This window comes from Cibotium barometz, chromosome 43 (genome assembly GCF_041138505.1).
Source record: "Cibotium barometz isolate CiBa-2024 chromosome 43, ASM4113850v1, whole genome shotgun sequence".
NCBI lineage: Eukaryota > Viridiplantae > Streptophyta > Polypodiopsida > Cyatheales > Cibotiaceae > Cibotium > Cibotium barometz.
The window spans coordinates 37,875,968-37,948,056 of NC_141088.1; the positions used below are offsets into that span (position 1 = coordinate 37,875,968).

Genomic DNA, 72,089 nt, shown 5'->3' on the forward strand with positions numbered 1-72,089 from the left:
GGATCCGGAAGAATAGAGAACGGTTTTGCAATGCAAGTGTAGTTGATGATAAGGTTGCACTTTTGTGATAAGAGTGTAGTGTTATATACTTGTCTCCACTCAACAAAACCATTATTAAATCCGTTGCAAGCTATATGGACCCTTGACAATTCTCCTTGTGGATTTGGCATTTGTATTTGCCCATCTACCCTCTGCTAATAAGTATTTCTTTTTACACGAATCCTACATGCATATTACCCTATATTACACCAAATTTTATTTTATCAAATGAGATTGTGACTAGCCCTTCTCTAAAAATGCTAAGAAATGAGTCCTTTATTGGTTGGTACGCCTATGCATATCTTGGTAGGTTTGACTTCATTTGTTGGCTCTATGGATTCAAAGGATTCTGTCACACCAAGCATGTATAAAAGGTGCTTCTTGAGCTTGTCTTAAAGATTGTTCCTCTAGGTCTTGGAAGTAGATGAATTGTTTCCAAGAGATGCATCCAATTCTTTGAGTTCTTAGGCTCAAGTAGCGGTGCATAATCTAACTCCCTATGCTCATCTTCTATAGTGTGATGTACAATGGTGTGACAAGTCTAGCACATTGATTAATGTGCTTCTAGCAATGGCATATGACGACTCTGCTAAAAACCTACGACTCATCGAGTGAACCTTCTTGGTATGCAAGTTCACATTTAACGTTTCATCCTTCTTTCTAATGTAAATATGATGAGTATCCTATCATTGACCATTCTAGCTTCTTGCATGTAGGATCACCCTAGAATCATAGGATCCTAGTTGTTTGTGAAAATTCATCACCACAAGGATAGGTCAAATTCTCATTCCAAAAGTGAATTATTTGTCTTTTTTTGTGCTCAAGTTCTCATTTTTATTTTGTAAAGGTTTTCCAATAGTGTTCAAAATCCATTTGAGTATAATGTTTAACATATTAGAATGATAGGTTGATGATTTTTTCATGTCATGCTAAATGCAAGTGCAAATTTTGTTCTTTAAAAAAGAACAATATCAATAAAAGAATCTTGTTCGATTGCAGCTCCATGAGTGAGTTTCTTATCACTTCTTTGGAGTGGAGTGAATGCGTGCCTGGGCAATAGCTGGTATGGGCAATGTGTACATGTGTGCATATCTGCTCATATCTAAGTTGATAGAAGGCAGAGACTGGCTTCGAAACATTTCAAACTTTCTTCCGTAAGTTACTTTTGCTTTTATTTATCTATTGATTCAAAACAATTCAAATTGCGGGCACAACCAATATACAAACCCCCATTTTGAAGAGTGCCAGTAATAACAGGGTACTTGGATCAAAGTACACAAAAATATGTATATTGAAGTTACCTAGAAATGCTTCCCCCAAGCCTCACTAATGACTCGAAACAAATAGATAGAAACTATAGATCTAAGTTTCTTGCTTTCCGGTAAGTTCCAAGAACAAAGTTTCATACTTGCTACTCAATCCTAGATCATGGAGGGAGTTCCCATGCTCTGCATCAGTAAATGCTTTCCATGGGTGGAGGATGCCATGGGCTCCATTAAAAATATATATTTATTATTCTTTTTTTAAGGTCTTTTTTTTTGTAATGCGAGATTTTTATTTGTACCAAGCAGTGTCCTTACGAATGAGAGCTGGAAGTAAGACTCGATCACGAGACCTTACCCCAAACACACACACACTTCACGAGTTGCTCTACCGCACCTGCTGGTAGGTCTTCTTTTTCTAATGCTGCATTGTCCTCTAGATTTGAGCCTCCTCCTCTCATGGGCTTCCCTTAGCACTAAAGGGCACGGTGAAGTGACAAGGCCTTCACCATGGGATCTAGGGTGGTGAACAAGGGACACAAAAATCTACGTGGTGTAGGTCGTAGGATCGCGCGGAGTAAACTCAGGCAAATATAGTAAACTCAGGCATGGGCATGGGCATGGGCATAGACAAATATAGTAAACTCGTGCATGGGCATGTGAATTTGCCTTGGTTTTTTTTTAATACTTAAAAAAACCAAAAAAGGAGATGTAAAAAATCGAACACACCATTCATTCCACAGTGCAGAAGATCTTCTCTTCTAACTAATTTTAAGCCAATTTTCGGCAATCTCAACCCCACAAACCCCACATCCTACCGCCCTGTAGCCTCGGTCTATGAGAATCCTCCTACACCCTTAACCCCATAATGAAAGGCTTGTCACTTCACCGTGTCCTTTAGTGCTGAGGATGGGCTTCACGCTGCCGCACAGCTTAAAAATAAATCCCTATCTCGTAGCCCTGCGTGGGATCTCCTTTCTGCAATAGCTTTTGAGGGGCAAGGTCGATGCATTTGCCTTCTTCTTCAAGTTCGGCCTTGCAAGCACTGGGCCTGTGAGATTGTCTCTCTTCTGATGGCCCTAACGCTCTCTCGTCGGGAGGGATTCATGAACATGTGGGCTGCCTCCAAGCTTGTAGGGGCTCTTGACGCCATGTGGCCACCAGCCATGACACTGCTACTTTTGGTGTTTCCGGCAGCAAAGGTGGTGTACGCCCTTGTGCTGGCTACCTTGGCCTCTGGCTCCACTTTTCCCCCAACACAAAGAAGCCTAACTTCTCCAAAAGATCGCCTACCACACAGGCTCCCACCATAGGTCCAGGCCCTCGAGGCAGAGAGAACCTGTGCTGAGTTATGGTAGCCGAGTGCTACTTGGGCTCATCTTGGATACATTGTTGTAGATGTGAGCTCTGTCAACTTCATGCGTATTGCTCTACCACACAATTGATTTGAACATATTTACAAAGGCTCTTTTCCTTCTCTCTTAAGATAAAATCTTTCTATTCAGTTGAGTAAACCACTAAGAAAGAGAAATAGAGTGCTAATTAACCTAATGAGTATATGCAAGGAGTAATTAATTCACTAATCAAAGAGAAATGAAACTTGTAAATCTCCTACTCAAAGCAATCTTTTACTATGAGCTAGTCCAACCAAGCAATCATATTCATAGATCTAGGGCAACCATTAGCAAGCAATCAAATCCATGATAAAGCTTAACAAAAAATACTAATACAATATTATGTTAGAGATTAAGCAATCACATAATAATAAAGATATAAACTCAATAATCTCATTGTAATAAGTAAGTTCCATTTATAGCCTTGGGAAGGACTCCAATCTATGCTTTGTGTGCCAACCATGTGTTCATAAATGCTCACCCTACATGTGCTTTCTTAATTTTTTACTTCACCTTTTACAAATGACTATACAAATCAACCTTTGTCAAAGTATCCTTAGTCTATTCCTCTTTCTAATATGCATGCTTCTTCTCTTGCTGATGTGACTTGCTCCCTATCTTCTTTGTGCTCCATGGCACCACAATTCTCAACAAAAGTGTGAAAAGAATTTTGGTTATCGAGGATGAGATTTCATTTGGATTAGACAAGATAAGAGAAGGCTAGGGTTGAATATTGTGTGGCATTAAAGAAGTGGATATGGAGTTAGCTTCAATGGTTAGAGAATGCGAGTGTAGTCGATGATAAGGTTGCACTTTTGTGATAGGAGTCTAGTGTTATATACTCGTCTCCACTCAACAAAACCATTATTGAATCCATTGCAAGATATATGGACCCTTAAAATTTCTCCTAGTGGGTTTGGCATTTGTGTTTGTCCATCTATCCTCTCCTAATAAGTATTTCTTCTTACATGAATCCTACATGCATATTACCCTATATTACACCAAATTTTATTATATCAAATGAGGTTGTGACTAGCCCCTCTAAAAATGCTAAGAAATGAGTACTTTATTAGTTGGTACATCTATGCATATCTTGGTAGGCTTGACTTCTATCATTTGTTGGCTCTATGGATTTAAAGGATTCTATCACACCAAGCAAGTATAAAAGGTGCTTCTCGAGCTTGTCTCAAAGAGTGCTCCTCTAGGTCTTGGAAGTAGATGAATTGTTTCCAAGAGATGCATCCAATTCTGAGTGCTTAGGCTCAAGTAGCGATGTATAATTTAACTTCCTATGCTCATCTTCTATAGTGTGATGTACAATGGTGTGACAAGTCTAACACATTGATTAATGGGCTTCTAGCGATGGCATACAACTCCTCTGATAAAAACCTACCGACTCATCGAGTGAACCTTCCCAATATGCAAGTTCACTTTTAACATTTCATTCTTCTTTCTAATGTAAATATGACGAGTATCCTATCATGGACCATTCTAGCTTCTTGCATGTAGGATCACCCTAGAATCATAGAATCCTAGTTTGTGAAAATTCTCATTCCAAAAGCGATTTATTTGTCTTTTTTGTGCTCAAGTTTTCATTTTTATTTTGTAAAGGTCTTCCACAGTGTTTAAAACCTGTTCCAATATAATGTTCAACAAATTATAATGATAGGTTGATGATTTTTTCATGTCATGCTAAATGCAAGTGCAAATTTTGTTGTTTTATATCAATAAAAGAATCTTGTTCAGTTGCAACTCCATGAATGAGTTTCTTATCACTTCTCTGGAGTGGAGTGAATGAGTGCCTGGGCAATAGCTGGTATGGGCAATGTGTACATGTGTGTATATCTGCTCATATCTAAGTTGATAGAAGGCAAAGACTGGCTTCGAAACATTTCAAACTTTCTTCCGTAAGTTACTTTTGATTTTATTTATCTATTGATTCAAAACAATTCAAGTTGCGGGCACAACCAATATACAAAACCCCATTTTGAAGAGTGCCAGTAACAGGGTACTTGCATCATAGTACACAAAAATATGTATATTGAAGTTACCTAAAAATGCTTCCCCCAAGCCTCACTAATGACTCGAAACAAATAGATAGAAACTACAGATCTAAGTTTCTTGCTTTCAGATAAGTTCCAAGAACAAAGTTTCATACTTGCTACTCAATCCTAGATCATGGAGGGAGTTCCCATGCTCTGCATCAGTAAATGCTTTCCGTGGGTACTGTCTTACCTGCACAAGTTGCATTTTATGTTGACATACAACACCTTTAAAAAATTAAATTATATCCAAGCTTACAAATTGAGAAAATTGTGAATTTGAATCACAAGATAGTGGGCCTAGAAATTAGGACTGCAGTAATTCATAAACACTAAACCTACAGAGCTTGAATTAGGGTATTTGCAGTACATGTTCACTCGAAAATAATTGCAAACTTCACAAGATGTTGGGCCTAGAATCTACAACTGAAATCTTCCTGCGACACTTCGCCCATGCCAGCTGCTGGACCAGCAAGTTCCAAATCGAAATCCACGGCTACACATGAATTTGTTTGGCAGGCCAGGAAAATATTTCCCACCCGACAAAAATCCATTCCTACAAAGGAATTTGTTATGACCAGCAGGCAGCTGGTGGACGGGTATGTCCAACCAAAATCCATGGCTACAAATGGATTTATTTGACGATGGGCAAGATTGCGTCTCATGGCTATGAATGTATTTGTTTGGCACGCTGCTGTTGTACAGGCAAGATTGCCTTTCCTACCCAAACCCATGGCCACAAATGGATTTATTTGGCAAGCAGGTTAAAACACAATTGGCATTGCAAGTATATAGGACATGGATGCACACATGCATGCAAATAGCAAAAGCACATGGTTCAACCGTGCATGGCAGACTGATAAGCTACACAAGTAAAAATCAGAGGTAGCCTGCCATTAAGACAGAGGAGACTATGTAAAAAACAAGAGGACAGTAAGAAATCTGGGAAGAAACAAATAACTAACCAGTCGGTAAGAACCCGGCACAACTCCACCGCTAACATCTATGAAATCGAACAAGCACTACATTCGCGCACAGCATTACGTCAGCATGAGAAAACCACCATAGAGCATTGCTTTGACTCTGTCTTGAACAAGAACAAAAGCATACAAAACAAATGGCCAAAATATACCTGAAGGGCCTCTGATTTGCGAAACCGTCTGCCTTGCCGGCTTCCATCCGGCATGCGGACCATAAGGGTTACTGCACTGTCATCATCTATAGAAGGCTCTTCAGGAAGGGCAGCTCGCTTGGCAGTTATTTGTCTGTCTAACTCCTGCAAATACAGCCATGTTTAGTTAAAGGTTTTTTGTTCATAAAAGCATAGAAAACTATGTTTACACTCACTTCAGAGTAAGATTTAATGGTTTTCTAAAGGCATACTTTGAGAAGTTAATAAAGGTTTCATTAGGCCCCTTTTAGTGAGCCGATAGTCAACAAATAATGGCTAGTTAAGCTTAAGTGGTCAATAAAACAGATTAGGACCTCTTCTGCAAGGCGCTTGCGCAACTCCTCCTCTTGCCGGAGCTTCTGCTCTACGTGGGAAGCAGCTTTAGCTTCTGCCTCCAAAAAGCGGCGTGCTTCTTCCTCAAGTTGTGCCCTAACCTCTTTTTCTCTATCTGCTTCCAATGAAGCAAGATATTCATCGTCCTATTTGCATTCAAATTAGAACAAAGACAAAACTCAGAGAACAGGACTTGTACAAAAGCTTGTTTGTGAAAAATTAAAATTCAGCCTCACATGCAGCATGGTTACTCCAACTAAAGCACATGCCGACATAAGTGTGTGCACCCACACATGTGGGCATGCATGCATCCCCCCCCACACCCCCCTCCCCCCTTCCCACACACACACACACACAGCATTTTCCAAGGCACCAGTGCATTATTTGGAGCTGAGCACGGACTTGAGCATGCGCACCTCCACTTTTGAGCCTGCATGCATGCCCCCCCCCCCCCTTCCCAAAAAAAAAAAAAACAAATACACACACACACACACACCCTTTTTCCCAAGGCACTGGTGCATTATTTGGAGCTGGCCACCTCAAGCACGAGTTATCTTGGATTCATCAAATACTAGAGTTATCAAAAGATAATTATTGGCTGTTTAAGGCAGGCTTACCTAGATCTTTCAGAGCTCAATAGATCTTAGTCTTGTCAAGGTATGACTGTGCGTTACACTATAATGAAACTTTAAGGGAGCCTTTCCTTAAATTGTAAGAAATGCAGCCATTACCTGTTGTTCACGTAGTAGACGTTGAGCGATAACTGTGGGCGATGGGGGTTGCTGAATGGGCCTTGCATAAGTGCGGGGTCCACCGTCATCCAAAACATTCCCATTTGTGTCCTCCATAATCCCACCAACAACAGAAGGGTAGCGAAACCTCATAGCTGCATCTTCAGGTAGAGACCCAAACATGGCTGCTTCAAGCATGACAGCATCCTCTTGTTCTTCGGAAGACAGTCCTCCCCACTGCAAGGGGTCACAAAGCAGCCAATGAGGTGATAGCTCAAGTGGTAGAGATGTTTGTCTAGGACCAGAAGGTCTTGGGTTCAAAGCCCCACATGGTGCTTCCTCGGCGGCATCGCCTACAAGCGGGCGCCTGCAGGCGGTGAAAAGTGGTAACCACGGGAGGACCTTGGGCCTAAGGCCAGTTGTGAAAAAAAAAAGAAAAAAAGGGGTAACAAAGCAAAGTAAGCTCTTTAGCTGGGAGTAAAAGCGCACACACCCCACCCTGGCTTTTAATGGCATCTAAAGGGAGTTTCCAAGACATGGAGCTTCAGTGACAAGATGTAGTTTTACCTCATCATTGCGTGTGACATCACCATTCCTCTCCAAAGGTGCACTGGGATGTGCAGCCACGCTAGTTGTGTTGCTTGGTTCTTGATGCACCCCAGGCAATGCAGGCGGGTCTATTACTGGGGGTGGTGTTAAAGTGGGGTTCAGGCGCCGACCCGATCTCCTCCTGAGCAGAGGTTGTTCTTCAAATTCATCTATGTCTTCTACAGGGTCCCTTGAAATAATATTCTCATTATTAACTGGAGTATCCAATGTTGGTGGATAATCTGGTGGCAAAGAGCTGTTCATCGAGGTTCCGAAATCCCCGCTATAGTTACCCCTTGCAGAAGTAGACCCCTTCCTACAAAGCAGATGACCAATTTAATCGTAGATTATATTCCAATACAATCAGACAATATAATTATATTTTGGTGTTGGAGTTTGAACCCACACCCCCATTATGATAGCCGATTGGGCAAGGGCAGCCTGCCAACATCCTCGACTTCGTTCTTAAAATAAGAACCTTTAAGGTGATTGAACAATATTGAAATAAGCCCGAAACCACCTCTTCAAAATGTCGCGATTTTTGCCGTTTTCAGGACTTGGATAGTTGTTGTCATCCTCATGCACAAAGCCCTCTTCAGGAAACCATGGATAGTCCTTCCCTTCCCGCATTGCTTTCTCTTGCTCTGCAGTCTGCTACATACCATGCAAAAAGATACGTGTCACAAAACTCCCAGCTAACCAACCCTTACCACCCGCCACACATAACATTACAGCAAAGAGAGCTATTGGTGTAATGGAGTACAACCTTCAAGGACAGAGAGACCGCCCGTGCCAGATCATCATCCTCTGTATGCATTCCAGCTCCATCCATCCGAGCACCGCTTAGACTCTGTGACATACCAACCATATGCATATTGCATGTAAACGGTATTCAACAATTCAACTCAACTAACACCTGATTCAATACCTCTGGAAAAGGCAGCCTCGTGGCCTCCTTCTGGGAAGCTTCAATAGCTGCTCTTAACATTTCTTCTTCAATATCATCACCTTCATTATTTGCCATTGCTGGAACCTCGTTGATCAAAGGGGCATTCAGATTCACATTCCCGGACGGAAATTCTCCACCAAAATTGTTGCCACCAAATCGTGACCTCCTCTCACCTCCGGCCCTGAACACAGCAGATGCAGGCCCGGGAAACTCCTCCTCATCAGTTATATTATGAGCATGACCCTGTGATGGTAGCAGGTGTGCATCTTCTGTTTCCGGAATCTCTTCTATAAGAATACCTGCACGAGACCTCACTCTTGGTTCCTCCTCATCTTTCCACTCAATGGGAACATCCCTTACATCCCTTGGATGAGAAACAATGGGGGTGGTGCTCCTGAAAGGAAACCGAGGAGCCATGGTGTCTTCAACCCCAAAGCCTCGAGCACTTAGTAATGTACTCGCCCATGCAGGAGCAGAAGGTACTGGATAAGACGGGGGAGGAACGATGGGTTGTCTGGGTGGAGGCTCATCCTCTTCCATCCAGTCTAGCCTGTCTGCCTCTTGACTCTGCACTGGAGGACTGTAGTAAAAATCAAAGCAAAGAGAAATATGAAGTTTATTTAATACACCTCACTTGAGAACTCAAAAGCAACTTCATCGAGGTGACTAATCCTTGCCTCAATCACATTAAAACCCTGCTGGTTAAGAACCTAGTCCATGCTGTAATTCCCTTAAACTCCCGTCATAATTCAGTCATAATCCTTGCCTCAATCACATTAAAACCCTGCTGGTTAAGAACCTAGTCCATGCTGTAATTCCCTTAAACTCCCGTCATAATTCAGTCATAATTCCCACCTGAAATCATCACAACTAAACCCGCAATCCCTGCCTAACCTAGAATCTAAACCCCACCGATTGCATGCCTAGTTCCAACTTCAGTGAGCCTTTAAAACCTTCTAAATACACACATGATTCTTAAGAAAACTCTAGCCTAATCCTGAGGCTCAATAGAATGTTACTTCAACCCACTCGTGGCACCCACGGTTACGTTACTCTTTAATTAGGAATTTTATGAAAGGAGCACTATTATCTAGGGGACCAAGAAACAACACCAAGTGTTGCTTGAAACCACATGCATAAGGAGAGCATCAACATCCTATGTGAAGTCCCCAAGACACTTACACAGGGTTTTCTCCTTCACTGAAAAAGTCATTGATCGCGGCATTAAGATCTCCTCTGTGAGCCTGCAAACAAAAGCAGGTAACACATACTAGTTAGACAGTTTGACACTTCGAGACACAAAATACCCCCGACACCAGAAATCATCCTTGTCCTTTGCACTATACAAGAGGATGAAGTTGCACTCTCAACATGTCATAGAGTCTAGCACTAGGTCCCAATGGCCCAGAAGTTTCCCCTCTCCCTTCTCTTGCAAAGCAATGCTTTACTAGTATGAGAGTGAATGTAAAATGGCTGAAGGTTCAATCTTTACCTCATTGTGCTATCAATGGTTTACCAAACCTGTCCAGCTCACACTTGCCACGTGGACATTCAGAGTGCTGGTGCCAGGCATCAAGGTCAAGAGTCAGGCAACCACTTTGGTGCCCAGGCAGTGCGGACAGCCCACAAGACCTTTGAGCAGCTGGGCAACCCAAGCAGGTCAACATCACACAGGCTGTTAAAAGGCAGGCAGTCCACATGTGAAAGGTGCCCTATTTTGGGACCGGGCTGCATATGCACGTGTGAATGGGCATCCTTGATTTTAAGGTTAACAAATAAACAATTTGCAGCCTCAAACCATTGAGACTGCTGAGATCAGCCAGGATTAGATCCACAACCTCCCGTCTTGAAGACCAACCTGCTCTATGACTGCTTGACCAGCCAAAACAGGGGGAAACCTGCGTATAAAAGGCCCCTCAGCCAAATCATCCAAAAACCTCTACATTTACCTTCCAAATCAGCCAAAAACTGTCGGGAGCAGGTCAACCTGATAAAAGGCAGGCAATCTGCATGTGCATGTGTAAGAAATTACAAACAGCACGATCTTCACAGAGAACAAGACTCAGTAAAATAGATTGATGGATGATAAACTGCCTTAATATTGCAAACAAAAATTTCAGCTGATGGCTCTTGTGAATCCATGACGAATAGCTAGGAACCAGTGATGAAAGAACCCAAATAAAGATTTTACCCAAACCCAATCTTGTGCACTCCTAGAACCTAGACGCTCTACCCTAACCAAGCTGTCAACGCACACAGATGCCAGAAAAGAAAAATTTGCAGGTTCCTTCATAGTTGCCAGGAGCTTTTTGAAACGCGTTTCATAATGTTTCAAAGGCGTTTCTTTCAAATCCAAAATCGTTTCATACAAGAAGGGGAAGGGGGGGGGGGGGGGCGGTTAAGCCCCCAAAATTTATGTATAAGTTTATAATATGTAAAAAAATATGTTGCCTTGCTTGCAAAACATAATTAAACATGCATCATTTACACATTAAAACATGTTTACAAGTTAAAACTAAAGAATCTAGGTTACCCAATTACAGTGGGCACCCAACCAACCAATTGGCATAAATAAACATGCTACTATCAGCGCTTCTTCTGCATCAGGCTGATTAGCATCACCGTCTTTTGTACCTAGCAACCATCGGCCTCCTTCTCTGGATTAGCAGCACAGCCCCCAGTTCCCTGCAGCAGTCGTCAGTTTCCTTCTCTGTATCTGCAGCACAGTACACAGCAGCCGTCGGCTTCCTTCCCTGTACCTGCAGCACACTGCAGAGACAACAGCCCATTCTCTGCTCATTCACCATCTATTTGGGACAGCAACCCACTCTCTGCTCGTAACTCTGACGACATCTACCATTCGAGACAGCAGCCCATCTCTACTCACCTCATTTGACAGCTACCTTACCTCGTGACGGCAGCACATCATCTGCCCAGGACAGCAGCCCTCTTTGCTCTGTAGATCTCCATCTTACGGAGTGTCTTCGCCTCACATCGACCCGAGCCTTCGTCAGATTATTTGCTAGCATCTCAGCCTGGAATATCTGGAAGGCTAGATGCACCGAGGCCATTGAGGGTACTCCCGTTCTTGTTTCTCACTGTCTTTGCAGGATTTGGAGTGATATTATTCACACCATCATGGCTACCTGGGCCAGAATCTTCGAGGGCTGCGGAGAGGAAGCGCGGCCAGTTTATGAGAGAGTGGGACATTGGTATCTTTTTCACGTCCTCTCATTCGGGACCCTATTGGCAGCACAGGGCTCCTGATTGGTTGAGATCTCCACCTTACTTGGTGTGAAATCTCCATTTTGTAAAAATTTTTCATACTTAATGCAACATACTAACTCATGGGTGCAATCCAGGAGTCCCCAGATCCACGAGCTTCTCATGCAATAAAATCCAAGCATTGTCTAGGCAAACAAAACAATACACACAAATAAAAATAAGCCATGCACACAAATGTATGCATTTACACACATATTTTGGAAGAAACCCCATCTATTCATATGTGCTTGATATTTACAAGGGCTATGGTATTTTTGTCATGTGCATCCCGCACTTGGATGCCACGTAGACATATCTGTACAAGAAGGTGCAAGACCTGGGGTGGAAAACTGGTCCCATGTGAGCCCAGTCCGGGACGAGTCAGCCAGGGTTCCACTCCATTCATCCGAGGTCAGGTGTGCATTGTCCTACACACGTGTCCAAGGTCAAGTGTGCATTGTCCTGCACATGAAACAGTGCCAATCTGCGCTGTGAGTCTCCCTCTGGAATGATGTCAGTTGCTCTGTGTGTTTGGTCTGTGGCCAGATGCCAGACAGCTATGTAGGTTGCATGTAGAAGGGGTTATCCCTTAGGGCTACCCCAGAAAGGGGATTATACCCATGTTTGGGCAGGGGGTAGGCCTTAGGCCACCCAAAGGGGCCCATGGCCCTTGCCCACCAGCCCAAGGAAGGGTTGGGCAGGCTGTCAGCCAGCCCAAGAGGGCTTGGCTAGACAGCCGACTTGCCTTGGGCCAACCCAGACAGTTGGCTAGCCCATAGGGCAGCCTGGAGCCCAGAAGGCTGTCCAGCAGCCTGCGCAAGTGGCCAGTCAGTCTAGGTGTGAACACGCATGCTTTTCCAGCATTAAATGCTACTTTATGCAAGTCGTGGGGCTTTTTCAGTCAGCCGACCCAGATAAAAACCAGCCGACCAGCATTAGAGAGGGGTATGTAAACCCAAGGCATAAATCAGTCCCATCTATCTCATATTTCACCAACTGCTGAAGCCAATCAAGGGGCCAGGACAGCCAAGGAGAAGCTAACGCAAAGGGTGAAGGATTAAAGGTCCATGGCAGAGGATTCTCCTCAGCCAAAAAGGTTCAGGTTCAGTCTTTTATTTCAGTTTTGCATCATTCTATATTCAGTTTTGTGCGGTATTTTTGTCGCGAAAAGTGTGCTGATTTCTGAGCATTGAAGTTACCTATCTCCCCCGAAGCTTCCGCATGTTACAGTGGTATCAGAGCCTACTTCAAGTGTAGAGATTCAGCAAGAAACCAAATATTTTTTTCTCGCTCGTGTGGTTGGTTTTCAAACTCCGATGGACCACCCCTTTCAGAGTGACTCATGTCCCTCGAAGGACGGTTGGTTTTTAGCCTCCGGAAGTCTCCCACACACAGTGGATGGTCAGATTGCGCTCCGGAAAGGAGGTGCATTTTCCTGCTATGGCGAGCTTCGACGACGAGAGAGACCAAGAACCTTGGGACCAAAGTGCACCAGGAAGCCCAGCTAGGGCATCAGGGGTGTCTGACATGATCCTCAAGAGTACGACTATAAATCAAAATATCATCCAGGAAAGTGTTAAAGAGATGTTCCAACAAATGATGCGAGCAATCGCATACCAGAGTACCAAGTTGGAAGAGCAAAAGGCGCATATACTGGCTCTGGAAGAGCGCACCCGTTCTCCAGCTCCGTGTTTTCCATCTCCTCCTCCCTCTCCTTCCGTTTCCCAGATTTCAAATCCTCTACACAGGGACCCTCTCGAAGGGTCACGACCGCAACCGAGTTCGATGCTTGAGTTGCAGATGCATGCATTGGAGATCCGACAACGTGAAGACGAAGCCATGCAACGCGTGGAACATGAGCGATACCTTGTGGCTTTGGACGCAAGACTAACACCAGCAGCTTCCTCAAATCATTTTCGCGAGAAAATTAATTTCAGCAAGTATAATGGTAAACTCGACCCCACAACTCTTTATTCATGGTTGCATCAATTTAAAACTTACTTTACCGCAGTTAGAAAAAATGATACTAACAGGGTGATCTTAGCCAGTCGGTACTTGGAAGGTGAGGCCATTCCTTGGTGGACCCAATGGGCTCATGCCCACACCAGATTACTAGATTAGGTATGGTAGCTTATGTTTGGGACGAGTTTATCCACGACCTTAAGCAGTGGTTTCTACCGCCCCATTACCTGAGCAACTCGAAGACGAGTTTAGGGGAGCGTGTCAGAATGCGCAACCAGTCCTTCAGTTTACCAACAAAATTTCAAACTTATGTTTGCAATTAGACTTATCTAATACGGACAAGAAAAGGCAATTCCTGTATGGCCTTGACACGCAAATCCAATGGAAGGTGCGTATGTTTAGGCCAGCCACCTTCGAAGACGCACTGTCACGACCCTGTGTTTTTCTCTGGACAAGATGCAGATGTGCACGGGGACATGGTGGACAGTGTGAATGGCATCAGGTGGGAGTGAAGATGGAGGCCCATGTGTGGATAACCCCAAAAGTGTGAAGGGAGCCAAGTTATTAAAGTTCTCTCTCATAACTCATGGGGACAAAGGATTTTGGAGGGGACGAAGGTTTAAAAACCTTTGAAATTATAAAAGAATCCCTTTTTGGGGATAATCGTGGCCCTTATGCTAATTTGGGGGCCACGTGTGCTTTTTGGGAAAAAGGAGGGCTGCTCATCTGGTTATTCAGGCGCCTATCTCTCTGGAGGAAGCATGCGCTTTTTGGGAGAGGTGAACTGTATGCTGGCTGCGCACAGAAGAGCCTGTGCAGGACTGTATGGCTGCTGTGCAGGTACTGTCCACGTGGCAGGTCAGATTGCTACAGGTGCAGATTCAGGCGCATACAGGCTGCTCTGCGTGGGGACTTTTCTGAAAAAGAGGCGCATACAGGCAGGGGCTGCAGGGCTGCGTTTCTTGCAGGCGGCTGCAGGACAGCAAGCGCACAGAGCTCTCTCTCTCTCTCTCTCTTTTCCTTGCCACCAGGTGGGCTGGATTTCAGGCGCAGCATACAGGAGGCTGGACTGTGTGTTGCTTGGGCAGTTTTCAGGGCACCTTTTGATAGGAGAAAAAGCGCATGGTTGCAGGCGCTTTTCTATCTTTTTCTTGGTGCAAAAGCGGAGGACTGGATTGAACAAGGGCTGTTTTTCCATGAACATAGACATCATGTCGATGGCGTTCAACTGATGGAATTTTCAGCCTTTCTATGCTTTGATTCGGGACTGTTTTGGGAAAGTTTATGGGCTGTTTTTGTTTGGTCGCAAATTCAGCTATGTGCTTGGGTTTCTGGCTACAAGTACAGGTCTTGTGGTTATGTTTCTTGGCATGGGAGTGATGCAAGCTCGCATGGCTGCGTGCTCATGGAGCAGATTGTTTTCTTCCTGCTAGAAAGGAACAGTGGGACCTACAGTTATGGGCATCTCTATGTTGCCAGATGTTTCATGAGGGAACAGGTAACTAGATGTATGGGAAACAGGACAGAAGTTTCAAAGGGGAACACGCCTCGGGGTTTCATGTGGAAACAGGTCGTAGGTTTTCTCGAAGAGACATGTTTTTGGGTTTCTCCAGGAGATAGGTCACATGCAGGCAGAAGGTACAGGAGTAGACACATGTTTGGTACAGCCTTGCTACTGACAAGACAGGGGACAGGGAATCCATGACAGAGATGGATAGTACCCTTGGAAGGTAGAGAGGGTTTGTACAGGTGTGTCGACTGTATGGTATGTTGTGCTGTGATACTCTTTTGAGAGACAGTTTTGGAGTCTGTGTTGTGATGCAGAAGCACTGGATGTGTCAGGGTGTGATGCTGTTCATAGTGTGAGAGGCTATGGATGGTTGTGGCAGCCTTGATCATGGGAGAAAGCTTCTGTATGCAGACTCAAGTGAGAAGAGTCTTTCGATATGAACAATGGCTGGACTTGTTTGTGGATGCCGTGTGGACAAGAAGCCAGATGCAGGTTCTTTGCAGGCTTCAGGAGTTCTACTGGGACGGCCGAATTACCAGCCTTATATTGTAATCAAAGCTCTTATAATCAATTAAAGAAATACCGCAAGGGGCGCCACTGCGATTTGGGGCCAATCGGTGTCCGTGTACTATTTGCAGGAGCACTCTAGCTCCCCCTGTTTGTTTTCCTTTTCTAGGTCCTCAATAGTGTTGAAGTGTTTTATGTGCGAGTGTTTGTTCCACCGCCCTTTGGTTTCTGAAGGCCGGTTTACAAGGTTCCGTTTTGCCGGGACACATCGTCGACTTTCTCAAGGAGGCGAGTCCGTGGTTGCTTTGGTTGGGACAATCGCCAACTTTCCTAAGGGGGCGAGCTCGTGGTTGTCTCATGAGAGTCACATCAAAAGCTTCAACATGAGGAAAGTGAAAAGGAAGTGCAGGACACACTTCAGGATTTTGTGTCTTTGCCTATATGAGGTGAAGAGCAAGAGCTGAAGATGAAGCTCAGGAGAAAAGACACCAAGGACAAGAAGTAGTCGGCCAGGAACAAGAAGCAGTTGAAGTGTTATGGTGTAGGAGATGCGTTGAAGGCTATGGCTTTCGACAGTTTGTCACCGGTGGTATCTTCACGGAGGCTTCATGGGTTCGGAAGACAGTTTCTTTCTATGTTTAGCAGTGGTGATCTACTATGCTTCATCGAGGACTTGTGCTTACCACTTGGGTGGAGTGCAAGCAAGTTTTGGGTGCCTGAGGATGTATCAGATGAGACTCAGATGGAAGTGGAGGAACTTGACGAGGTTCTTATTCCTGAGCATATACTGGCACATAAGGAAAGAAAGGTACAGGGTAAGGTTTCCCGTCGCTATCCTGTGAAGTTCAAGAGCTGTTCACTGATGGATACGAAGTGGATGGAGGAGGTTCACTGATGGATGCGAAGTGGATGGAGGAGGGTGACTTAGCAGATTCACCTCAGGATTTGCAGCTTTATCTTGATGCCTTTGAGTTGGAGTCGACTCTTGTTACGGCTCATTCAGGTTCAGCAGAGCATGGGTCTGGAGCATTGCCTGATGCTCAAGAGGGGGGTAGCACCTCCGCTCCCTGGTTGTTACAGACAGGCTCAGTTGTTATCTAGGAGTCGCTTGGTGACATCTTTGTATTCACCCGAAGGTACTGAGGCTGACAGTACATCTGCTTATGGGACTTCTATGATATTGTGTACTAGTCACAGGAGATGGTGGTTGAGTATGGTTCACAGTCGCGCGCACCTTGAACTCTAACTGCAACTATGGATAACTCTATGGAGGGCATAAGTCTTGCGAGCAGTCCTAGAGTTGGTTTGGTTCATGGAAATATGGATCGAACTCTATTTGTGCATGTATGCATACACTTTTTGACGTAGAGGTATTTTTGTATTCTGGTGCCATTGGATCCTGGTACCATTGAGAATACATTGGGAAATACTCTGCATTGTGTCATGTGCTGCATGTATGTTGGTATGATACATCAAGTGCTTTATTATGTTCATGGATGCACCACTGGGTGTGACTGCTGCGGGATGGCCATGAGACATATGTGGGAAAGTGCTTGGTAGATGTAGTGATTGGATGCATTGAGTGCTTTCATATGCTCATGTTTTACCTTCAGTTGTGGGTCCTGCGGGATGCCCATGGGCGTAAGGCTTGCGAGCAGCCCTTAGACTGTTACTTTGGAGTAGGTAGAGCATTTTGATGAGCATATTGTTTGCGAATGCATGTGTGTGTCATATGTAGAATGATGCATGGTTTTGTTTTTGGCTAACACAGTTAACGTGTTTCCCTTTGGTTTTAGACTTTTGCTGTAGGTTCTGAAGGAACAAGCAAGAGGACAGTGTGGCTTATTGTGCAGGATGATTGTTCTATCATCCAGATGCATTGGAAGGCCATCGTTTTTGCCATATGGGGTATCTTTGCTCATGAGATGCTTCACTGTGCCATTGAGTGCAATCGAGGACGCTTGCCATTTTTCAAGAGGGGGGTATGTCACGACCCTGTGTTTTTCTCTGGACAAGATGCAGATGTGCACGGGGACATGGTGGACAGTGTGAATGGCATCAGGTGGGAGTGAAGATGGAGGCCCATGTGTGGATAACCCCAAAAGTGTGAAGGGAGCCAAGTTATTAAAGTTCTCTCTCATAACTCATGGGGACAAAGGATTTTGGAGGGGACGAAGGTTTAAAAACCTTTGAAATTATAAAAGAATCCCTTTTTGGGGATAATCGTGGCCCTTATGCTAATTTGGGGGCCACGTGTGCTTTTTGGGAAAAAGGAGGGCTGCTCATCTGGTTATTCAGGCGCCTATCTCTCTGGAGGAAGCATGCGCTTTTTGGGAGAGGTGAACTGTATGCTGGCTGCGCACAGAAGAGCCTGTGCAGGACTGTATGGCTGCTGTGCAGGTACTGTCCACGTGGCAGGTCAGATTGCTACAGGTGCAGATTCAGGCGCATACAGGCTGCTGTGCGTGGGGACTTTTCTGAAAAAGAGGCGCATACAGGCAGGGGCTGCAGGGCTGCGTTTCTTGCAGGCGGCTGCAGGACAGCAAGCGCACAGAGCTCTCTCTCTCTCTCTCTCTTTTCCTTGCCACCAGGTGGGCTGGATTTCAGGCGCAGCATACAGGAGGCTGGACTGTGTGTTGCTTGGGCAGTTTTCAGGGCACCTTTTGATAGGAGAAAAAGCGCATGGTTGCAGGCGCTTTTCTATCTTTTTCTTGGTGCAAAAGCGGAGGACTGGATTGAACAAGGGCTGTTTTTCCATGAACATAGACATCATGTCGATGGCGTTCAACTGATGGAATTTTCAGCCTTTCTATGCTTTGATTCGGGACTGTTTTGGGAAAGTTTATGGGCTGTTTTTGTTTGGTCGCAAATTCAGCTATGTGCTTGGGTTTCTGGCTACAAGTACAGGTCTTGTGGTTATGTTTCTTGGCATGGGAGTGATGCAAGCTCGCATGGCTGCGTGCTCATGGAGCAGATTGTTTTCTTCCTGCTAGAAAGGAACAGTGGGACCTACAGTTATGGGCATCTCTATGTTGCCAGATGTTTCATGAGGGAACAGGTAACTAGATGTATGGGAAACAGGACAGAAGTTTCAAAGGGGAACACGCCTCGGGGTTTCATGTGGAAACAGGTCGTAGGTTTTCTCGAAGAGACATGTTTTTGGGTTTCTCCAGGAGATAGGTCACATGCAGGCAGAAGGTACAGGAGTAGACACATGTTTGGTACAGCCTTGCTACTGACAAGACAGGGGACAGGGAATCCATGACAGAGATGGATAGTACCCTTGGAAGGTAGAGAGGGTTTGTACAGGTGTGTCGACTGTATGGTATGTTGTGCTGTGATACTCTTTTGAGAGACAGTTTTGGAGTCTGTGTTGTGATGCAGAAGCACTGGATGTGTCAGGGTGTGATGCTGTTCATAGTGTGAGAGGCTATGGATGGTTGTGGCAGCCTTGATCATGGGAGAAAGCTTCTGTATGCAGACTCAAGTGAGAAGAGTCTTTCGATATGAACAATGGCTGGACTTGTTTGTGGATGCCGTGTGGACAAGAAGCCAGATGCAGGTTCTTTGCAGGCTTCAGGAGTTCTACTGGGACGGCCGAATTACCAGCCTTATATTGTAATCAAAGCTCTTATAATCAATTAAAGAAATACCGCAAGGGGCGCCACTGCGATTTGGGGCCAATCGGTGTCCGTGTACTATTTGCAGGAGCACTCTAGCTCCCCCTGTTTGTTTTCCTTTTCTAGGTCCTCAATAGTGTTGAAGTGTTTTATGTGCGAGTGTTTGTTCCACCGCCCTTTGGTTTCTGAAGGCCGGTTTACACGCACTCTCACTTGCACATAGTGCTGAAATGAAGCACAATGGTGGAAAGCCCAAGACTTCCCAGTCGGCTACTCCCAAGGCTACCACCTCGGGGGGAAAAGGCCAGAACCAGACGGGGTCTTCCCCAGGACAGAACACGGGAGCCTCTGGCTCCAAGAACTCAACCAATGCGCCGAAGCTTACTCCAGACCAGAAAGCAAAGGCAGGTAAGACCGGTGGCAAGTTGAGTGCTGAGGAGATTGCTCAGTACAAGGAGGAGGGTAGGTGTTTCTTTTGTCATACAAAAGGACACACTTCTCGGGAATGTCCTAAGAAGACTACCGCTCCAAAGACCACGGCTTCAATGGTGAGCTCATCTCCCACACAAACCCCAGTGGTTGTTCCTAGTTCTTCAAATCCCAATGCTTCGGTTGGAACAACCATTAGCCAGGAGCTCGAAGATAAGCAGAAGGACGCCCATGACCAGGAGTATGAGCGCAACGAATTGCTCAAGACCTTTGGCTACATAGGTGGCCATAGAGTCATTGTCTTGTTTGACAGCGGTAGCGCGAAGGACGTGGTCACGGAACAGGCCGCTCGGCGTGCCCGTTTCGTCTTGACTTCGATGGACAAGCAAGTTGAGGGTTTTAGCACAAGCATGAAGCTCTTGGTGCTAAGTTAGTTATTCAGGGCATAGTAATTATGCGTGATTTTATGGTTGCCCCTCTTGTAGGAGCAGACATAATTTTGGGCATTCAATGGTTTCACAAGTTCCTTCCTGATATGTCAAGTGGGACAAGCACACTTTCCAGATTAGCCAGAATGTGTCCAACGCCCCAGTGACCATTAACTGTGAGCCAGGAATCCTAAACATTCCGCTCATCAGCCACTTGCAGGCTAAGCGAGCAATCAGGAAAGGCGCACATTGTGCGATGATTTACATCCAGACTGCCCAGACGGTAGCCGGTGCTTCCGAGAAGTATTTAGCTCTCCATGAAAAGTTCCAGAAGATTTTTCTTCAGGACAATCTCCCTCCCTAGCTCTCCCCGTCCAAACCGGAGGACCACAAGATCAACCTCCTCCCAGGCTCGGAACCCCCAAGCAAGTTTCCATATTGCCTTTCCAAGGCAATGGAATCAGAGTTGGACCGCCAACTCCAAGAATTGTTGCAATCTGGCTTCATCAGCCCCAACGTGTCGCCATTTGCAGCACCAATCCTGTTTATCAAGAAGAAAGATGGGTCTTCTCGTTTGTGTGTCGATTATCGTGCACTCAATAAGCTAACTATCAAAAGTAGATTTTTGATGCCCTGTGTGATCGCTCCCTACAAGAGGCCTACAGATCGAAAGACAATATATACATATTTAGAACACTTAATTTAACTGTTATTAAACAATGGAAACAACATCAACAACACAAATACTGGAAATACTGAAAATACAAATGACACCAGCACTGGGGCCGGAAAGGGCCGCCCCCCCCCCTCAATACTTTTTGTATTTCTTGGAGTATTTATATTTGTACAAGTGTCACGGGCCTGACAGGCCAGATTTCTCCACAAGGGAGTGAAAACAACCAAAAAGAAGTAGTTCAAGTCGATGAAGAGGTGTTGGGCAGAGTAGCCCCAAATCACATGCTCATTCCCACCTTCACTGGGTGGACACCAGCCTTTCACTAGTCTTCCAGGACCGTGCACCAACAGGCACGCCCGTACTGATGCAAGCCAAGGAGTACACCGCGGAGGGAACGTGGCCTGGTTCTCCCCAATGAGCTTTGCTCCCAAATTCCCTGGTGAGTCTAACCTTCACTGGCTCTCAGAAGCTTTGAGAGCGGGGTTAACAACACCACACAGGGAAATATACTAGCCACACCAGGAAGTATTTCCTGATCATGGCCAGCATACATGCCATGCTCCCGCACTACACAACTTGAGGCATTTTCTGAATTTAAATTAGCAAATTTCAGATTTATTCAAATGAGAAAAAGAATAAGAGAGCACCTGGTACGGTGAGTACAATCCAGATACAACCGGTACTATTTGTAGCAGGTACAATCAAGCACTTTAGGTACTTCACAAGTGTGCAAGTACAACCAGCCAAGTACTATGCAGGTACCTGTACTTGCAGCAGGTACACAAGGGCAGCCAGCAGGTACAGTAGGTACACTAGGGGCTGGTACAGGCGGGTACAGCAGGTACTACAGGTTCAGCAGCCAACAAGCGTGGACAGTAAGTACACAAGGGCTGGTACAGCTGTGGACAGCAGGTATACCAGAGCTGGTACAGGCGTGGACAGTAGGTACAGGCGTATACAGCAGATACAGGCGTGGACAGCAGGTTTACTCTAAACATGTGTGTGAACACATTAGCTTATAAACATTAAGGTTTACTCTAGTTTATGGATTTCACCTTTTAAAAAGGGGAAAATGAATACTGTTCACACACCACACCACCAAGTCAGCAAACAGCATTCCATGGTACACTGGGGGGGCGTCCCCGTCCAGTGTACTAGCACGGCATAACAAGCAGACACACGCAAACAAGTCATGCAAAAACAAATTTATGCACGCAGGCATAAATGCATGTGCACAAATAGTGGACGAAATCTCCCATAAGGCTCGCTTGGTCGCCAGAGGGTAGCCGGTATGCCCAACGTGAGGGCATGGACTATGAGGAGACCTTTGCTCCCACTTCATGTATGACTACCATACGTACTGTTATTGCATTGGCTGCACACAAACAATGGCATATACATCAATTGGATGTCAAAACTCCCTTTTTGAATCGCGATTTGCAAGAGGAAGTTTATGTATCTCAGCCTCCTAGCTTTGTTCAAAAAGGTGCAGAAAGTAAAGTATGCCGTTTACATAAAGCACTGTATGGTCTTAGACGCTCCTCGTGCTTGGTACCACAAAATTCATGCATACTTGATTGCCAAAGGGTTTCAGAATAGTTCAACTGAGAGTACGCTTTATGTACGCCACATTGGGAACAATGTTCTCATCCTTATTCTTTATGTGGATATCATGCTCGTCTCACTGGCCCTGAAGAGGGTGATATTTCAGCTTTTAAAGCTGATTTGCAGCATGCATTTGATGTCACAGACATGGGGCATTTACATTACTATTTGGGCATATAGTTTATACCTTTTGAGGGGGGTATCATGTTATCTTAGTGCAGATATGTTGAGCAGCTCCTTGAGCGTTTTCACATGACAGATTATAAACCTGTTTCTACTCCTATGGGACCAGAATTAAAACTATCACTTGAGCATGCTGGTGAGCCTTTTGATGTTGCCACCTATCAGCAGCAGGCTGTGGGATGTCTTATCTATTTATGCTCTATTCGTTTGGATATACAGTATGCTGTTTCTCAGTTGAGCAGATTCATGCATTTGTCCGAGCACTATGCATTGGCAAGCGTGTAAGCGTGTCTTTCGCTATCTTAAAGACACTGCAAACTTTGCCTTGTTTTATGGCAGTTCTTCTACACTATGCTTGCTTGCAATTACAGACAGTGATTGGGCAGGTTGCTATGACACACGAGTGTCAACGAGTGGTAACTGTTTTCTTCTTGGTGACTCATGCATCTCATGGCTCAGTAAGAAGCAGCCTACAATGGCCACTTCTAGCTGTGAAGTTGAATACAGGGCAGCCTTTACAGCTATTGTGGAATGTGTTTGGCTACAATGCCTTTTAGCCGATCTTGGTGTTGGACAACAGTCCCTACTACCATTTACACTGACAATCAGAGTGCTTTGGCAATTGCACAAAACCCAGTATTTCAGCCCGCACAAAGCATATTAAGGTTCACTATCATAATGTCAAGGAAAGGCTCCATGCAGGAGAGATTGACTTGGCTTATGTGTCTACACATGCCAATATAGCAGATGGGTTTACAAAGCCTCTTTCGAGGGAAAAGTTTGAAGCTTTCCACAAAGCTTTGAGCTTACAGCCTCTACCAGGGTAGTCTGCTACACCCTGTCTCCGTTCACACCATTCACTTGAGGGGGGTTTGTGTTGGGCACTTTGCCCTAGGCTATATCTTGTGCTCATAGTACTTTTGTATAATAATCATAAGAGTACTTTCCAGCAACTAGCTCTCTCTCATTATGTAGCGCCCAAGGGGCAATCTCAATATATGATTCTAGATGAGGACATATGGGAGTTCTCCAGGGAGGGAGATGTTATCATACTCGGGGACTTTAATGCTCGAACGGCTCAGTACCAGACCTCCTTCTTTGACACTTCAGAGGAGATGTTGAGAGAGATAGATGTGGAGGAGATGTGTTTGACCCGGAGATCACAGGATGAGGTGGAGTGTACTGAGTATGGGAGATACCTCTTGGAGATGGGGACTGCACATGGGCTGGCCATTTTTAATGGCCTAGAGAGGTATCCACTTGCTAGTGGCTTTACTTGCTTTCCACACAGACATGGGGCCAGCACAGTGGATTATGTTTTAGCCTCGCCAGCCTTCATCCCAAGTATCCGGGATTTTGCGATTGGCCCCAGGCCCATCAAAGTTACGGTGGATCATGCACTTCTTTCCTTTACAGTGGATTTCCACTACAGTACCCGCCAGGTTGGGTAGTCCTCCTATCACCCGAGATATACCTTTTGTATAGAGACTGATGGAGTATACACTGCAGAGATCTACAGCTTGTTGAGTGCAGAGGATCCACAGAGGCCATTAGCAGAGCTCACACAGATCCTGACAGAGGCTTTACATATAGCTGCAGCGACGGCCTTCCCACACACGCAACCCACAGTACAACCACGTCTTGGGAGCATGCCCCAGAATAGTTGGCATGATGATGATTGTAGGGAGCTCAGAGCCCGGCTACAGAGAGAGGTGGCCACAGGTGTTACTACATATAGATAGTCACGCATCATCTTCCAACGCCTCATTCGGCAGAAGAAGAGAACATTCTTAGCTCGGCTGGAGAGAGACATGTATCAGCTGTTTTTGAGTCGGGATTCTGGGGAGGCCTGGAGATTGCTTAGAGAGCACCCCCCGCCTCCGGCCATTACCTCTCCAGATACATGGGGCAAGTATGCAACCTCCCTCTACACAGTACCAGGGCAGCCACCACTACCGAACCCTCCAGAGCCCTGTCCACCCACTTCTACCTTCTTCACAGCAGAGATGGTGAGGAAGGCCATCGACAAATTGCATACAGGGAGGGCACAGGATCATGAGGGCATTGTAGCCAAGCATTTCATACATGCTAGAGATATGATTGCAGACTTGCTAGCTCTCATGTTTAATAGAGCCATGTGTGAGGGGTTTCCTCGGACTTGGAGTACTTCCACGATTGTGCCGGTACTCAAGTCTGGAGATCCGAGCCTGCCGACTAACTACCGCACCATTATGATTGGTCAGTCGTTGGCCAAGCTATATGCCTCTATTCTTGAGCAAGAGTTGAGCAGATGGCCAGAGAGACAAGGGGTCCGAGCTCAGGGACAGGCCGGTATCAGGAGGAGATTCTCTACTTTAGATCATATCTTTACCCTCAGGGCTATCATTGAGGAGGGCATAGTACATGGGAGGAGGATCTACTGTGGCTTTGTGGACTTCCGCAAGGCCTTTGACACAGTGCCCAAAGCTAGACTGATGCGCAGGCTGCAGACTTCGGGGTTCCATGTGAGCTCATTTGGGGTATTATGGCACTTTATGAGACAGTAGTTGGGCAGGTGCGGACTTCAGAGGGTCTCTCCCAGCCAGTACACTCCACTATAGGGGTGAAACAGGGCTGCCCGCTCTCTCCGACTCTATTTGGACTATACATGATGAGATCTCTGATTATATTGGGACACGAGGGGACAGAGGAGCCCAGTTGGCTGGCACTTGGATACCTCTGCTCTTATATGCTGATGATATTGTGCTTATAGCAGACTCACCAGAGGGTATGCACAGGCACTTGGATACTTTACATGCTTATGCACAGGACAGTGGGCTCTCAATTAACCTTGGTAAGACCAAGGTTATGGTGTTTAATACTACAGCTCAGTGGGTCTGGAGATCAGCACCTATTTTCACATATGGGCAAGAGACAGTGGAGTATGTTGACTCATACACATATCTTGGAGTGGTGTTCACTAGGCCCACATTTTCCATGAGGGGGGCAGCAGATAAGCTCTGGCTTTTTGACACGCTGGTCACATCGGCAATGCTATATGGAGTACTGATCTTGGGGCCTAGCCTAGATCGTCACAGTCGATCAGTGATTTCTTGGGGTGAAACTCATCATACAACCGAGCGAAGCGCAAGAGTTGGCGGCAACTTGTTCAGTAATGTGATGACTTCATCTTCCTAAGGCTTGGCAGAGCCAATGGTGGCATATTCCACGTTAAGGCGCCGATACTCAGGAGCGTTGACATTCATGTCATCCCCCTCTTTGATAGAGAAAATTTGGATTTGATACTTGAGATCAATGTGACGTGTGCGATCACGTGCTGCATATCTCTCTACAAGGTGTGTCCATCTATCAGAGACATAGAGGAATAGCTAGAGTTGTGAATGAAACTCTGGCAGAAGGCCTTGCATAAGCTCCACTATGGTAGTGGCATTCCTAGCTTCCCAATAGCATATGACTTCAAGAGGTGCTACACTGCTAGTGAGAAGTGGGGTTTTGGTTCAAATCCCTCACCAGGTTCCATGAAACTTGGGAAGTGAATACCTGTACCATAAGGTTAGCCCAAGTGGTGTAATTAGACCCATTGAAACGAGTATGTTCTGTGAAAGCATTTCTAGACATAGAGACATAAAAGGAAGGAGGTAGTGGGCTCCAAGATGACTGGTACCTAGCACTCAAAGGTACATACAAACCTGACGCGGTCTCCGACGGAGTTGATGATAATGGATCTCCATGGTGATACGCGTCCTCCCTGAGAGAGAGAGAACCAAATTGAAGTCCAGGCTGTCGGCTGGACTGTGCAGCAAGGCTCTCCACATGAGGCTGGATACTGGGGTGACGGGTCCAATATTGACACACTAGCAGTGGGCATGTATCCCCCTCTGGAAGCGAAGTCTGACAAGCTCGGAGAGGAAGGACGAGATGCCAAAGGTGTAGAAAGTGAGTAGGTGTAGATAGGCCGGTCGTCTCCCAATGTAAGACCTCGAACGGGACTCTCCAATGAGTAAGAAGTACCATCCTCCCTATGGTCCAGATCTAAATCAACATCTGGTGACAAAGGCTAGTCCTCCGGAATCATGGTAGATGATCCATGTTGTGTGCTCTTGAGGTCTTCAATCCCTTTGCTCACAATTGCTCTAATACGATGTGAGGGAAAAAGGACGAAAGGACCAGATGTGTGAGATACCAGAGCAAATCAACACAACATGAAATGGATGAATGTATGTATAATGGTGAATGAAATCCAATACAAGAGGCCCTCTTATGTGAGGTGACTTGAGTAGTAGATCGTCGAAGAAGCAAAGACACGATCCAAGCTGAAGCACGGTGGGTGACAAAGGCTCGCGTCGATGTGAGGCGAAGGCTCTCCGAAGGTGAGGTGATGCAAACAAACGAAAATCTGCAGATGAGTGGACTGCATGAGAAACGCAGAGAGGGCTGCTGTCCCGATGTCGTGAGGTGATGATGATGAACAGAGAGGGCTGCTGTCCCAAGTCGATGGTGATGATGAGCAGAGAGGGCTGCTGTCCCAAGACAATGGTGAATGAGCAGAGAATGGGCTGCTGTCCCGAGGTGTGCTGCAGGTACAGGTACATACTACGGAGAAAGGAGCCGATGGCTGCTGTGCAGAACAACGATGATGCTGATTCAGGCTGCTGCAGAGGAAGCACCGGCAGCAGAAATCGATTGATGTTGATTTTTACATTGTTGCCTTGCTGAATTATGAAGTGATTGTATATATATGCTGTTGGGCTGCCGGTCGCCCCAGGGAAGGCTGTCAGCTAGCAGCAAGACAAAAAATACCAAAATAAAACCCCTTTTTGGGCTGGGTAAAATACCATGTTTGGGCATATTTTCACACATCAACTTCTGTCCTCAAGGAAGAGTGGCATCCAGATATCGTGGACCAGTCCAATTTCTATAATCACTTCACCAATCACCTTTTCCAGATCCCGAATAGATATAAGGCAGGCAGAGCGCATGTGGCCCTTGGGCCCAGGCAGCCCATTTTTGGTTGGCCAGGGCTGGGCACCCACTAGTATAAATGAGCATCCTTAACTTTAAGGTTATTAAATAAAAAATTTGCAGCCCACAACCCATTGAAGCTGCTGACCAGCTACGAATAGCTCCACAACCTGCCCGTCTTGCAGCCCAACCTGCTCTACGACTGCTCGACCAGGCAAACCCGTGGCAAAGCTGCTTACAAAGCAACCCTCGGCCAAATCATCCGATAACCTCCATGTTTACCTTCAGCAATTGAGCTCCAAAAACTCAAGGATTTGCTGACCTACAATCATCACTATCATGTCTTCGCTAGCCACCATTCTTCCTGCTTGGTACACCAAGTACATGCCTCCTGCTCAGCCCCGAAAGCCCATCTTCCTCTCAGGAGAGTAACAGATCAAGGATCTTTTCAGCCTTGGGGGCTCTTAAGTGGGTATTGAGACCCAATCTGGTGTCTAGCGTCCTCTCTCCTTTTTTTGGATATATTCACACACACCCATGCACCCTTGAGCAGGTCAAAGTTCCGGATCAAAGTGTCCTTTCACATAATTAATGATATCTAAAATACTAGTGTGCCAATACCCTTAGTGATGTTTGAAAAAGAACCTCTATGACAAGCCATCAAACACCAGGTATCAAAATGTGCCTATTTCTCACATAAACACTACTGTCCACACATAGAACCACTATTTTCAATTTAATCTGCACCGTTTTTTTACCATTTTTGTTTCCTTGCCATTTTTTGGCCCACTACTTTTAACTTAACCAACCGATTTCCTTGCCATTCTCATTCTCTTCACTTGCCCACACCATTGTTGATCAATTAGCTCGCTGTATCCAACTTAACCGACAGCCTTTCATGCCATTTGCATTCCCTTAAACCGCCCACCAGCCTCCATCAATAAACACACTAACCGGCAGTTTCCTCACGCACCATCATCCACACACAATCATCCAGATGTCATTATCCACATGCACAGACCCAAATCATGCCATCATTGACATGTATAGACTTCTGATGAGTATCTTTCACCTCATCCTATGTTTGATACATTAACCGAGCATGAAACAAAGGTCTCAGCCTAGATGATGTTACCTGCACAAATCAATACATACAAGTGCATATGCAAGAATTAGAAATGTATTAGAAATTGTGGGCAAAGTTCTGTCTAACCTGAAGCTTGTTCCGGGCCACTGCTTCTGAGGCGCCTGTAACGCTCATGAACATCTCCACTTGCTCATCCATGGTGCTGCCAAAAGGCTATCCCTGGCAGATTTAAAGAAAGAGCTGCTCAATATCCACCAAAAAAAACATCTGTTCTCAACGCAAAAACAAGCTTTCCAAGAAGCAAAAAAAAAAAAAAACAAAAGATGGAGGCTGGGTCTCCGATCGTCTGAATAAAAGTTTTAAATCAATTCGCAACAGAAAACATCTCTGTCAGGCAAAGCTTTCCATAAAACTCCTTTTTTGAAGCAAAAAGAAAAAAGAAAAACAAGGAGGGTTACCAAAAAGCACGTGTTGGCCTCCGATCGTCGTTGCCAGAAGAGCTTGGGCAGAGCTCAAAAAAGCAAATTGATGGAACACAAATTTCTGAAGATTTTTGGAGCTTGTAATGTTGTGCCCATGCCCAAGACATCACCCGACACCTGTCGGTTGCTCGCTGAAGCTTTGGGACCGACCGGCCAAACCGGTAACCCACGGTAACTTTCTTCGTTCACAAAGCAATACTTTCCCTCCTTATGAAGCTTCTAGTCTAGAAAGTTTATGCTATTGTCTACCATTTAATGGCCAAGTTCACAAGCTTTTGGTTGGGAGATTTTGATCCAAGTGTATGTCTATGCTGTTTCACTTTGAGCTAGCAAGTGCGTCACTGACATTTTCATTCAAAAACATATAAACCCACCCTATGGTGGCACCTAAAAGAAGATGGACAGAGGAAAGGAGAGTCAGATAAGTTTCGTGTGTGTGTGTGTGTGTGTTGTTACCATATTATAGTAGTGATGTGTGTGAACACACTTAGGACCGCCGGGGCACTTTTTCCCTCACTAGGAGGTTTTTTCCCCCGTGCATTGTATATACGCCCATTATCTTCTAGGGCTTGTTATCTTTCATTTTTGGCACTCATAATACACTACTGTGTTGTGCTCAAGCTTCCTCATCTTCTTGAAGTTGTGTGTGCATTCCTGCAACCCTAATTCCAACAATTGGTATCAGAGCAGGCTTCCTCCTCCCGGGCAGCATCACCGGCACCTGCCGCTTCATCTCCTCCGATTGCGACGAGGTTTCACGAGCGTCTGCAGGTTAGTATATGCCGTTCGTTTCAGAATTTTGATCTGAAGTCATTTCGCCCTCCGTTTTTGCATTCCAAGTACTGCGCAGGCAAAATCGTCCTACTGTGCAGATTTTCTGTCAAGATTAAAATCTGCAGGACAGGTGCCCATTCGTCTGTTTTGGGCTGTGCTATATAGCACAGGTCGATTTTATACAGGTTTACCTCTTACAGACAGCATTTACATCTAGTAGTATAGTCATTGGCCATGGCTGACAACAATGATGTATTCCGCATGTTGGCTGCTGAGGATAAGTTGGATGGCACCAACTATCCATTGTGGGCATATATGATGCGACATGTATTGGTAGCAAAGGGGTTATGGAACATTGTGCAGGGTATTGATGCACGTCCTATTGTGGCTGGGAATGCTGCAAACACATCAGAAACAGGTACTGTTGATGATGGTGCAGGCACAAGTGCTGTAGCAGCTGTTCGAGAACCACCACTTTCAGCAGAGCAGATTCGTTGGGATGGTAGAGATGCGCAGGCTCATGCCTTGATTGCGCTGTCTGTCAAACGTACCATTATCCCACATATTCGCTCCTGCAGGACTTCTAAGGATGCTTGGGATGTACTTGCCACATTGTATCAGGCAAGAAATGAGGCTCGTGTTGCTTACCTCCGAAAACAGTTGGAGAGTGAGCATATGAACGAAGGTGATTCTATGGATAGCTTTTTGACAAAGATCAAGGATTTCAAAGAGCAGCTCATTTCTGCAGATGAAATCCTGTCAGACAGTTCACTTGTGCAGACTGTTTTGAATGGTCTACCAGATTCTTATCAGGGTTTTGCTTCCACTCTTCGCTTGATGATGAAAGGCAATCCCAATGCCTTATCATTTGAGGAGTTAGTTTCTGTTTTGCTGCAAGAAGACCAGTCAAGGCAAAACAGGAATATTATGCGTGTCGCAGATCAAGCTTTCGTTGCTAGTCAGAGAAGCGGGAAAGGTAAAGCTGGCTTTTCTTCTAGTAAGCAGAAATCTGCAAATGCTGCGCAACCAAAGAAGGAAGACAAAGATGAGAAGAAGGGTGACAAACAGAAGACATTTTGCAAGTACTGTAAGGGAAATGATCATGTCATCAAAGCGTGTCCTAAGCTGGCTGCGAAAGAGGCTAAGAAGAAAGAGGCTGGTATGGCTGTTGCAGATGCCTCTCCTTCTAACAATGAATCTGCTAATGTTGTTCAAGATACAGAATGGGCATTCAATGCGCAGTGCAGTTATGACCCATCTTTGCATGACACATGTATGTCTGCAGTAGATTCAGACGTATGGTACTTTGACAGTGGTGCCACTAAGCATATCACCTCGCAGCGCAGTTTATTCACTTTCCTTGAGTCTGCTCCCACAGGGAATACTGTCACTTGTGCCAATAACTCCTCTTATCCCGTTAAAGGAGTTGGACAGATTGTGCTGAATGTTGCAAATTGCAACACCTTTACACTTTTTGATGCATTGTATGTGCCAGGGATCAAAAAGAATCTGCTGTCAGTCTCCGCATTTGCCAAAACAGGTTTGGTTGTAAAATTTGTGGATGACAGATGTACTGTTCATGATCTCTCTTGTGGTGACATCATTGTAGCATCTGGTTCACTATGTCGAGGGCTGTATAAGCTCAATATGGATGGCAAATGTGTAGAGGATTCAGCATGTGCTATTATGGATACGCAGGCTATTTCAAATGCAAAACTGTGGCATGCACGTTTTGGTCATCTGAATTTTGCAAGTTTGCTGCGCCTGCAGAAATCTGAAATGGTGTCTTCTTTGCCTAAGCTTGAGGCACCTGTCAAGCATGTTTGTGAGGGCTGCATATTGGGTAAAATGCAGCGTGCTTCCTTTCCCAAAGATGGATCAGTGAGAGCTGAACGCAGATTGCAGCTTGTTCACAGTGATGTTTGTGGTCCCATGCAAACTCCATCATTTGGAAACTACCTTTACTTCGTGACTTTCATTGATGATTTTACCAGGCATGCATGGGTATATCCTTTGAAGGCAAAGTCCGAAGTGTTTTTGTGCTTCAAACAGTTTTTGGTTATGGCTGAAAATGTGTCAGAAAGTAAGATGGGCACCCTCCGTTCAGATCGAGGGGGGGAGTATATGTCTTCAGAATTTAATGCATTTCTGGCTGAGCGTGGGATAAAACACCAATGTACAGTGCCGTATACACCACAGCAAAATGGTGTGGCTGAGAGAAAAAACAGGTCTCTCATGGAAATGGCAAGATGTATGGTTAAGAGTCAAAGTCTACCACATGGTTTTTGGCTTGAGGCTGTCATGTGTGCCACTTATGTACTAAACAGGTGTCCCACCAAAGCATTACAGGTTGTCACTCCATATGAGGCTTGGCATAGCCGCAAGCCATCTGTTGGCCATTTACGAGTTTTTGGTTGCCTGGCATATGCATTAGTGCCTGTGCAACATCGCAGAAAATTGGATGACAAAGCTGTCAAATGTATTTTTGTTGGATATAGTGCTGAGAGCAAAGGCTATCGTTTGTATCATCCACAGACAAAGCGCATTTTGGTTAGCCGTGATGTTGTATTTGTGGAAGATGCAGTTCAGCCCTTGGTTTCATGTACTAAGGAGACAGATATCAGCTCACGTGATGTCTATGATACATTGTTGCCTCTTTTCAGTGGTGCACAGTCAAGTGCAATACCTCATGAGGCAGTTTTTCAGCCTATGCAGGTTTTAAATGATGGCACAGATCAGCCTATATCTGATGCAGATGTGCATGATGCACTTGAGGATGAGAGACAAGAGATTGAGGGCTCTAGGAACATGCCTAGATGGCTGGTGCAGACTTTGCGTGACAGCAAGTTGGATGCCCCTTTGTCTAGTCGCACTTGTTCTGGCTCTCATGGTGCCTCTTATGCGTCAGATTGTTATGCATTGGCTGTTTCTAGTATGTGCGATGAAAGTGAGCCTGTTTCATTTGATGAGGCACAAAGTTCAGAAAATTGGATGGCTGCTATGCAAGCAGAATACAATGCTATTATGAAGAATAGTACATGGTCTTTATGTGACTTGCCCCCTGGCAAGAAGGCCATTGGCACTAAGTGGGTATACAAATTGAAGCGTAAGCCTGATGGCACAGTGGATCGCCATAAGGCTAGGCTTGTTGCAAAAGGTTATGCTCAAGAGAAGGGCATTGATTTTGATGAGACTTTTGCTCCCACATGTCGTATGACCACTGTTCGTAGCATCTGTGCATTAGCAGCTCATAATGGTTGGAATGTACATCAGCTGGACATAAAGACTGCGTTCTTAAATGGAGATTTGCATGAGGAGGTGTATGTATCGCAGCCTCGTGGTTTTGTTCAAAGAGGGCAGGAAAACAAAGTGTGCAGGTTAAAAAAGGCTTTATATGGTTTAAAGCAAGCTCCACGAGCTTGGTATGAAAAAATACATGCATATTTGACTGCACATGGGTTTCAGAATAGTCCAACAGAAAGCACTTTGTATGTTAAACGTGTGGATGGTGTACATCTAATCATTGCTCTCTATGTCGATGACATGCTGCTCACAGGACCAAATGAGAGTCATATTGCTGATTTTAAGGCTGATTTGAATGCCTCTTTTGAGATGTCAGATTTGGGGCATTTGCATCATTATTTGGGGATACAATTTAAGCAGTGTGATGGAGGTATTGCTTTGTGTCAGACAAAGTATATTGAAACATTGTTGCGGAGATTTGGCCTTGAAGACTGCAAGCCTATTGCTACTCCAATGGAGACAGGTTTGAAGTTGAGTCTTCATGATGCTGGAGATCACTTTGATGTCACACTCTATCAGACAGCTGTAGGTTGCCTCATTTATGTATGCATTACGAGGCCAGACATTCAGTTTGCAGTCTCACAGGTGAGCAGATTTATGCATAGCCCAGGCATTAAGCATTGGCAGGCAGTGAAGCGTATCTTTCGCTATTTGAGTGGTACTCGGCATCTTGGGTTGTTTTATCCCAAGGGGGGATCATTGCCGCCAGATTTACATGTTTTTTCAGATTCTGACTGGGCTGGTTGTTATGACACACGCGTGTCCACGAGTGGTTTTTGCTTCATGCTTGGAAGCTCATGCATATCATGGTTGAGCAAGAAGCAGCCTACTGTGGCCACTTCTAGTTGTGAAGCTGAGTACAGGGCAGCTTTCACAGCTACGGTTGAGTGTGTGTGGCTCAGACGCCTTATGGCTGATTTGGGTGTTGGGCAGCCATCTGCCACCACCATCTTCACTGACAGTCAGAGCGCATTGGCAGTTGCGCGGAACCCAGTGTTCCATGCTCGTACGAAGCACATTGAGGTGCACTACCATTATGTCAGGGAGAGACTCTCTGCAGGAGAGATCAGTTTGGCTTATGTGCCAACACAGGATAACCTTGCAGACCTTTTCACAAAGGCTCTGCCTCGTGAGAAGTTCGAAGCTTTTCGCAAAGCTTTGGGCTTACTCCCTTTTGTGGATTCGTCCACATAGCTAGACACTTCCCTATACATGAGTGCTAGCTCTTGTTCACCGCATCACTCCAGGGGGGATTTGTTACCATATTATAGTAGTGATGTGTGTGAACACACTTAGGACCGCCGGGGCACTTTTTCCCTCACTAGGAGGTTTTTTCAGATTCTGACTGGGCTGGTTGTTATGACACACGCGTGTCCACGAGTGGTTTTTGCTTCATGCTTGGAAGCTCATGCATATCATGGTTGAGCAAGAAGCAGCCTACTGTGGCCACTTCTAGTTGTGAAGTGGGCTGGTTGTTATGACACACGCGTGTCCACGAGTGGTTTTTGCTTCATGCTTGGAAGCTCATGCATATCATGGTTGAGCAAGAAGCAGCCTACTGTGGCCACTTCTAGTTGTGAAGCTGAGTACAGGGCAGCTTTCACAGCTACGGTTGAGTGTGTGTGGCTCAGACGCCTTATGGCTGATTTGGGTGTTGGGCAGCCATCTGCCACCACCATCTTCACTGACAGTCAGAGCGCATTGGCAGTTGCGCGGAACCCAGTGTTCCATGCTCGTACGAAGCACATTGAGGTGCACTACCATTATGTCAGGGAGAGACTCTCTGCAGGAGAGATCAGTTTGGCTTATGTGCCAACACAGGATAACCTTGCAGACCTTTTCACAAAGGCTCTGCCTCGTGAGAAGTTCGAAGCTTTTCGCAAAGCTTTGGGCTTACTCCCTTTTGTGGATTCGTCCACATAGCTAGACACTTCCCTATACATGAGTGCTAGCTCTTGTTCACCGCATCACTCCAGGGGGGATTTGTTACCATATTATAGTAGTGATGTGTGTGAACACACTTAGGACCGTCGGGGCACTTTTTCCCTCACTAGGAGGTTTTTTTCCCCCGTGCATTGTATATACGCCCATTATCTTCTAGGGCTTGTTATCTTTCATTTTTGGCACTCATAATACACTACTGTGTTGTGCTCAAGTTTCCTCATCTTCTTGAAGTTGTGTGTGCATTCCTGCAACCCTAATTCCAACATGTGTGTGTGTGTGTGTGTGTGTGTGTGTGTGTGTGTGTGTGTGTGTAAATATAAAATTGAGAGAGGTTTTTTAACATAAAATTGTGAAAAATTCACTCACTCACAAACAACTATTTCATGATCATGGCATCAAAAGGCATATTACTATCTTCTCACATCAAAAGGGTTCTTGCACATTCACCCCAAGATTCCTCATATGGTAGCATCAATAGAGTTCATGCATAGCATCCAAATTGTTGACTATCTGCCATAATTTTTACTTCACAATTCAAGTAGAGAGGTCTTCTCTCCATTATGACACACCTTAATCCTTGTGTAAGCCTCAATCTCCACCACATATTGGTTGTTCACATAAGTCTAAGTCTCTCCAATCTTAGGGTTTTCTATGTAATCGTTTTCGCTTTAAACTTTAGTGCATCTTGATGACTCTCTACCTTCTTCATTTCTTTTGTGCTCTTTCTTACTTGATTTGATTTCTTCACATCTTGTTTGGCATCTTATTGGATCAACTAGGACTCTTTCCACTAGTACTAATAAAAACCCACACATCATAAGCCCTTCGTAAAAGTTATGGTCATCTACTAGTCTAGAGTTGTGAGAGTGAATAAGGGAAAATGCATGTGTCTCACTATACGAATAAGGAGGAAATTTATGCATGTTGATAATTGCCCAATAGAGAATCTCATTGTTGTATGTGTTCACACATGAATATTCATGAATAAGGTTACAGGCATATGATGGTTACACACACAAGATGGACACGAACGTGAAGCTCTGAAATACCGAACAACCCCCCCCTTCGAAGTGACGGAGGTGAGACCTAACACGCAAAGGAAGTAACTGCCTTCTAACTCCATCAAATGCTACAAAGGGATGATCTAGCCATGCGCACCTTCTTTGCCATGCTAATCGTCCAACTAGCAGGTGACCGGAGCTTCAAGACCAACTCTTCGTCACACCAACTCTTCTTTGCCATGCTAATCGTCCAACTAGCAGGTGACTGGAGCTTCAAGACCAACTCTTCATCACCCCCCTTTTCTCCTAACAAGGATGACAAATAAGGAGCCTTACACAAGGCCGTAAAAACACAAAAAGCATTGACTCATACATTGAAGCTAATGTCAAGCAATATGTCACAACAATGCCAAGTTAATAAAGCTAAGCACTTGAGATGTGGTCACGTATTGTATCACTTGGAAATACCTGATAGCATAGTATTCAGGATTTTGTGGTTGGATTACCATAGACTTTAAGGGGGAATAATGCCATTTGGGTGGTCATTGAGATTGACTCACCAAGTTGGCAAGGTTCATTCTTAACATAGAGAAAATCTCAATATAACTTACTCATTTATTTGTTAAGAAGTTGTTTAGTCTTTATGAGTTGCTAGATGATATTGTTGGTGATCATGATTCACTTGACATTTATGGTGTGAGGTGTTCAAGAAGATGGACACAAAGCTAAGTATGACCTTGCCTAATAATCTTAACTCTGCTGAACAAACAGGGAGTGTGTTGAAAGATCCTTGCCCCCTCCGCACAACGAATTCGGGGGTGCTAGCAGCGGAAATAGCACTTCTTGCGCAGGGCAGAGCCTCTCACTCGCCACGGATATCTGAACAAGAGACTAATCCCTTGGTTCTTCCAAAACTGAACCCAGAAAAACTTCCCTTGCCTAGAAAGTAAGGGCGATTCCTCCAGGAAAATCTATACTAATGTAGTCAAAAGCCTTAACTAACCAAACTGATCCGACCGAACCTGTAAGTCACATGGTCCGATCAAGGGAAGAGACTTGCACTTGGATCATAGAGACCAACGCTTTTTTCCTCGTCAAGAGGCACAGCCGTTGATTCTTTTCCATAGAACAAGGACTGTCCGGGATTTACTTCAACTATCGTAACTTAACAGAATTGAGTCTCATTTTAGGGATCCATTAGTCCAACCTAGCCCTATCCAATCCCATGGGTTCAACCACTGTAGTGATAGGATCCATTTAGAAATTTGGTTATGTTTTGCCCCGGGTACCAGGGAAAAGAGTTCCCAGGTCCCCTAGCTGGTGCTTCAAGCAAACTTCAAGATAGTCAACACACCCAATATGAAATTGCCTGTTTCATAGATTCAGCTGTTTTTAAAACTATCTTTAATGAAACCATAGTATCACTGATCATAATCCTCCAAAATATCTAGCTTGAGTTCTAATTTGCAATCATTCCTTCATCGGTGCATCATTGGTAACCAGAACGCTCACCACCTGTCCACTCAGGGGCCTTTTCAATAGTTCCTAGCTCATAGTACCTGGAAATATATTCACTTAAGAAAATCCATATGGGCTCTCTGTTGAAGATCAGTAAGATCAACCAACAAATCCATATAAAAGAGCCATGGACTCATCCGTTGAGGACCAACAAGGCCAATCAACCGGATCCATGCCCGAGTTCAGAAAACAACTCTAACACCTTGTTCCATTTTCTTCCCCGACGCACGCATGGGTATCTTCGACAACCCAGATCCCGAGCACCGTATGGTCAGCACCCTCTAGGCTTCTTCGTAGGTCACCTAACGCTTCACTCATAGGCCACTTCCTTGGTCCCTCATCCACTATACTGGAAGCTCACCATTTAAATCGAGCCGAGGCTGGTCAAGACCTCGGTCGACCTTGCTACGCGAGACGTCCTCCATTGACTCTCCATCAGCTGTTGCAACTCTATCACTTAGGTCTCCACGATCTCATTCACAAGATGGTCAAAATGCTTCCCCAGCATTCTTGACATAAAACAATCATTTAAAAACAGGTTTCATAAATACAGTTTCTAATAACGAACTCTTATCTTTCCACATTGTTCCACATTTCTCGTTATTCCACATTCTTCAACATTAATTCACATTCCACATCCAGTCATATGTATTCCCATCGTCCTTCATCCATTCTCATTCAATCACATCATATTACATCTCATCACATCTATTCTCATCACATCACAACATATCCACATCACATCTCATCCATTCATATCACATCACATCCATCTACAGTCGTTTAGATCCACATCACATCCACATATCATCACATTACGTTCACATCTCATCCATTCATATCACATCACATCCATCTACAGTCGTTTAGATCCACATATCATCACATTACGTTCACATCTATTTACATCACTTCACATCCATTCACATTTACCCAAGTCCACATTACATCACATCTCATCTATCCACATCATATCTCATCCATTCATATCTAACCAAATCCACATCACATCACATCCATTCATATCTCATTACATCACATTCACATCTCACCACATCCACTCATATCTCATCACATCTATCACACTCATTCACATCCCACATTCATTCACATCTCGTCACATCCATCCTTATCTTATCACATCTCGTTCACATCCATCCACATCACATCTCATTCATTCCATCCACATTACATCACATCCACATCTATCCATATCACACCACATCCATTCACAGCTTATCACATTCATCCACATCCATTCGTTCATTTACATTCACATTCATTCATTCATTCACATGCATGTCTATCACATCACATCTCATTCTCATCCATTTACATCACATCACATCCTTTCACATATCATCACATCTCATCACATTCACATTCACATCCCATCCACATCTCATCACATCCACATGCACATCCATTTACATCACATCACATCCTTTCACATATCATCACATCTTATTCACATCTCATCACACTCACATCCACATCCATTTACATCACATCACATCCACATCCATTTACATCACATCACATCACATCTCATCACATCACATCACATCCATTTACATCACATCACATCACATCTCATCACATCCACTCATATCTAATCACATCTCATTCACATCTTATCACATCGCATTCACATTTAGTACTATTTTCTACTTTCGATACCGATGGGACTTTTCTAAGTTTCTGCCAATTGCTTGGCCTAGTTAAAGGTACTTTTTCTTGATGGATATTTTCATATTCTTTCTCAAATTTCTCAAGTGAAATATATTCAATATTCTTCTTTTTGAGTAAAAGATTCATGGGATTTACAAAAATCAATTATACCCATATGTCCCAATAACATTAATAATGCTCAAAATTTCACTTTTGATAAATACTCATAATTTGAATTATGCGAAAAATTTCTTTTTTACCATTTAATTGCTTGGATCTCAAATATCATGAGAAATCCTCTTTTTGTATAAAAATAAATTTACCAAAATTTACTCTTTTCTCATAATCAATTAATTATGCATAATTACAAAAAAATATTTCTCATAATATGATGAAAATCATTCTTTTTGCATAGGGTGTCCAATCCTAGAATATGGTAGGAAGTCCTCTTTTAGCATTATGCATAAAAATAAGATATGTATTATTTTTAAAAAATTTTACCATAACTTCGGTGTCTGCTATTACTGATAATTCTCAATTTTTTTCTAAAGAATAAAAGCTTGTAATGAAAATATGATAGTAGTTCCTCTTTTATGCTTAAAATAAAACTATGAATTTAAATCATAATTTTAACCACAATCATAAACTTAATTATGATTATCTCGCTAGATTAAGCTAATTCCATTATTTCTCTTTTCCCAAATTGATAGGATAATCTATTTCTCATTTAGAATAAATCAAAGTAGTATTTAACTACTTATAAATAATCTAAAAGAATCAACCATTATTTTGTTAACATAAAATCATAAAAATACCATTTTCTTAATCTCTAGCTTATTAAGCCTAGAGTTTAGCTTTGAATTAAGAGACTATCATTGAGAAGCATCCTTTTTCAAGGGATTTATCCATAAAGATGTCTATTCTTTTAGAGAGAGAGATTTACTTAAAGAAAGCATTACAAGTAGACATAAAGATTAACTTTCTCTTAATTAAGCATTAAGACTTTAAGGGAAAGCTTGCTTTGAATTAAAACAATCATTTAGAAAGCTTCTCAAGCTTGAGAGGGGTTGAGAAGAAGAAAGTTATTGAGAAAATTGAAAAAAAACCCATAAAATTTGATTTTACCTCCAAGTTTGGCTTGATTCTCTAATTGCAGTGAAGTGACCAATCAATTGGTCCACCAAGAGGAGAAGAGCAACTCCAAGAGTTGTTGTAGAGAGAGAGAGCTCCAAGCTCCCAAGAGAGGAAAATTTAAGGGATAATAGAAAATATAATTATTTTAATATAATATTGGCATAGTATAGCTCCAATATTTAATTGCAAATGACTGAGGGTCTTTTATAGGTGAGGGAGGCCACTACCCAAGTCCAATTAGGTTCTAGAAATTTTCAGGTTCAGTTTGACTCAATTTGGACAAGATTTGGACCAGTTTGGCTCCCTTTTTTATTTGGTTTGATCCACGAGAGAGGAGAGATAAAAATATCACAAATTTTTTGAATTAAAAACCCTTTCACACATGTGAAATAGGCGCCTACCTCAAGAGTCCCCTTTTCCTTACCAAGGTATCAAAAATGTATCATTATTCTAAAATATCTCATTTTTTTAGTAATATCTCATAATTAACCTTGTACTCAGTCAACTCTTCATCTTATGTGAGCATTTACTCATTTTTGGGTATTTTCTTTTATTCTTTGGATTTATGTCATCCTAACACTTGGATTAATCCAATTGGCCCATTGGAACCTTAATTGGACTATAATTCAAAAATTTCTGAAAATGTAGACCCTTAGACTAAGGTCTCTTATACCATTTTCAATTAATTCCTAATGCACATTGGAAAGTTCATTTTGAACTTCTGTTTCAGGGGAATCCATTTTAGACACTAGGAGAATTTTTATATCCAAAGATATCTCAATTGAGGATTAACTCTCTCTAGATATTTTCTCTCTCTAGACATTTTCTCTCTCTAGGCCAAAATAAGGTAAAACAAGATCTTTCTTCTATTTCAGAGTGGGGAATAATTACAAGAATAGAAGGGGAGGTTCTTACACCTTTACGCCTCCTAAGCTAGAGGGAGGAATCTTATATGTGTGAGTCAGATAATGGAGGATATGTTGGCGTGTATAGTCTGTGTGTGAGACAATCTAATTGGAAAGAGTATCTCCCATGGTAAAGTTTTCTTACAATTATGCTAAGCTATGTGCTACTAAGATGAGCCCTTTTATGCTGATGTATACCTAAAATCCCATGGATGATTGTCTTAAAGAAAGTTCAAGTTGGTGCCAACTTCTTGAAACAGCAGTATAGCAAGAAATTTACAAGAGAGAGATTAAAGAGTGTGTAGGAGAATAGAGCATAATTTTATGCCAACTATAAGCGATAAGCTAGAATGGGTACATTTATGCTAAACAAAAGCGACTTCTTGTTGCAATAGCTTCAACGTGCTTCTTGGGCTATCAATTGTGAGTATTAGTCTTCGGGGACTCACAGGTAAGTGGAACTCTTGCATGGGGTGTTTCACACACACACACTCTGGATGACTCCGCCGATCCTTGCTAGGGAACTCGAAGACAACTGCCACAAACACTATGGTTGGGGGAGAAGGGAGCGTGGATCCTCTCAGGGAAGTATACCTGCTAAGGATGAGTCAACCTCACTGGTGGCTAGACATGCAAGACCTAGGCTCTACACTGTCTACCATGCTCTCCGACCACCACCTAGCACCGCAAAAGATGGAGAAGAGAGCTTGAGCTCTTGCAAGCACACACACACACTCACAAAACCCTAATTCTTCACTCAACACTCAACACACCTTTTGAAAGGTACTCAATTAAATACATACTAGGGTTCTCTATAGTGTGAACCCAACTAAATGAGCTGGCGCTATAACTATGCCAATCTCTAGAATGGCTGTCACACAGCCTATCATCCCACTGGCCGCATATCATCCATGATCTCACCAACCATGCTAGTGGTGTAAGTGTGGGGCCTACCCCCAGGCGGGTCATCAGTGTCCACTACTGCCTCACTATATGAGCTCGATATCTCAACTCCCCCTCGAGCTCAACTCCATCTCATGTACACCAAGCGAAGCCCTGAATCTGCGGAGCTTCTCTGTACCCAATGCTTTGGTGAAGATGTCAGCTACCTGATCCTGTGTGCTGACATAAACAAGGTCAAGGTCTCCTGCCACCAAGACCTTCTCTCTGACAAAATGGTAGTGGACCTCTATATGCTTCGTACGAGCATGAAAAACTGGGTTCCTGGCCAACTGTATACTGCTAATGTTGTCACAAAAAATGACAACTTGTCTATCCACTGATAGACCCAAATCTGCAACAAGTAGCTTTCTCAACCAAGCTACCTCACATGCTGCCATAGCAGCACCTCTGTACTGGATAGAGCAACCGTAGGTTGCTTCTTCCTGCTCCAAGTCATAGCAGCACTTCCCAAAGAAAACATGAAGCACTAGTAGATCTTCTATCTGAGATACTACCAGCCCAATCAGCATCTGTGTACCCATGTACACATATCTCTGTCTTAGTTTCATAAAATGGTCCACAATGCAAAGTAGACCTCACATACCTCAGTATGCGTCTCAATGCATCCAAATGTGGCTTCCGAGGAACCTGCATAAACTAACTCACCAACCCAACAGCATAGCTCAAATCTGGCCTGGTGATCGTCATGTAGATCAAGCTTCCTACTATGCGCGTATACATAGTAGGATCCTCCAAAATCTCTCCTGAATCTGCACTCAACTTGCCATTCTGATCCAATGGGACTGAGATAGGCTTACAGCCTGTCATACCATACTTGGACAACATGTCCAAGTACCAAGCCATACTGTCTCTGCAGCAATCCAATACCATGTGGTGACCTAATCACCTCAATGCCCAAGAAATATTTGAGATCCCCCAGATCCTTCATCTCAAACTTCTATCTAAGCAAGATCTTTACATCAAAGATCTCTGCATCATGGTCCCCCGTAATGATCAAGTCATCCGACCACCACCTAGCACCGCAGTACCCCTACAGGCCTCTCACTCACACCACACACACCACTCACACCACTCACACCTCACTCACCTCGCTCACACAAAGAGATAGACAAAACACCAAACAGAGCACAACACTACCATCACATTACCAAAAAGGAGTGATACAAGGGAGACTCCGGTCTGATAGAAGGACTATGCTAGAACTCCGGGTGATACACGAGAGAGTGTCCTCTTCTGTGAGAGTATGTCCCAGACTCCTTGTATGCAGCCAAGAGAGTGCTCCCCTTAACTCCTCCTTGGGTGTCCTCCTCCTCGTGTGGTGCTCAAGAGGATCTCTCCCTGCCTTGGGAAAGGGAGAGGGGAAAGGAAGATGGTGCTTAGGATCTCGAAGAGGATCTCTCCCTGCCTTGGGAAAGGGAGAGGGGTGTTGCCTCCATGAGTGCCATCGGAGTTGGCCATGCACGTATGAGATGTCGAAGGGGACCAGCAGTCAAAGGGGTCAAAGAGCACTGGCAGTAGGAGGGCACCGGTGTGACGGTGATTGGAGTCATCAGAGGGCACCGGCAGTCGGAGCCATCGGAGGGCACTGGGGGTCGGAGTGGTCGGAGCACACAGGCGGTCAGAGTGGTCGGAGCAGTCGGAGGGAACCAACGATCGGAGTGGTCGGAGCACACCGACGGTGATGGCGGTCGGAGTAGTCGGAGGGCACCGGCGGTTGGAGTGGTCGGAGCACACCGGCGGTGGGACGGCGGTCAGAGTCATCAGAGGGCACCGGCGGTGACGGCAGTCAGAGTCATCGGAGGGCATCGGCGGTGACGGTGGTCGAAGCGGTTGGTGGAGTGTGGAGGAATTGGTTTCCCGTCCACAGTCGCCCACATTACTACTCAATTCACAGTCCCGGTGAATGCCAAGAAAACACAAGTGAGCCTCTGGGAAAAACATCCGGGAAGCAGGCTGCCAGAGCAGGCATACCTCATACAATGATCTTGCCAGGCAAACCTTCTGGAGAGATACAAAATAAATAAAAATGAATCAACTAAGCTCCTAGGCAACTTCATCCAATGAGCTGTAGAAAAAAATGATTGAACAGGGAGCTCCTGGGGACTTCATCCAGCAAGCTATTTCTTAGAGCTCCTGGGCACTTCATCTAACAAGCTATCACTAACTGTATTACTACTGTTATCCCCCGGGCAAAGCATCCGACATAAGGTTACCTCAACAAAAGCACAAAAACCAATCTAAACAATAATAATCACTGGCCACTTCGTCTGGGCAAAACTTTCGGCACCACGAAGTCTAGGCATACAAGATACATAATGAAATCTGGCCATGGCCAGTACATAAAATATTCCACCTCATTAACAGAAAAATATTCACTTCTCCCAAGCATCAGTAGTATGTGCCAAGGCAGCCTCACATAACTTTTGCTTCAGTGTCAAGAGTGCTCATAAACTGCCGCGGAGATGCCCATACCAAGGGCTTTGCAGTCCAAGGGTGGTTTGAGAAGAGCTGCACATGCATCTGTTGTGTTATGGTATTGCATTATGGTATTGCAGAGCAATGAAGAAGGGGTGTGCCCTTCAGAGTTTCTCTGCAACCTAGCTGCACCCCATGCCAAGAGCTCTTTAACACACTTAGATGATCCTCTATGTGCTGCAAAATGCTGTAGAATGGCTGGACTGTGCAAAATGCAATGATGTGCTTCCAAAACCATCGCTGCTTCTACTATATCTTGTAGGCGTTGCACACATGAGAGATGCCTTACTTAAAAGCAAGAAAACTACTGTAGAATGGTTGGAACCGAGCTACCAAGTGTAGAGGTGTAGCTCCACATGTTTGTGCCACTATGGGCATCTGGACAACATCCAAAACTTGTTGGACACAATCAAAGTGGCCGCTCTTTACTACATAATGGAGGCATGTCCTTCCATTCGGAGCATCAAACACGAGGATATCAGCTCCCCATGCCACAAACCGCTCAATGCAAAATACCCTTCCATTTTTATAAGCAAGCATGAGAGGCATATGTCTATGATGATTCATTGCATTCAACGACAATGATTCATTGCATTCAACGACACACCCTTCTCCAACAGTAACAAAAGTACCTCAGATTGGCCATGTGAGGCAGCATAATGCAAAGGTGAGAGGTGGCTCTGCGACCAAGAGAGAGTGCCGGTGGGGAGTGACGAGAGGGGGGCCAGTGGGTGAGGGAGAGAAGGGGGTGGTGAGTGCGGGGAGTGAAGAGAGGGGGTGGTCGGTGGGGTGAGGGAGATAAGGGGAGGGGGGTGACGGCGATGAGGGGGAGAGAGTGGGGTGGGGGAGATAAGGGGGGGGAGGGGGGTGATGGTGAGGGGGTGGTAGGTGGAGTGAGGGAGAGGGTGGTTGGTGGGGGGGGGAAATAAGGGGGGGGGGAGAGAGAGAGAGAGAGAGAGAGAGAGAGAGAGAGAGAGAGAGAAGTTTTGGGTTTTTTTTCTTGTTTTTTAAAAAAATAAAAATAAAAGAGGAGGAATATACTCCATGGCCCCTTTCAATTACTTTAGTGACTTGATCCTTTATGCTACCTTCTTCAACCACGCACTTGGCCCACAAGAGTTTTGGACCTTGCAAGCAACCTTTGCTACTCCTCAAAATGCTTGGGCCCACAAGAGTATTGACACCTAGAAGCAACCTTCGCTACTCCTCAAAATGCTTGGGTATGCTATTGGGCATCATATGTTGAGGTGAACAATGGCCTGACAATCTTTGAGAACCAATCATAAGCAAGCATAAGTACCTCTAGCAACAATCTCAATCCTAATAGCGATCTGTTTGAGGGGGGTTCGGGGGCTGTGAGGGAGTAGGGGGAGTGAAGAGAGGGGGGGTTTGGTGGCTGCACACGGGGGGGAGTGGGCGGGTGGTGAGGTGGTGAAAGGGAGAGGAGGGGGGGTTTTGCCGGTTGCGCATGGGGGGAGTGGGGCCGGTGAGGTACTTTTTTGGGGCTAATTGGGCATTTTTTTTGCCTTGATTCTTGTCCGATCCATGGACTTTCTACAGAAGTCAAGCGCTTTCCATTTTGCCGTAGCTTAAAACCTTAGTCACAGCTCTTAGCCCTGGAAAGCCATAGCTCAAATTCCATGGCGAGAAAGGGGGGGTTTGCGGGGGAGTGGGTGATGGTAAGAGAGAGGGAGAGAGGCTGCGGGGGTTGGTCGGTGAGGGGGATGGGTGAGAGTGAGGGAGAGAAGGTGGGGTCGGCGAGAGAGAGAGGGGCTGGGGGTTGCCAGCAAGAGGGGGGGCGACGAGTGAAATGGGTGAAAGGGGGGGTTGGGAGGTGGGGTCGGTGAGAGAGGGGTGGGCTGGTGAGTGAGGGTCAGGGTCGGTGAGGTGAGGTGAGGGAGGGAGAGAAAGCTGCGTGCAGTGGGGTCGGGTGAGTGAGGAAGGGGGCAGGGGGTGGTGAGGTGAGTGGGTAGAGGGAGTGAGATAAAGGGGGAGTGGTCGGTGGGGTGAGTGAGAGAGGGGTTGGTCAGTGGGGTGAGGGAGAGGGAGAGAGAGAGAGAGAGGGGGGATGAGGGGAGAAGTTGGTCGGTTGAGGGACAGGGAGAGAGAGAGAGATAGGGGGGTGGGGAGTGGTCGGTGGGGTGAGGGAGATTTGTTTGGTTTTTTTTTTGGGCTTTTTTGAAAAAATTTGCAGAGGGTCGGCGAGAGGGGGGAGCACAGGTGAGCGACCAAAAAGGGGGGGAGGTGGTGAAGGTCGGTGGGGTGAGGAAAGGGGGGGTCGGGCTGGGCGGCACGGGGGAGGTGGGTCAGGTGAGAGAGAGAGAGAGAGAGAGAGAGAGAGAGAGAGAGAGAGAGAGAGAGAGGCTGGGTGGTCGATGAGGTGAGGGAGAGAGGGGGTGAGACGGGTGAGAGCTTGGTCGGTGAACGGGGGCGGGTAATCGGTGGGGAGAGAGAGAGAGAGAGAGAGAGAGAGAGAGAGAGAGAGAGAGTGAGGGAGAGGGTGTCAGTGGGGAGAGAGAGGGTAGGTGGGGTGACAGGTAGGGTTTTTGTTTTTTGTGGGTGACGCAGAGGGGGTGAAGGAGAAGAGAGAGGAGGGGGCCGCAGGCGAGAGAGAGAGCGCTAGAGAGAAAGAGAGAGGGGTGGAGAGAGAGAGAGAGAGAGGAGAGAGAGAGAGAGAGAGAGAGAGAGAGAGAGAGGGGCCGCAGGGTGCTCGGGTTGGTCGGTGAGGGGGGAAAGAGAGGGTTAGTGAGCATTGGGGGTGACGGTGAGCGATAGATAAGGGGGGTTGAGGTTCGGTGAGGTGAGGGTTGTGGGAGGTGGGGTCAGTTAAGAGGGAGAGGGTGGTCGATGAGAGAGGGGGCACGGGTGAGTGAGCAAGGAGGGCTGGTCAGTGCAGAATGATGTGAGGGGGAGAGAGTTGCGACAGTGCGGGGGGGAGAGAAGTAAGGGGGGGTGGGGTGGTTGGTCGGTGGGAGAGGAGTGAGGGATTGGGGGAGTGTGTGGTCGGTGAGGTGAGGGGGGTGGGGAGTGTAGGAAGTGTGTGGTCGGTGAGGAGTGAAGGGAGGGGGTGGTTGGGTGGGGTGAGGGAGGGAGAGAGAGAGGGAGAGAGGGGGTGGTCGGTCGGTTGGTCGGTGAGTTGAGGTGGTCGGTGGGATGGGTGAGAGGGGAGTGGTCGGTGGGATGAGTGAGAGGGGGAAAAGAGAGAAAGAGAAAGAGAGAGGTGGCGGGTGTTTTTTGGGTTTTTAGTTTTGTTTTTTAATAGAAAAAAGAAAACTAAGATGGGGGGTCGATTTTTTTTTTGGGAAAATTGATTTTTTTGGAAAAATAAAATAAAATAAATATTGAGAGGGTTTATTTTTTTGGGAAAGAAAGAAAGAAAAACCAAGGGGAGATTTTTTTATTTTTATTTTTTGCTTGATCGGGGAGAAGGGGAGGTTGGGTTGGTCGATGAGGAGAGTTGAGGGGAGAAGAGAGAGGGAAGGGGAGAAGAGAGAGGAAAAGGGTGGGTGATGAGTGAGAGATTGGTCGATGAGGAGGGAGGAGAGGGAGGGAGAGAGGGGGTGGTCGGTCAGTTCGTCGGTGAGTTGAGTGTGAGGGGGGTGGTCGGTGGGATGGGTGAGAGGGGAGTGGTCGGTGGGATGAGTGAGAGGGGGAAAAGAGAGAAAGAGAAAGAGAGAGGTGGCGGGTGTTTTTTTTGGGTTTTTGGTTTTGTTTTTTAATAGAAAAAAGAAAACTAAGATGGGGGAGTCGATTTTTTTTGGGAAAATTGATTTTTTTGGAAAAATAAAATAAAATAAATATTGAGAGGGTTTATTTTTTTGGGAAAGAAAGAAAAAAAACCAAGGGGAGATTTTTTATTTTTATTTTTTGCTTGATCGGGGAGAAGGGGAGGTTGGGTTGGTCGATGAGGAGAGTTGAGGGGAGAAGAGAGAGGGAAGGGGAGAAGAGAGAGGAAAAGGGTGGGTGATGAGTGAGAGATTGGTCGATGAGGAGGTTGTATGAAAGAGATTTTTTTAAATTTTTAAATTTTTTGCATCTCTTGTAAAAGAAGAAGGAAAAAGAAACCGAAGAGGGGGATTTTTATTTATATTTTTATTTTTTTGGAGACGGAGACCCGATACCTGGCACTTCACGAACACCAAAGTGAGTTGATATAGGCGTTTCGCTTGAACCACCACCCTTGGCCGGCCACATCTTCCGAAGTGCCTTGATTGAGGGAAATAAAGTTTACACAGATCCTGATCTTGTTGGTCTTCTTTTTTGGAATCACCACTATAGGTGACAACCACTAGTGCTCAATGGGAATGATGATACGTACCTCTTCCATCTTGTCTAGCTCTTTCTTTCGCACTTCGGAATATTTTAGATTCACATGGTAGATGCCCTTCTTGACCGGCCAACTGCCTTCTTTTTGTGAAATTTTGTGAGTGCAAATGGCTAGGTCTATCCTTGGAAGATCCTTGTAAGTCCATGCAAATGCCTCTTGGTGTTCTTTGAAAAAGTCGGTGATTCTTTGAAGAGTGGAAGGATCCTCCCAGACCCAAGCTGCCACTAAGATGGGGCGTGGCTCCTCTGATGTGCCCAGGTTCAGCTCTCTCACCTCCTCATTGGTAAGTGGTGGGTGGAAGAGGAGCGGTGTGCCGAGTGCTGCTTGATGGAGAGATAAGGGGTCATGGGCTGGGGTGTTGTCTAGAGGGAAATCACCAATGCATTTCTCTGTCCAGTCAGCAGGTATCTCTTCTATTGCGGGAAAGGCTTCTTCCCGAACCTTGAGGTGCTCTACCCGCCTCTCCTTGTGGGTGCGTCTAGGAGGGGTTATAGGTACCTCTGATGATTCCTCTTGAGAGACCTTCTTGCGAGGTTGTCGAGAAAACTCAAGTTCCCCTAGACCTATGACCTCTATCTTTTCCTGTTGAGACACTTGTTGAGACATTGTTGCTGCAGAGGAGGAGGACAGAGTGAGCAAAGATTTTGTCCAATCCCATACTCCTGCTTCTTTTGAGAGCTCTTCTTCTTGGGACAGCTCTTGAATAGGGTCGGGGTCCAACTCAACTATGTCCACCATCTTGCACTGGAACCCCTCATAGGAATTTAACCAATTCCATAGAGGTTCTTCCACCTCTCCGTCTCTGAACCAAATGGATCCCAAGCCTCATCCACTGGTAAGCCTTGCCATTCCTCATGTTCTTCCTCGTCATTGGGTCCTTCCTCCCAAATGGGAATTATGTCATGTAGGGCACTACCACGAGCACTCTCATCGGGGCCTTTTTCCAAGGGCAAGGTCATTGTCCCCTCTGGGTTAGGGATATGCAAGTTTTCCCGACCCCAATCATGGATCACTTGAGCTGCCCTCAACCAAGGCCTTCCAATGAGTAAGCTGTAGGCCCCTCTCGAGCTGGTGGGAGGTCTAACACCACAAAAGTCATTTCACATACTAATCCTTCAAAACTGATTCAAAATTGATCGAAACTTGCCTGACTAGTCCCACAGGCATCACTTCTCTCTGGTCTGCCACTCGGATGGCGAAGGGAGCTTGCTCAGTAATTTGGAGACCCAAGACTTTCCTAGTAGCTTCGGGCATGATGTTAACACCAGAACCACCATCCACAATGGCTCCTGTAATTTGAGTTCCTCCCACGGAGACTGTCACCCTTGGGCTTCGGTGATCGGCCACTCCTGGGGGATAGTGAGGCATACCCTTGCTTGGTGCCTCCTGGGCCGTCGCCCACTACTACTAGATAGTGAGGCATACCCTTGCTTGGTGCCTCCTGGGCCGTTGCCCACTACTACTAGATGTGGCTTCACCCCTAGTTACCTTCGGATTCATCCAATGCTAGACCAAGCCTAGTAGTAGTTGCTCTCCTATTTCCTAGCTCAAACCACATAACTGAGGAAGGGTAATTTCCACCTTGACTCCTGCCAACTTTTCCTCCTATTTAGATTACTAACCTTGGGTTGGGTAGACTCCTCATCCGCCTTTGAAGGTGTGGTGGTTGGGGGAATGACCAAGGTAGGTGCCACTTCCTTCTCCATGGGTGGTGTTTGAATAACTTCCTCCACGGCCTCCTTATAAGCTTGGTCCACAATGGATGGGTAGATTGCACCATCAGGGAGAGGAGTTGGTGTCTTTGGGGCTCCTTGGGACCGGGTGACGGCCACCACTATTGGAGTGCCAGCAGTGGGAGGAGGCACCATTGCCACTATTGGAGTGTCAACCTTGGGAGATGGCACCACAGCTTCCACCATGTTAACCAATGGGGTTCTAGGACAATCCCAAGTGTAGTGGTCTTGGCTCTCCAGGCAATGGAGGCATGGGGGTGAGCCCTCTGGTATAGTGCATTGAGCTTGCATGTGGCCGCTCCCCCCATGACGGTAGCATATAAGAGGTCAGTGGGGTTGTTGGGAGGACGGTGATTGGGGGCCAAGAGGTACTACGCTCCACCATGAGGCGAGCATTCTCTAGTTGTGTAGCTCTGTCTTGGAAGTCTTGCAGGGAGCCTTGGGGTGGAAACGTCTCTCTCATCTTCATCGTCGCTTGAGTAAGGAGTGCTCGAAGCACCCACTGTTGTAGCATGTAGTTTCCAGGATCTTGGGGTAGCCGAGCGACCAAAACTTTAGCTCTTGTGACAAGTTGGGCCACTGACTCCTCCGCCTTCATGGAGAGTTGGTTGAGCTCTTGAGTGATGAGGTCGAAGTAGTTCCCTAGCCTAAAGGTAGCCAAGAACTGTAGCCTGCCAATCCGGGAAGTGGTTGATGGGAAATTGACTGTACCACCGGTCGGCACTTTCTTCCAGCGTGGTTAGGAACAAGACCAAGCGTGCATCATCTCGGTTGAGACCTCTTGAGTCACACATAGTGAGGAACCACCGCACATGGTCTTCTGCATCTTCACTGATGGTACCTTTGAAGGTTGGTAGCTTAACTTGCATGCGGTTAAGGACAGTAGCCAATGGCTCTGGCCCTGGAGCTCAAAGATGGTAGTGTACGCTCCCATTGACGAATGGAGGAAATGGTTTCCGACGATACTATTACAAGGGGAGACGTAGACTCATCGATTTTTTGTTGGGTGTTGTCAAGAGTAGGTGCAGAGCATGTAGAAACTTCTATATGAGTGTGTGCCTGGCATGAGGAGCTAGAAGCTTCATGTGGCTCCCCCCTTCCTGAGCTAGGTGGTAATGATCGATATCGTTTAGGAATCCAAACTAACTCTGGAAGAAGTGGTGTGGAGCACTCTATTACCTTTCCCTTACCACGGTCTTGAATTGTCATTGGGGTGGCAACAATTGGTTTGCAAGGTTTTATAGGTGATGTAGAGGGATTCAACTTATGTTTAGGGACCCAAATCTGGTCATTCCCCTCATAGTACCCTTGGGCTACTAATAATTTTTTAGGGATCCATCGTGATGTTACATTGCCCTTTCTTTGGTGGGTAGCTGCTTTCCTTTTACAAGGCTTCTTGGTGGCTGAACGAGATTGAGCAGGGGAAGTAGCTATTAACGAAGATTTTGGGACCCATTTGTATGTACTCTTTGGCATAGTAAGCAAAGCTTTAGGGACCACTTTGCCTGTTTCCACTCTTGGCGTTGAAGCGTTAGAGGGGTGGCCAACAATCGAAGATGGTTTTGCCACTGGACTTTGTGATTTTTCATTATCTAATATTTGAATGGATGACTTAGGTGCGGGATTTTGAGCGGTCAGACCTAGTGTTGGTTCTTGCGTTGTGACTCGTCTGGTTGCCCAATCGATATTGCACTTGGTGGCCATCATCCATTTGCGCCCTAAGATTACAGTCCCTTCCATGGTACCAGCAGGCATAACCAAAAAGCTTTGAATTATGGTTCCCTTGTCATAAGCAACCGGAGTGTGCAGAATTCCTGAGACAGGGGTTTTCTTCTTGTTGATTCCTTGAACTTGGATAGAACTCTTGGTTAAAGGTGGTTTTCCCAGTTGACACCACACGCCATATGATAGCAAATTGTGTTGAGCTCCTGTATCCAATAATGCATTATACAGCACCTCCCCGTAAGGACTCTGTAACTCAATTGGGTAACTTAGAGGTGGGTCAGATTCCAGTGCATCCTCCTCTGCTTCCTCGAAAAATACTTGCGTAATTCCCAAGTTGGCTTCTCGTTGTCGCCTAGCACGCTGTTGACGTTCTTTTGCTTCGACTCTCGCTTGTATCTTTTTAAGCTCAGCTTATTCTTTAGCTGCCTTCTTTTGATGGATTGCATGTAACTCCTCTTGGCTCAGGGGGTCATAGTATCTTTTGAATTTACTCCCATTAAGGAATCCAATGGTTTCAACTCCGTCGAGAGTCTCCACTCTGATGGTACCTTGTGGGGTAATTTCACATACTCTATACGGTCCCTTACCAGCATATTTGAGCTTTTTCTTTTCGTTTCGCACTCCATACATCAGGACTTTATCCCCAACCTTGATGTCCTTGTCCTTTAGATGGCGATCAAACCATTTTTTCCTTCTATCCTTCTCCACAAGGGCATTGTACACAGCCAATTGTCTTTCTTCATTTAGCCGCTCAAGGATATACAGACGCTTTGCTAAGGGATTACCATCCCAACCCTCTTGAGTAGCAACACGAAGACTTGGAATGACAAATTCCCACGGCATGACTGCTTCTTGGCCATATACCATTTTGAATGGTGTGCAATTAATAGCCACTTTGTACGCAGTACGATAGGCCCATAAAGCTGTTGTAAGCTTTAGATCCCAATCCGTGCGATGAGCTTCAACAGTCTTTGTCAGAACAGAGATTAATGTCTTGTTTGTACTCTCGGCTTGGCCATTCGCTTGCGGATAATAAGGAGTAGATTTATGATGGGATATCATGAAATTTGTTGTGAGCTCCTTAATCACTTCATTTATAAAATGCATACCATTGTCGCTCACAAGTTCAAAAGGACAACCGAATCGTGTGATTATATTTTCAAAGAGGAACTTGGCTGTTGTCCTCGCATCTGCCTTACGTGTCGCTTTCGCTTCAGCCCATTTGGTCATATAGTCAGTGGCCACAATAATATAGCGAGATTGTGTGTTTCGGGCCGCTGGACTAATTGGACCTACAAAGTCTAAACCCCACTTTTCAAATGGTTGGTTTACTTTGATCGGATGTAGGGGCATCTGATCTTTCCTCTGGGGTTTCTTATATCGTTGGCATTCATCGCAACCCTTCACAAAGAGTGATGCATCTTGGAACATAGTGGGCCACTAATACCCTGATTGTAAGATCTTTCGTGCAGTTAAGTCTCCTGAGAAGTGACCACCGGCTACGCCCATATGTGCCTCTTGTAAAATGTATAGATACTCATCCTCTCGGGCACAACACCTAAGAACGTCATCCTTTCCTCTTTTATAAAGAGTCCCGGCTATCAGGCAATAGGGTTCGCATTCTTTGATTAGCTTTCGAGCTAGATCTTTACGAAGCTCCTTGGGTGGAAAGCCATTAACCAAAAAGTTAACAATCTTCTCACTCCATTCAGGCATTGTCTCCACCATGAACAGGGAAGTGTCCGGTAAGTCATCATCAACCCCCGTAGGAGCCTCACCATTAGGTATGCGAGACAAATGATCAGCCATAACATGTTTTTTACCAGGTCTCACAACAATAGTGAAATCAAACTCAAGAAGAATCAATAGCCATCGTGTGATTCTTCCTGTGGAGCATGGTTTGTTTACCAGATAAAACAATGCTTGATGATCCACATAGAAAACAAACTTGGTGGCAAGGAGGTAATAACAAAATTTCCTTACTGCATATATCATTGCCAACCCTTCTCGCTCCGTAGTGGTGTAGTTCATCTCAGCATCGTTCAACTGGCGACTGGCAAAGCTAATGGGGTAGTCTAGCTTGTGTTCTCCAGGTTGAGTCAACACACACCCAATAGCAAAGTTTGATGCATCAATATGTACATGGAAGAGTAAATCCCAGTTAGGCATTCTCAAGATTGGAGCACTCGTCAAGGCCTTCTTTAATAGCTCATAGGCACGGTCACATTCTTCGGTCCAAATAAACTCGATGAGAAGCTTATACAATGGTCGAGCTATCTCGGCGAAGAAGAGAATAAACCTTCGATAATAACCAACGTGGCCCATAAAGCGTTGGACTCCCTTGTAGTTGGTGGGTGGGGGTAATTCCAGAATGACCTTGATTTTACTCTCGTCAGTGGAAATCCCATTTTTGGACACTATATGCCCTAAGATAACTCCGTGTTTAACCCAGAATTGGCATTTGAAAGGATTCAAGGAGATGCGATATAATCTACACCTTTCAAATATTTTTCGTAAACACATCAAGTGCTCGTCCCAAGAGGAATGAACACAAAGATCATCTAAGAAAGCTTCACAGAAGTCCCTTATATATTCCTTAAAGGCCGTGTTTATCAATCGTTGGAATGTTGCAGGTGCATTGGTCAAGCCAAAAGCCATGACGCGAAAGGCAAACACTCCAAACTCCGTGATAAATGCTGTTTTAGCTTGGTCCTCGATTGCAATTGTGATCTGATTGTAACCCGAGTACCCATCTAAAAAGCTATATGCCTCCTTGCCTGCCACTCTTTCAAGCACATGTTCAGAATATGGCAAGGGGTAATGATCCCTTCTGGTGGCTGCATTAACCTTTTTGAGATCAACGCACACTCTGAGTTTCCCATTCTTCTTTGGTACGATGACTATCGGAGAAACCCATTCTGAGTGCTCAATTGGGTATATGAATCCACATTTTACCAGCTTTTCAATTTCCTCTTGTACAATCTTTGCATACTTAGGATTCATTGGGTAGGGACGTTGCTGGACTGGTTTAGCAGTGCTAATCATTGGAATCGTGTGTTGCACCACCGAGGGTGGAACACCCTTCATATCATGATATGTCCATGCAAATATGTCCTTGAATTCTTTAAGAAGCTTTGTAAGTGCAGCTTCTTCCGCCTTGGTGAGGTCTTGAGCAATAAAAACTGGTTTAGACTCCTCACCTGGATCTGCTAAGTCTATCTCCTTAACTACCGCAGGGCCATCGTAGACACCGCTACTCCCATTGGTAGGCGTTCGTTGGGCTTTTGTGTAGACTACTTTACGTTCCCTTGTGGTGAATGATTTGAAATGCTCGGGGGCAGGGTGTAAGTCTACTGGTTCTTGTTGTGCCAGGATTTTTTCTTTCAATTCCGCTTCCTTTTGCTGCTGAGCCAACTCTTGGTTTTGTCGCCTTCTTGCAGTACGACTTAGTTTTGGCTTCTCTTCGATTTCTAATTGGGCAACGTCATGAGGTTGCGGAATACACCACATGACACTTTGGAGGTATTGTCCCCAATTATCCGCTATCTTCCGATGACCGTCAATGGCTTCTACATAACTAAGCCATTCTGCAGTGGATCTCTCCTTATTTATTGCAGTTCGTACATTAGCTTGATAGCGTTGGCGCTTATGTCTCGTTTTCTTCTTACCAAGTTTTTGATTTTTGTTTCTATCCGATTCGGACTCACTTGGTCGATCTTCACTTTCGGATGAACTGCAGGGGGTCACTGTCCTAGGCCTTGAGCACCTTGCTTCCACATTTGGGTGAATATTTGATTCATTTTCCCCATCAGGCTCAGAGTCAGTTTCTTCTTGAGATTCATACTCAGAGTTGCATTGGTCTGAGTCTTCACTACTGTCAGTGTCAGTGGAGTTCGCCACTTTCTTGCCATCAGGAGTCAAGTGCATAACACCTATCATGTTTATTGGCACTAATGGTGGCATATCTTGCCCCTCAGGTGTTACCCAACTTGTGCCTCTATTTCCCCATGTGTCTATGGTTGCCGCTAAGTGTACCCAATCCACGTTATCCGACTCAGTCATACCCGGTAGGACATCCATGTAAGGAGAATCCTTCCCATCATCAGTCTCTTTTTTGCATGTATAGCAATACCTTAATGGGGCGGAGTGAACAGTGGTATCCGATCGATTATCGATGATAACCTTGCTTCCTAAAGGATGCGCACGACCATTCTCAAGATCAACTCGAATGACAGAGTCCTGGAATTGTAGATAGACATGGTTTTTCGACCAGTCATGCACCATTTGTGCTTCCCTCATGAAAGGACGTCCTAAGATCATTTGATATGACATAGGATGCTTGGAGAAATCCATTACAATGAAGGTATGTTTTACCTTGTATCCCAGGACCTTGATCTTAAGGTCCCTTAACATTCCAATAGGTTTAGCTATGGTTCCGTTTGCCATCTTAACCACTATGTTTGTGACTTCGAGGTGAGGTCTTCCCATGGATTCCCAACAGTTTTTAGTCACAATGCTCACTCCAGCACCACCATCAAGGATTCCCTTTAGAGTTAATCCCTTGGTAGTAATGGGGAGGGTGGCATTAGATTCGTCCCCTTCAAAGTACTGACCCAACTTGTTCACAGGTATTTCAACGACCGAATCTTCATCTAAGTTGGGTTGTAGATCCCAATGTTCCCCTTCATCTTGAAGCGTGTCGGGTCTATCCATATTTGCAAATTGTGGTAACCCCGCCTTTAGTTCTCCATTAAGAAATGCCCGAAGAGCTAAGAATAGCTCAGGATCTCCGTATAATTTGGATATGATCGTGGTTTTGATTTCGGAGGACATGAAATCCATTAGCTTGGACACATTCAATGGTACTTTTCGAGATATCGCTCCTTGACTAGGGATGGGTGAAGATGGAATCACTTCCTCTTCAATGGGGTCAGGCATTCCCTCACTAAACATTCTTTCCAGCAAGAAGGGTGTTTGCCCACTTCCGGATGTCCTATCCTCACTTTCTTCCCGAATGATACTAGGTATAGCTAACGGTTTATGGTTCCTGTGAGGCTGAACTTGCGTAGGAAACACTGTATCTGGAATTTTGACTTTTCTCGGGTTTGGTTCCAGTTCTCTTTGTGTTTCTTCCACCAAACCCCTTAAGTCTTGCACTTGTTCAATCTCCTCAACTGGGTTTGGGTAAGTACCAATCTTTTTCTTGAGGGTTTTTGGCCCACGTGGCTTGTCTTGGGAAGTCTCAGTCAGTTTGGGAGGTCGAGAGGGCATTAACTGACTTGGTTGTGGGGCCGAGGAAGTTTCCTTCTGTTTCCCCTTATTTATGTACTCGCTTGATTCTCCTTCGTTGAGCTCCCGAGTGGGTTCCTCCCTTAAGGTAGTGGCTTTGGTCCCCATGGTTTCTATTGAATCGGAATCATCTTCAGGATCATTCATATACACGGGGTCGTCTCCTGTCCCTATGTTAGTCTTTGAACTGGGCTTGGAGTTCTGGCATTAAGCGATCTCTTTCGTCGTGTTTTCTTTTTCTTTGCCTGAGCGATTGATGCAGTATCCCTCTCTTCAAGAATGTAGTTTTGATTTTGAAGCATTGACCGTGTAACTACATTCGCGGGTACAACGGGTGTGGTTCCTCGTGCTTGGTAGGTGACCTCAACCAAATTCAATGGCGTAATCTTGGGTGCATTAGGATTATGTGGACATTGAGCGATCAAATGATCTATGCCACAACGATTACATGTAAGTACCGGCATTCCCGATGTGCTCCCTTGACTTGGTTGCATTTGAGTAGCGATCTTCTGTAGCCTATTAGGGCACTCCGCTACACGATGCGGTCCTCCACACTCGTAGCATTGAAGAGGTGGTCTCCTCGCCAAGGTATTAAGGTTTTGCCCCCTTGTGGCGAGAGTAGCCGCTTGATATACAGGCTTAACTTGCCCGAAATGATCCTCCATGTAGTACTGGGGAATCATTTCAAACGTATCAATTCCGTATGGAACAGTGGGGTCTATCTCCTCTTCATAATCCCCACATGCACTATGTGACTCACAACCCATCTGGTTTACAGGGGTAATCCTTGGATGTGGAGGTTGTGGTCCTAGCACTGGCGGTGGTAACGGCACAGACTGGACTACATTCGGATTCCTTGGAACTATGTGCTGTGACGGTTGCTCGATAGGTTGTGCAGGCATTAGCGCGGGTACTTGAGGTGTGTTTGACCAAGCTAGTGGTGCCTGGTTTGCCAACATTCGCTTAAGTGTTAGGCAATCTTTAGATTGATGGCCATACTTACCACATGCATTGCAATTCCCATTGAATTTAACTCTGAATGTGGGACATTCACTCGTGCTATGTGGTCCTAAGCACACCGAACACCATTGTTGCTCTCTCCTTGGGTACATATGGCTATTCTGAGGAGCTCGATTACCCCTAAAGTATTCTTGGAGAGCCTTAGTAAGGTCGGTCACAGACATTTCAGATATCTTGGGCTCCTTGGCAATAGGTTTTACCGTCATTGGCTCGTGCCCAGATACTTGCGAACTAACGGATTTTGTTTCTGAAGACACCTTTTTACCTGCAATCATCAAGTTGTCTTCTAACTGGATTGCATTGGCAGTGACTGCTTCCCACGTTGTAAGACCTCTAATGACTAGGCCATTGTAAATGTCCTCGTGGCGCAATCCTCGGATGAATCTATCGAGGAGTTGGTTGTTATTGAAGCGTTCATCGGGAGTGCAACGAGAATTTAGATGCTTCAATCGACTTATAAAGTCTCTCACTGACTCCCCTTCCTCGCGTTCAGCTTTTTGGAGTTGAGATGCTACCCCCCAAAGCACACCCTCACGTATGTATTCTTTCAAGAACAATCTCTTGAGAGTGGGGTAATGAGTGCGCTCTTCAACCCTTAAGGTTCGATACCAATCTCCGGCCTTCCCACTTAAGGTTAAGCCTAAGGCTTTACACTTATGCAGCTCATTGTGCTCTTCCAAGGAATCACACACGTGTTCAAAGACTTCAATGTGCTTCCTAACATCCTCATTACCACTGAAGTTTTGAGTGAGCTTAGCCACTTATACTGCCTTGCTTCTAGGTTCTCTCTCAGGCATGCCCCGCATGTTTTCCGCAATGGATCGTCCGATCGTCTGAGCAAATGCTGCGAGATCACCGAAGTGAGCAGGCATAGTTGGTGGAGGCACTTCTGGGATAGCCTGGCTGATAGGAGTTGGCGTTGGTCTGAGTAAGTTGGCAAATGATGTAGGATATGACATGTGGCTAGGCCTAGCTCCTCTTGGATAAGGGTGGTGATAAGGTGGTCGTGGAGCATACGCCATTGGCATACTAAGAGGCGCAGGAGCTACCTGAGCATGAGTAGCGATAGGTACGTAGGGTCGATAGGCACTGGCACGCACTGTTGTAGGTACTGTTCCACTAGGTAGTGGCGTCGTACTAACTACAGTGGTAACAGGTGCGCTTTTTGTCATGCTCATCATTGGGGTAGGCATTGCGGATTCCCTAATGGAAAGTTGAGCCAAGGTTGGAAAGCTAAAGTTACTACTCGTGGGCTCAACCTGCATTGAGACTCCAGGCGAAACAACATATGAAGGGTCTATGGGACTTACCGAGGGAGTCTCCAATTGTGATAGGGTTGGTTGTTTGGCCTTGCCCGTATCCAAAAACCTCATAGGGCCAGTGGAAACTAGGTCCACTCCCCTATTTTGCCTCTCAATTTCGATAATTCTATGAATAACATCACATATCATGTGTTGTTGCTCCTCTAGATTAGTGGTGCTAGATGTAGATCGTAGGACTTCTAACCAACCTACATGGTATGTGTAACCCGTGTATAGGTCCGTTAGAGTCTCTGTGTGTAGATCATATTCCCAATTTTCATTGAGAAATATCCCATCTAGACTTGGTGTGCCAAACGGTTCTCTTGAAGTGGACGCAATGTCACTTCTTATGGATTGGCTTCTAGGGACCTCTACTTTAGGAAGAGTATCGGAAGGTGGTAGCTCAGTAGGGCCCTCATTAAACGAAGTGGGTAGAATATCCACATGGACACTCTTTGGGAGGGTAGGGTCTACATAAGATGTGAATGGCGAATCCACTACCCCTCCTTCTTCATTTACTTCGCTTGTCGCATGTTCAGAGCGTGTAGCTCTACTAAAAGTCTCTATTAGACGACTAAACATGCTAGATCCAGGTTGTGGGGCCCACACTGGCATGTTTTGGCTTGTCTCCTCAGGGTTCTTGGTAGGGTGTCCTTCCATGGCTTCTGAGTCAGAAGATGAGTCACTATCCACTATTCGTGGATCTTGGGTCGCACTCCCTTGGGTTCCAGCCGATGGCCAAGATGCTAACGTGGAGGGATGGTGTGAGCCTGCGTAAACTGAAACACTTTCTAGTGGTTCCGGCTCTAGCACCCGACCAGAACGTAGATGCATGTGACGTGGGTACCCTACGTGCGTTGGTAACTACCCTTGAAACTCACACAAGTGGTTTCTTAGGTGTTTTGCACCCCATTTTTACTTGTTTTTAGATTGTTTTTAACTTGTTTTTGACCCCCTTACTTACGGTCGAACTTGGACTAGGGCGTGTGATAGCTCGAAACGAGCGTATCGTTTAAAGGATCCTAGCGTGCTTTACAGCACCGTGTTTGCCTATCCAGAGCTCGTGTGGTCCTCAAAACAGTCCGTTTCTCTTGGGGGAAAAGGGCAAAAGCCTATTTGCTTGTGGAGGAAAGGGTGAGGGCTTTATCCCACATCTCACTTTACTTCTTGGGGAGTGGGCTACATATAGGGCACGACTTTCCATAAGCTCTCACTTGAAAGAAAGCTATGGAGGCTCACTCTCCTATATATATATATATATCAAAGGACCGAGACCGAGACCGAGACCGAGACCGGGGCCGTGGGCCAATTGGGGTTCTTTCTTTTCAAAAAATTTTTCTCCAATTAGAAAATCTTTCCTCTCCACACGTTCGGTTCTTTCTTTGAAAATAAAATTTAATTTTTTATTTTTTATTTTTTATATTTTTTTATTTTTTATTTTCTGTTTTTTTTTGTGAGATAAGTTTTCTATGGTTTCCTTGGGGTTCAGCCTTGGCCGCGGCGCAGTTCGCACACACAGCACAGATTTGGGGATTCAGAAATCCCTCTCACGCGCAGAAACCAGATAACAGAACGTACGCCCACACGCGGAGCGAAAATATAACAAAAGAAACAGAAATGCAACACAGAAACACCTTAACAACAAACACACAGCCGCTTTCCTACAGTGTAGATTAAACTTCACGCAGCAGCCGAGCTGCAAACTGGAGCTTGGTGCAGGGCAACTCCCCGGCACAGCGGCGCCAAAAATGTGCGCTTTTGCCGCACAGGTCGTAGGCTGGGGACTTGCCGGACACCGTATGCGAGCCACGAATGGCTGCAAGCATACAACCAGGGAAGGAAGCTCAAAACAAAATGCAAAAGGTGTGTCACTCACCGCTTAACTGCCGCCTTGAAGGATTCCCGCGTCGCAGCCGTGAAGGAGGAGCCACCGTCGCCGCTCTACCGCCTCTCCGCCCCGCCGTGCCGCTACATAGTGCTCGATCGCTCTCTCACTCTCTCACTCTCTCTCTCACATACGCAGGAGAAGGAAACCAAAGAGATAAGGCAAGAGCACTCTTGTATTCACCACACATGAGAATGAGGATTTTAGGGTTACATTTGACTCTTATAGGTGACTTGGCCGTTCACACTTGGGCGCCCATACATGGCCGGCCGACCCTAACCCTTATCCTACTGATATCCAAGGTGCGCCTCTCATCGGCGATCACCCAATCCCTTTATCCTTAACATATGGTGCCGACAAGCCCGGCCCATGACTCAGAATATTTAAATTAATGACGTAAAATATAGTACGTCGCCATGTCCGCCATGGGTTAACAGTGTAGTAAGGCAAGGAGCTACATCCAAACATAAACAAGGGATACAAATATAAACAATATAAAATTATGCCCATTCATTAGAAACACATACTCCTAATTTTCATGATCATTCAAATTGTAACTATCCATAATCATCCATCGGTATGCAAATATTCATAATGTTAGTAATATTCTTTATGTGTCTCTCACTAATAAAATGGATAGATAGCATGTCTTTTTTGCATAACCACCATCCCCCACACCATCCATTCTCTCCTCTCCTTGATCTCTCTTAGTTGTAATAGTCTAAAGGGAGAGATAGCATGTCTTTTTGCATAATCACCATCCCCCACACCCTCTTTTCTATCTCTCTTAGTTGTCAAGACTCACAGTAGTTTAAAGGGAGAGATAGCACGTCATTTTGCATAGTCATCACCATCCCCCGCATCCTCTTTACTCTCATATACTTGATCCCTCTTAGTAGGTAAGACTTGTAGTAGTGAGACCACCAATGCATCTACTATTGTTGCCATATATATAGGCAGTGATGTGTGTGAACACACTTAGGACCGCCGGGGCACTTTTTCCCTCTTTAGGAGGTTTTTTCCCCCGGCTTGTATATACGCCCATCCTTCTAGGGCTAACTTATCTTTGTACATTGACACAATCTAATACACTTTGTGTTGTGTGCATTCTTGCTTCTTCTTCTCCAAGCTTTGTGTGCTTTCCTGCAACCCTAATTCCAACAATTGGTATCAGAGCAGGCATCGGCTCCCAGGGCAACACCGCCAGCACCCTCCGACTCACGTTCTCCGATTGAGGTGAGTTTTCACGAGCGCTTGCAGGTCCCTATACTCTGCAAATTGGCCCGTAGGGCTCTGCGTTCTCAGAATTTGCATCTGAGGTCGTTTTGGGCTCCGTTTTTGCATTTCAAGTTCTGCACAGGTGTTTTCGTCATTTTTTGCAGAAATTTCGACAGTGCAGTTTTTTGCAAAACAAGCATACGTACTCTATTGTGGACCGTGCTACATAGCACGAGTTGTTTTCTGTTCAATCTTTGCTTCATTATAGGCAGCTTTTGCATCAGTTTCAGTCAGTGGCCATGGCTGATAACAGCAATGATGTATTTCGCATGTTGTCTGCTGAAGACAAACTGGATGGAGATAGCAACTACCCACTTTGGGCATACATGATGCAGCATGTTTTGGTTGCAAAAGGAGTGTGGAACATTGTGCAGGGTATAGATGTACGTCCAGGTTCTGTGGATGTAGGATCTGTTGAGGATGTTGCAGGTTCTAGCAGCTCTACTGTTGCTGCTGTTTTACCCACTGCTGAACAAGCTCATTGGGATGGTAAAGATGCGCAGGCTCATGCCTTGATTGCACTTTCTGTCAAACGTAACATCACCCCACATATTCGTTCAGCTAAAACAGCAAAACAGGCTTGGGATATTCTAGCTGGTTTGTATGCAGGTCGTAACGAGGCAAAAATCGCTTACCTGCGTAAAGAGCTAGAATTGAAGATTATGCAAGAAGATGATGACATGAATGTTTTTCTTGCTGAGATTAAAGATCTCAAAGAACAGTTGATTTCTGCAGGTGAGATTATTCCTGATCATTCTCTTGTGCAGACTGTTCTTGATGCTTTACCTGAGACATATCAGACTTTTGCTTCCACGTGGAGACTTCTTAATGAGGACAGACCTGATGCTGTCAAGTATGATACTTTAGTCAACAAGCTCTTGCAAGAAGCGCAGTCCAGGCAAAATAGGGCCAGGCAGCGTGCAGTTGATCAAGCATTTATTGCTGCCCAGCAACAGAGAAGAAGTGGTAAGGCAGCCCCTTCCACTGTTTCTTCTCCTATTAGTAGGTCTGCAACTTCTTCTCCTTCCACAGGTAGCAACAATAAGTCTGAGAAGGCTCTTGATAAAGGCAAGAAAAAGACCAGGTGCAACTATTGTAAGGCAAATGATCATGTCATTAAGAATTGCCCTAAGCTAAAGGCTAAAGAGGCAAAGAAGAAAGAGTCAAATGCAGCCACAATAGCGGATGCTTCTACAAATGCAGATTCTGCAAATGTTGTGCAGGATACAGAATGGGCGTTTAGCGTGTATTGCCAGTATGACCCATCTGTACATGATGCATGTTTGGCAGTTTCTGTTGACTCTCATGTTTGGTATTTTGACAGTGGTGCTACAAAGCACATTACCTCGCATCGTGATATGTTCACTTCTCTTGAGGCTGTCCCTAATGGGAATACTGTCACATGTGCCAATAATGCTTCTTACCCAGTGAAGGGCATTGGTAAAATTATGCTTACTGCTGCAAATGGCAGCGCTTTCACACTTTCAGATGCTTTGTATGTGCCAGGGATAAAGAAGAATCTATTGTCTGTCTCTGCACTTGCTAGACTTGGATTTGTAATCAAATTTGTGGATGACAGATGTACTGTTCATGATTTGGCTTCTGGTGATACGATTATTGTATCTGGCACCTTGTTTCGTGGGCTGTATAGGCTCAATTCTTATGACAAGTGTGTGGAAGATTCAGCAAATGCAGTTTCTGATGAAAAGGCAGTTTCAGATGCAAAACTATGGCATGCTCGTTTTGGTCATCTGAACTTTGCTAGTTTGTTGCGTTTGCAGAAATTTGATATGGTTGCTTCATTGCCCCCTCTTGAGGCACCATTGCAACATGTTTGTGAAGGCTGTATTTTGGGCAAAATGCAGCGTTCTGCGTTTCCAAAGGATGGTTCTGTGCGGGCCACTCGCAAATTGCAGCTTGTACATAGTGATGTATGTGGGCATATGCAAACTCCGTCATTTGGTAAACACTTGTACTTCGTGACTTTCATTGATGATTACTCAAGGCATGCATGGGTATATCCACTGAAGGCAAAGTCCGAAGTGTTTTTGTGCTTCAAACAGTTTTTTCTTATGGCTGAAAATGTATCCAATTGTACTGTGGGCACCCTCCGTACTGATCGAGGGGGGGAGTACATGTCTAAAGAGTTTGATGCATTTCTGGCTAGTCGTGGGATAAAACACCAATGTACAGTGCCGTATACCCCTCAGCAAAATGATGTTGCTGAGAGGAAGAACAGGTCACTTATGGAGATGGCACGATGTATGGTCAAGAGCCAAGCTTTGCCACATGCGTTTTGGCTTGAGGCTGTCATGTGTGCTGCATATGAACTCAACAGGTGTCCCACTAAGGCCTTGCAGTCTATTACTCCATACGAAGCTTGGCATGGCAGGAAGCCTTCTATTGGTCACTTGCGAGTCTTTGGTTGCTTGGCCTATGCTTTAGTGCCTATGCAACAACGCAGAAAATTGGATGATAAGGCTGTCAAATGCATTTTTGTTGGTTATAGTGCTGAGAGCAAGGTTTACAGATTGTATCATCCGCAGTCAAAGCGTATCTTGATTAGTCGAGATGTTGTTTTTGTGGAAGATGCTGTGCAGCCCTTGTTATCATGTACCAAAGAGACAGGTGTAAGCTCACGGGATGTATTTGATACGTTGTTGCCTCTCTTTACAGGTGGGAATTCAAATGTAAGTCCTAATGAGGCAAATATTCAGCCTATGCAGATTTCAAACGACATCATAGATCAGCCTATTTCTGATGCAGATTTACAGGATGTAATTCATGAGGATAGGGCTGAAAATGAGCAGGCTAGAGGTATGCCTAAATGGCTGGTGCAAACCTTGCGTGATAGTAAGATTGATGCACCTATTACTAGTCGTACTCGTTCAGGTTTTCAGCATGCCTCTTATGCATCAGATTGTTATGCTTTGGCTGTGTCTAGTATGTGTGAAGAGGAAGAACCTCTTTCATTTGATGAGGCACAAAATTCAGAAAATTGGTTGGCTGCAATGCAAAGTGAATATGATGCTATAATGAAGAATGGTACATGGTCTTTGTGTGATTTGCCTATTGGTAAAAAGGCCATTGGATGTAAGTGGGTTTTTAAATTGAAACGAAAGCCAGATGGTAGTGTTGATCGCTATAAGGCTAGACTTGTTGCAAAGGGTTATGCTCAAGAAAAGGGCATTGATTTTGATGAGACCTTTGCTCCCACTTGTCGTATGACTACCATTCGTAGCATTTGTGCATTGGCAGCTCATAATGGTTGGAATGTACATCAGTTGGACATAAAGACTGCGTTCTTGAATGGAGACTTGCATGAGGAGGTGTATGTATCGCAGCCTCGTGGTTTTGTTCAAAGAGGGCAGGCAAACAAAGTGTGCAGGTTGAAAAAGGCTTTATATGGTTTAAAGCAAGCTCCACGAGCTTGGTATGAAAAGATACATGCATATTTGACTGCACATGGGTTTTAGAATAGTCCAACAGAAAGCACTTTGTATGTTAAACGTGTGGATGGTGTACATCTAATCATTGCTCTCTATGTCGATGACATGCTGCTCACAGGACCAAATGAGAGTCATATTGCTGATTTTAAGGCTGATTTGAATGCCTCTTTTGAAATGTCAGATTTGGGGCATTTGCATCATTATTTGGGGATACAATTTAAGCAGTGTGATGGAGGTATTGCTTTGTGTCAGACAAAGTACATTGAGACATTGTTTGCGGAGATTTGGCCTTGAAGACTGCAAGCCTATTGCTACTCCAATGGAGACAGGTTTGAAGTTGAGTCTTCATGATGCTGGAGATCACTTTGATGTCACACTCTATCAGACAGCTGTTGGTTGCCTCATTTATGTATGCATTACCAGGCCGGACATTCAGTTTGCAGTCTCACAGGTGAGCAGGTTTATGCATAGCCCAGGGTCTTAGCATTGGAAGGCAGTTAAACGCATCTTTCGCTACTTGAGTGGCACCATACATGCTTTTTCGGACTCAGATTGGGCTGGTTGCTATGACACAAGAGTGTCCACAAGTGGTTTTTGTTTCATGCTCGGTAGCTCATGCATATCTTGGTTGAGCAAGAAGCAACCTACTGTGGCCACTTCTAGTTGTGAAGCTGAGTACAGGGCAGCTTTCACAGCTACGGTTGAGTGTGTGTGGCTCAGACGGCTTATGGCTGACTTGGGTGTTGGACAGGAGTCTGCCACCTCTATCTTCACTGACAGTCAGAGCGCATTGGCAGTTGCGAAAAACCCAGTTTTTCATGCTCGCACAAAGCACATTGAGGTGCATTATCACTATGTCAGGGAGAGACTCTCAGCAAGAGAGATCAGCTTGGCCTATGTGCCAACACAGGACAACCTCGCCGATCTTTTCACAAAGGCGCTTCCTTGTGAGAAGTTTGAAGCTTTCCGCAAAGCTTTGGGCTTGCTCCCCTTTGTGGATTGATCTACTTCGGGCATGGCACTCCCCTATACATGAGTGCCAGCTCTCGTTCACACCATCACTCCCAGGGGGGATTTGTTGCCATATATATAGGCAGTGATGTGTGTGAACACACTTAGGACCGCCGGGGCACTTTTTCCCTCTTTAGGAGGTTTTTTCCCCCGGCTTGTATATACGCCCATCCTTCTAGGGCTAACTTATCTTTGTACATTGACACAATCTAATACACTTTGTGTTGTGTGCAAAGATAAGTTAGCCCTAGAAGGATGGGCGTATATACAAGCCGGGGGAAAAAACCTCTTAAAGAGGGAAAAAGTGCAACCCTAATTCCAACAACTATGACATTATCCAAATCCAAAGGGATCAAGGCCTACTAAATGTTTTACCAAATGTTTTGCAAGCTCTCATAAGGGGAGCACTTCCACATCCCATTTCCAATACATGCCCACATAGCACATATAATGAACTTGGAAAGAAAGAAAAGAACTTGTTGAGTAATCAAGTCCTTAGCAATAAGTAGGCTATGAAGAGGAAGGACCATAGTCTTTTGGCCCTTATGGTGCAAGGAGGCACATATAGTGTGAGCATTTATGGACACATGGTTGGCACTAGGGTACACACAAAGCATGGATTGAGAGATCCATGAGAGCTATAAAAGGATATACTTGGATCAACTCTAATGCAATGAAATTATGTGGGTTTGTGATTAATTACTTGTCATTAGATTAATCTTATTTTGAGTATTATCTTAATCAACATGCTTACAATGTTTCTTATATGCTTTGATACACCTTGAGCTAAATCAAGCTTGATTTCTCAACATGGAATCAAAGCCATGCCTCTTAACTCATCCATCTCAATCTAGTAGCTAAATAGGAATCATTAATCTTGATTAAGTCTACTAATCTTATCTTATCCCTTTTCTCTCTTGTGGCCAAAATCGTTCTTCCAATCCCCCTCCCCACCATTTGGCAAAAGCTTCTAGCCACATTGTGTCCATCCCTAGGCGACCTTACAGTTGGGAGGAATCACTCCAATTCATTCCTACACGACGCAGAGTGCACAGAGTGCGCGTAGCCATGCTACTGAAGAATCAGACCATTTGTTGCGTACAGAAGGAATTAGAAAAATTCCTTTGAGCTGTGGTTGGACCATAGTATGAGCACCTTAGATCTCAAATCTTAGCTCAATTGGTCCACCTATGAGCTTCAGCACAACAGAAAATGCAGGTGGTAGAAATCTCAGTAGAAGGTGAAAAATTTGAAATACATACTGATTATTAATACAAATTGAGCTTGTCATTGTCATATTCAGCTCATGCAAAGCATGTTTAGCAAGTTCCACATCATTTGGTGAGCTCATCAAGTTATAAATTAAGTTTCAAATTAGCTTGCTCTCCAAAATAGCCTCTGCTAACAAGACTCTATCTCACTCATTTCTTGGTGTCTTTGGACAAGCGAGAACTCAAATCACAAAGTTGGGAGATTCTCTACAAGCCTATATCATCACATTCCATTTCCCCCTTGATTTGAAGGGTCAATTGTTCACTTGAACACTGATAGTTTTTCTACACAAAATAGTGTGCTTCCCTTGAGGTTTCATGGTTAATTCCTTGTATTAGCACTAATCTCTTTATTCAAATCACTCTTGTATTGAGATTAGACACTGACCTTGAGTAGTACTCAAGTGTTAAGACCTTCTCAACCGTGAAATGACTACTTCATTTGTGATTGATAAGTTCAAAGGGGAGTCCTTCCACACATGGCAAGTCAAAATCAAATTCATGTTAATGAAGGATGGGCTACAAGGCACTGTAAATGGAAGGGAAGAATGTCTGGAGAATGAAGGGGATGAAAAGAACTAAGATTTTTGTGCATGACAACTTGCCTCACAAACTCTGTTAAATTTTCACATGGCTAGGGTGGTTCATAACAAATGATTAACTCCATAATTAAGGTTATTAATCAAAGTTTAAAAGGAACTCAAGAGATTAAGAAAAAAAGAGGCAACTAAATCACTCCAATAATCAAGATCTCATATAGTGCATTGATCTAATAATCAGATCTCATATAATATAAAAGTTTACCTCACAAACTCTGTTAATTTTTCACATGGCTATGGTGCACCATTCATAGCAAATGATTAACTCTATAACTAAGGCTATTAATCAAAGATTAAGAGGGTTAAGAAAAAAAGAGGCAACTAAATCACTCCAATAATCAAGATCTCATACAGTGCATTTATACAATAAGCAAGATCTCATAAATATAAATGTTTACAGCTTTGAGCTCAAACCATATAATAATGCCACATCACTTGCCAGCTCAAAAGCTATCCACATTTAGACAAACTCAATTTAAAACTTTTCATTCTTCTACCTTCTTTCGCCTTTTGCATTTTATTGATACGATTAAACTTTTGAAAAAACAATCCGTATAAATATTGTGGGAGAACCCTTACCTTGTTGAAACTTAGAGGCAAATAGCAATGCCAAGTTGTGAAGGCCTTGTAGGTTGATTCAATTGGTGATTTGTAATTAGGCACTTTTGCCTTATAGCTTCACAACCACAATGTCTTTGTAATTAGGCACTTTTGCCTTATACCTTCACAACCACAATGTCTTTGGAAAGGTCTAAAAACCAAGAAACATAGGATTGAGGGTGCAAATAAGTCTTTAAGATTTTAAACATAAGACTGAGGTGGATTTAAGGTTTTAAACAACCTAAGCATATGAAAGGGTACAAATTATATAGCAGTGGTTGTTCACATGCACCAAGTTCACATGAGAGCTACGCTATACAATGTAGCCATGCATACGTCATCATCTTGGTTCTTCCCATTAAACCAATCTCCATAGAGTGTCTCAATATAAGTAGTGTGAGGGAATTTGAGAAATAAGATATGTGGCCCCACTTTGCATTGTCTGAGGAATTCAATGGTGTGTGTTGGATCTCAAAGAGCCTAAAAAACAATCGACTTCTTGTATTTTCGTATACCCTTATAGTATTTTATCACAAAAACAATAATTAGGAATTAATTTCAAGAATAACAGCAATAACTATAGAGCCAAGAAAATCCCGGCCCATCATGGGCAGTCCACCCGGCCAAGTGTGGATCGTCCACATCCATGTTGTAAGATCCCTGTTCCCACCGAGCAACGGATTCACGATACTGGCAGCGGAAGTAGCACTTCTCGCGCGGGACAGGGGTCCCACATTCGGGGCCTCGCCCACGGATATCCGGACAAGAGACTAATCCGTCGGTTTGTCCAAAACCGAAACCGGAAAAACTTCCTTTACTCGGAAAGCATGGGCGATTCCACCAGGATAACTCTTTACTCTAACGTAGTCAAGATAATTACGAATCAACTGATCTGACTGCACCTTTAACGGTACTTGGTCAAATCAAGGAAGAAACTTGCACTTGGATCATTGGGATCAACGCTTTTTTCCCCATCAAGAGGCACAGCCGTTGATTCCTATCCATAGAACAATTTCTATCCGGGATTTACTTCATCTATCGTAATAATAGAAATTAAATCTCGATTTATGGATCCATCAGTCCAGCCTAACCCCATCCGATCCCATGGGTTAGCCAACCGCCCAACCACTGTAGTGATGGGATCCAATTTGGAATTTGGTTAGGTTTTGTCCCGGGTACCAAGGAAAAGAGTTCCAAGGCCCCCTAGCCGGAATTTCATGCAAACATAAAACTAGCCACACCACTTACACACCCAATATGAAAATTACCTTTTTCTTAGCATCAGCTAACTTTAAAACAATCCTTTAATGAAACCATAGTACCACTGATCACAATCTCCCAAATTATCCAGTTGATTCATAATTTCCCATCATTCCTTCATCAGAGTATCTATGGCATCATTGGCAACTAGAACGCTCACCACCTGTCCACACAGGGGCCTTTTCAATAGTTCCTAGCCCATAATACTCGGCAATATAATCACTTATAAAAATCAAGATGGACTCTCGTTGAAGATCAGCAAGATCAACCAACAGATCCATATAAAGAGCCATGGACTCATCCATTGAAGACCAGCAAGGTCAATCAACCAGATCCATGCCCGGTTTCACAAAACAACTCTTACTCCTTGTTCCAATATCTTCCTCGACGCACGCGTGGGTATCCTAGGCGACCCAGAGCCCGAGCACC

At 44.9% G+C, this 72,089-nt stretch overlaps 1 protein-coding gene across 5 annotated transcripts; it reads right to left on the bottom strand.

Moving 5' to 3' along the window:
* Positions 1-4,594: 4,594 nt before the first annotated feature.
* LOC147613887 (plant UBX domain-containing protein 8-like) lies at positions 4,595-29,436 on the bottom strand. 5 transcript variants are annotated; one of them, XM_086781875.1, is made up of 12 exons: positions 29,201-29,436; positions 28,869-28,961; positions 9,692-9,753; positions 8,489-9,089; positions 8,327-8,410; positions 8,081-8,211; positions 7,540-7,876; positions 6,973-7,209; positions 6,223-6,387; positions 5,870-6,013; positions 5,703-5,759; positions 4,595-4,930 (listed from the first exon to the last, which is right to left on the bottom strand). In XM_086781875.1, exons 2-12 carry the CDS (start codon positions 28,938-28,940, stop codon positions 4,823-4,825), a joined length of 1,998 nt encoding a protein of 665 aa, XP_086638001.1. In that variant the 5' UTR covers positions 28,941-28,961; positions 29,201-29,436; the 3' UTR covers positions 4,595-4,822. The 5 variants fall into 5 exon arrangements, with proteins under 5 accessions (XP_086638001.1, XP_086638000.1, XP_086637998.1 ...); XM_086781874.1 differs by having other exon boundaries at positions 8,081-8,214; XM_086781872.1 differs by lacking the exon at positions 4,595-4,930 and adding an exon at positions 4,945-5,457.
* Positions 29,437-72,089: the final 42,653 nt, after the last annotated feature.

What these genes read in the sequence shown, in the direction of transcription:
- LOC147613887 (XM_086781871.1), bottom strand. Translation starts at nt 28,940, where the DNA reads ATGGATGAGCAAGTGGAGATGTTCATGAGCGTTACAGGCGCCTCAGAA. An exon ending in ATGTCACACGCAATGATGAG is followed by an intron (nt 7,210 to 7,539) that starts GTAAAACTACAT and finishes GACCCCTTGCAG; the next exon opens with TGGGGAGGACTGTCTTCCGA. An exon ending in GCAAGCGCCTTGCAGAAGAG is followed by an intron (nt 6,014 to 6,222) that starts GTCCTAATCTGT and finishes CTGTATTTGCAG; the next exon opens with GAGTTAGACAGACAAATAAC.